Source organism: Polypterus senegalus, chromosome 4 (assembly GCF_016835505.1).
Source record: "Polypterus senegalus isolate Bchr_013 chromosome 4, ASM1683550v1, whole genome shotgun sequence".
Lineage (NCBI taxonomy): Eukaryota > Metazoa > Chordata > Cladistia > Polypteriformes > Polypteridae > Polypterus > Polypterus senegalus.
Window position 1 is genome coordinate 164,285,008 of NC_053157.1, and position 72,089 is coordinate 164,357,096.

A 72,089-nucleotide genomic window follows, 5' to 3' on the forward strand; every position below is an offset into this window, starting at 1 on the left:
GAGTTGGACCAACTTGCCAAGACTAACAAACTTTTTCCTATCAGTCAGATAGGATATAACCCACCGGAGGGCAATGCCAGAGATACCCAGAATGATCTCCATTCTGGACAGTAGAATGTCATGTCTGACAGTGTCAAATGCTGCACAAAGATGTAACAGAATCAAAATGCCTTCTGCCTTAAGCAAATCATTTGTTACCCGAAGCAGAGCAGTGTCACAGCTGTTATGCCAATATTTTCAGTGTTTTAAAGGTTAATGGTACTTTGAGTGACCCTTTCTTGGTTAAGACACATAATCAACAGGGTTGTGCCTTATCGTGTATTCTTTGTCAGTCAAGCCGTTCCTTTTTCAAATGACACAGAAATTACAGAGTGAACTTACATTTGCTCCAAATGTCACTGTTAAGTGTTTGGCCTGTGCTGATGATGTGGCCATATTTTTAAAATCTGAATATGCTGTTAAATTGTGGAAATCCTCCTCCTGGCATTTCACATAATATTCAAAAACTGTTGCTTTACCATTTTGAGATGGCTTACATTGACTGCGACAAGGTTTTTACCAGTGACGTTTCTTCAAAAGCTGCAGGTTTTCTAATTCAAGTAATTCAAAAGCTTAAAATTTTGTTTCTCTCCCTCTGATTTGGTGGGATTTGGCACTCAGTTTCTTTTTTCGGGTGAAAACTTTTGGATTTGACAAACAACTTTTGGTGATGGGAATTTGGCTGTGGATGGCGGCCAGTTATTGTTATTTTGACCGTTGTAACTGACTTTGCTCTCACAAAAGTTATTCTCTTCAGGGATGCTATTATCTAATTTTCATTTTTCTCTTTTGTTAGCTGGCTATATCACAACCCAGCCACAGGGGATGCACAAACCAGTGCGCTCCTTCGTGCCGGTCCCAAGCCCAGATAAATGGGGAGGGCATCCCATGTAAAATTTTGCCAAATCAATATGCGGACAACAATTTAGGATGATCCGCTGTGGCAACCCCTAACGGGAGCAGCCGAAAGAGGAAGAAAAAGTTAGCTGGCTATATCACAGTTTAATGTTAGCAAGACTTTATGTTACCATCATTTTTAATAATAACTATTATGATTCATTCTGTTTTACTGTGTTTTAACCTCTTTTGTTTGAACAGAGCATTGCTCAAGCTTGAAATTCATTTACTCAGGCTTGAAATTCTATGTAAAAAGAGTTTATCCTGAGTAGTTCTTGGGGTATCTTGTTCATAACCTATTTTGATAGCACCTAGAAGCATGTGACTGTCAAAAGCAGCTTTCTTACTCATGTCAGAAATTCTTTTGAGTATTGTAGGGGTTGTTATTGGTTTCCATCCATCCATCCTCTTCCGCTTATCCGAGGTCGGGTCGCGGGGGCAGCAGCTTAAGCAGAGAGGCCCAGACTTCCCTCTCCCGGCCACTTCTTCCAGCTCTTCGGGAGAATCCCAAAGGCGTTCCCAGGCCAGCCGGGAGACATAGTCCCTCCAGCGTGTCCTGGGTCTTCCCCGGGGCCTCCTCCCGGTTGGACGTGCCCGGAACACCTCACCAGGGAGGCGTCCAGGAGGCATCCTGATCAGATGCCGAGCCACCTCATCTGACTCCTCTCGATGCGGAGGAGCAGCGGCTCTACTCTGAGCCCCTCCCGGATGACTGAGCTTCTCACCCTATCTTTAAGGGAAAGCCCAGACACCCTGCGGAGGAAACTCATTTCAGCCGCTTGTATTCGCGATCTCGTTCTTTCGGTCACTACCCATAGCTCATGACCATAGGTGAGGGTAGGAGCGTAGATGGACTGGTAAATTGAGAGCTTTGCCTTACGGCTCAGCTCCTTTTCACCACGACAGACCGATGCAGAGCCCGCATCACTGCGGATGCCGCACCGATCCGCCTGTCGATCTCACGCTCCATTCTTCCCTCACTCGTGAACAAGACCCCGAGATACTTGAACTCCTCCACTTGGGGCAGGATCTCTCCCCAACCCTGAGAGGGTCACTCCCCCCTTTTCCGGCTGAGGACCATGGTCTCGGATTTGGGGGTGCTGATTCTCATCCCAGCCGCTTCACACTCAGCTGCGAACCGATCCAGAGAGCTGAAGATCACGGCCTGATGAAGCAAACAGGACAACATCATCTGCAAAAGCAGTGACCCAATCCTGAGTCCACCAAACGGACCCCTTCAACACCCTGGCTGCGCCTAGAAATTCTGTCCATAAAGTTATGAACAGAATGGTGACAAAGGGCAGCCCTGGCGAGTCCAACTCTCACTGGAAGCGGGCTCGACTTACTGCGGCAATGCGGACCAAGCTCTGACACGGTTGTACAGAGACCGAACAGCTCTTATCAGGGGTCCGGTACCCCATACTCCCGAGCACCCCCACAGGATTCCCGAGGGACACGGTCGAATGCCTTTTCCAAGTCCACAAAACACATGTAGACCGGTCGGGCAAACTCCCATGCACCCTCAGGACTCTGCTAAGGGTGAAGAGCTGGTCCACTGTTCAGCGACCAGGGCGAAAACCACACTGTTCCTCCTGAATCCGAGGTTCACTATCCGGCGGACCCTCCTCTCCAGAACCCCGAATAGACTTTTCCAGGGAGGCTGAGGAGTGTGATCCCTCTATAGTTGGAACACACCCTCCGGTCCCCCTTTTTAAAGAGGGGGACCACCACCCCGGTCTGCCAATCCAGAGGCACTGTCCCGATGTCCATGCGATGTTGCAGAGGCGTGTCAACCAAGACAGTCCTACAACATCCAGAGCCTTAAGGAACTCCGGTATCTCATCCACCCGGGGCCCTGCCACCAAGGAGTTTTTGACCACCTCGGTGACTTCAGTCCCAGAGATGGGAGAGCCCACCTCAGAGTCCCCAGGCTCTGCTTCCTCGTGGAAGGCATGTTAGTGGGATTGAGGAGGTCTTGAAGTACTCCTCCCACCGACCCTAGCGTCCCGAGTGAGGTCAGCAGCGCACCATCCCCACCATATACGGTGTTGACACTGCACTGCTTCCCCTCCTGAGGCGCGGACGGTGGCCCAGAATCTCCTCGAAGCCGTCCGAAAGTCGTTCTCCATGGCCTCTCCAAACTCCTCCCATGCCCGAGTTTTGCCTCAGCAACAACGAAGCAGCGTTCCGCTTGGCCTGCGGTACCTATCAGCTGCCTCCAGAGACCCACAGGACAAAAAGTCCTATAGGACTCCTTCTTCAGCTTGACGGCATCCCTCACGCGGTGTCCACCAGCGGGTTGGGGATTGCCGCCACGACAGGCACCGACCACCTTGCGGCCACAGCTCCGGTCAGCCGCCTCAACAATAGAGGCACGGAACATGGCCCATTGGACTCAATGTCCCCACCTCCCTCGGGGCGTGGTTGAAGTTCTGCGGAGGTGGGAGTTGAAGCTACTTCTGACAGGGGACTCTGCCAGCCGTTCCCAGCAGACCCTCACAACACGTTTGGGCCTACCAGGTCTGACCGGCATCTTCCCCACCATGAAGCCAACTCACCACCAGGTGGTGATCAGTTGACAGCTCCGCCCCTCTCTTCACCCGAGTGTCCAAGACATATGGCCAAGTCCGGCGACACGACCACAAAGTCGATCATCGACCTGAGGCCTAGGGTGTCCTGGTGCCAAGTGCACATATGAACACCCTTATGCTTGAACATGGTGTTCGTTATGGACAATCCATGACGAGCACAGAAGTCCAATAACAAAACACCGCTCGGGTTCAGATCGGGGGGGCCTGTGGTAATATGCACTACTGGCATTACCATTAATTAAATGAAATTAGTTTAGCGTCCTCTGCTGTGTAAAGAGGGAGGCTTTTGTTTGGAGGAAAAAATGTATAAAGAAAGGAAACTTACCTTTTTTCATTTATATAGTGCAGAAAGGCGTCTTTGTTGACGATATTAGCGTCTTTTGGGGAGTGTCACAGCGGTCTCATGTAGACTGGAGAGACAGCCTTGCCATTGACCGGCCGGGATGGCATTGTCGGTATCCCACTCCTACACGCGCGTTTCCGCGACCTCATTAACTCTAAAGGAGTAAAAGAAAGTGCAAAGCGTCGTAGTATTAGTTTACCGCGGTCTAGTAAAGGGATCCCTTATTCGTAGTTGTCTGGGCTGTAGCTCAGGGAAGGAGGAAAAGAATAGAAAGTGCTTACTTTCACTTTATGGCAGAAGTGCCGTTGGCGTCTCAGAAGCCGGCACAGCTATCTGTAGCCTTGTAGCCGGCAGCTCCATTTTTATAGTAATTGTGTGGGAAAGTAGGCGCGCTTAAAGCGTGTTCACGCGTCATGCGTACCTCGGGAGGGATGGCGTACAGCCGTTTAATTGGTCAGCGTAGGGGCCGAATACAAAAGGGAATCGTGGCCTCTAGAGGGGGTTCTTTCTGAATAGATCTTCTTAGAGAAAGGTACCTGACAGAACAGCATTACGGCTTGTGCTTTGTTTTTGTAAATATTTTTTTCATATAAATATCTCTTGAATAACTTTGGTGGAGGTATTTATTGGGTTGTGGTTAGTGGTGCACTGTTTATTTTTGTATATACACTTTTTCTATATTTTTGAATATTTTGGGTGAATCCTGTATTATACACTGTTTGGAGGAGCAGCTTCCTGACTTGGATCACTGTGGAGGAAGACAGCTTCACATTTTGTTTTTGTGTATATATTTGGATTTCATTAGTTTGTGTGTATTTTACTTTTTCTTTTGGGACTTTCAAGTAGCACTGTAAATATTGTATACAGTCATTTCTGGGCTCCATTTGATTGTTTTTGTGTGTCCTTTGCATTGGACTGTGTTTTAATATATAAATTCCGCAGGACATTATTTTTGATTATTTTCTTTAAGTGCACCTGTAAATAAAACCTCACTTTATTTTTCAAAAACCCCAACCCTTTTTGTGTCTGTGTCTCCCTGTCTTACACCATCATCCTGGTCACGCTCGGTCCCACATACTAGACACCTAGAGTGTAGGCTGGTGATTCCAATTCCCACTACACGGGGTGTCACAGGGCCATTCCTCCCAATCACGCCCTTCCAGGTCTCACTGTCATTGCCCACGTGAGCATTGAAGTCTCCCAGCAAAACGAGGGAATCCCCAGAAGGTATGCCCTCTAGCAACCCCTCCAGAGACTCCAAAAAGGGTGGATACTCCAAACTGCTGTTGGCATATGCACAAACAACAGTCAGGACCCTTCCCCCCACCCGAAGGCGGAGGGAGGCCACCCTGTCGTCCACCGGGGAAAACCCCAATGCACAGGCTCCAAGTCAGGGGGCAATAAGTATGCCCACACCTGCTCGGCGCCTCTCACAGGGGGCAACTCCAGAGTGGTAGAGAGTCCAGCCCCTCTCAAGGAGATTGGTTCCAGAGTCCAAGCTGTGCGTCGAGGTGAGTCCGACTATATCTAGCCGGAACCTCTCGACCTCGCACTAGCTCAGGCTCCCTTTCCCTTCAGAGAGGTTGTGCCTTACATTCCAAGCGTCCCAAGAGCACAGTTTCAGTGAACCGAGGATTTGCTCCACCGCCAAGGTCCCGCCGTGCCACCACCCAACTCTGACACTGTTACCCAACCTCCACCTGGCCCCAAAAACTCCCATTTTGGTGGCTGAGACCCATGGGGACCAGGAGGACCAGGTTTTCTAATTCAAGTAATTCCTCTTTTGCTCTGCCCGGGTGGGATTTGAGCCTCAGTTTCTTTTTTGGGTGAAAACTTTTGGATTTGACAAACCTTTTGGCCACCAGGCTGTGGATGGCGGCCAGTTATTGTTATTTTGACCGTTGTAACTGACTTTGCTCCACAAAAGTTATTCTCCAGGGATGCTATTATCTAATTTTCATTTTTCTCTTTTGTTAGCTGGCTATATCACAACCCAGCCACAGGGGATGCACAAACCAGTGCGCTCCTTCGTGCCGGTCCCAAGCCCAGATAAATGGGGAGGGCATCCCATGTAAAATTTTGCCAAATCAATATGCGGACAACAATTTAGGATGATCCGCTGTGGCAACCCCTAACGGGAGCAGCCGAAAGAGGAAGAAAAAGTTAGCTGGCTATATCACAGTTTAATGTTAGCAAGACTTTATGTTACCATCATTTTTAATAATAACTATTATGATTCATTCTGTTTTACTGTGTTTTAACCTCTTTTGTTTGAACAGAGCATTGCTCAAGCTTGAAATTCATTTACTCAGGCTTGGAATTCTATGTAAAGCCCTGAGTAGTTCTTGGGGTATCTTGTTCATAACCTATTTTGATAGCTCCTAGGATCATTGGGACACGCAAACCCCTCCACCACGATAAGGTGACGGTTCAAGTAGGAGGTTATTGGTTTGTTATAATATTAATATAAATACAGTATGTTGAATCAAGTGATAGTAATCACATCAGACATTAATATATATATATATATATAGATAGGTAGATAGATGGATATTTTTTGAGCTTCTGTAAAGAACAAAGTTTAAAGTGTTAAGCCCAAATAATAATGGCCATGACAGTATTCTTGTGGATGAATTAACGTCTTGCTGTAAAAAATTGTGAATTATTCCATGCGTTCACCAACTCTAGGTAACTCATCGGTTTTTATGAGTGGAGCAGTGCCTTCAAACATAAAACCCCATGGCATTCAAACAAAAAACCATCTGTTTTAGAGCAAACAGTAACTGAATTACCTGTTGAATCAAGTGATAGTGATGAGAATGTGAATTGGTCCTCAGACATTAACACAGTCGATGAAACTGATGTATCCGGCATTGTACAACTGAACCTCTGTGATTTGCCTGGGGAATTTGAACACATAAGGCTTCACCATGGTGCAAAAAGGAAAAATGATTGCAATCAAGTTTAAGGACAAGAAAAACATCAGCCTCCTAAGCACTGTTCACAATGCAAAAAATGTGTGGGGAAATGTGGAAATAACAAAGCCTTGCACTGTGGTAGCCTACAATAATACAAATGGGGGCATCAATTGTATGGATCAGGCAGTGACATTCAACCCTCTCATGCATAATCAGTTAAAAAATGGCTTTTAAATTGGGTAATGACATTATACCATCTCATGCTCAAACAACAGAAAAAATATTATATGAAAAGTGCACAAAAAAGCGCACTTCTACTGTCCAGATTACAATGTATGAGTGTGCATTGGTGACTGTTTCAAAACGTATCACATAAAGGATGTGTACTAAATCTGCATCAGTACAATAGTGGGCACTAGACATACTTTCCTCTATAAATATTTTAACGTTTTGGTATTTACATGTTTCTGTTACACATAATAACATTTTTTTATTGAAAAAAATTCAACTTTTTGACTCAGTCTTTCTGGGGGTAAACTTACTGCTAAGGAGATTCACTTACTGAACTATAGTTAACATGTGTAAGCACACCAGATTGTTTCCAATTTACTTAAAACCTTGTAAATTTCCCTTCTTAAAGTAATGCTGCTTCTTAGTCTTCCCAGGCTGGGCTCAATTACTGGCACAAGTTTAAGCTTCGAAAAGTGGTATTCAGACCAAGTGAACCCCCAGTGTTTTCAGAGGGATTTTAGGGGGACTACTGCAAAGAGAAAGTATCAACTTCATGGCTTTTTTTGCAGGACACACTCTAGGCACTAGGGTCTTTCACTTGGGAGCAGAAGTTGCTCTGGGCTGTGGAATATCTTGGTTTATACATGGCTAATACACAGGAAAGTGCAGAGGGTTAGTGCTGACACTGAATTAAATAGGAAGGAGTGGATGTTTTGCACTGGTTTGTTGGGTTTTATAAAGACTTTGCCTTTTGGTTCATAATTTATTCAAAATATTTCTATAATGGTTAGGATGATTGAATTATAGCCTTCAGTCTCTCTGATAATTGTATGCTTTTTTCTATTGACACTTCATCTCACTTTGCATAACTGCTGTTAGCAGATGAAACTCAAAAAGCAAACTGACTAAACGTTGGACAAGCACAGGGATAGTTCTTTCTGAGAAGTGCTTGGGGCAGAATAGGTGTCTTTCTGCGTCTGTTATGTCTGTTCTTTATCAAAGAAGACGTTTTGTGTACCCTTATTGACCACTTTGTCCTAATGTGTATGTTAGTAAATGTAGTATTATTTAGTAATTTACCATTACTAAATTTTAGTCATAATATGTATACGAGTTTGATTAAAAAAACAATCAAATTGAATTAATACCCATTTATCATGGGTGCATTCCACCTTCACAAATTTTCATCTGTGAAGATGATAACACTGCAGATGGTCAAACAATAACATTGGCTAACAACTCTTCCGTCCTCATTAAGTTCCAGAATAAGAGACTTTTATTTCCAGGTCAGCATCTATTTCTCTGTAAAGATCATTGATCTACAAATAAATTGTTGTTGTGCAGTAGGTTTTTTTTAACATTTTATTATTTTTATTAGAATCAAACAACAATCCATACAAACAAGTCAAGTTTAACAAAATTAGGTTTGAATTTTTACCCAATATTCATTTAGCCCAGTGTGAAGTTGGTTTAACATTGAGTGCCCACTTAAAAACTGTAATCACATGTGCCAGAAACACGACTTTTCTCACAAACTACAATCATACATTATAAACAATATACATTATCATATTCTGGATTTGACACTAGTACTTGAAATAATATTTAATAAACAAGAAAAAGTCAACAACGGAGCTGAACCAGAAATGTGACACAAGCTGAAGTCTGAACATGCTCCTGAATCCATATGGATTGTTTCTATTAAAATAAAGATATTGTTATTTGTCATTTTTAATGATTAACAAAAATTCATTATACTATAGTTATTATAAAGCAATGGTGATCTAGGGTTGATAATTCTACACTAAAGTTATGTTTTACAGGCTGAAGGAACTTCTGTTTGATAATTTCTCCAAAGAACATGAAGAAATACTAGTGACAACGACACAGAGACTTAAAGCAGCAAGAAAAGGTTTTATTAATGGACAGGTATGTGAATATGAGTTATAAATATTCTAAGCACTCATGTAAAACTTTTTGAATTTATTGTCTAAATTCTAAAACTTTTAGGTTGCAGAATTGCTGCAAAATGGGGAAGAAATGCTTCAGAAAAGTGGAAAGAAAATAAGGAGAAGGTGACAAGTCTAAAAACATTCAATCCTTATTACAATGGAAGACGGTCCAAGGCATGTATTTTCTTTTTTTCTTAACAGAGTACATGAACATAATGAAATACATTTAAATTTTGCTTCTTTCTAAGCATTAATAAGAATTTGTTTTACTCATTAATAAATGTATACCAGGCAGGAGGAGAGGACGAAAGTAAAGACAGTGGAACTGAGCGTAGGAACTTTGAATGTTGGCAGTATGACTGGTAATGGGAGAGAGATAGCAGATATGATTGAGAGAAGGAAGGTTGATATATTGTGCGTGCAAGAGACTAAATGGAAGGGGAGTAATGACAGGTTCATCAGAGGTGGATTTAAATTGTTCTATCATGGTGTGGATGAGAGGAGAAATGGGGTAGGAGTTATTCTGAAGGAACAGCATGTCAAGAGAGTTCTGGAGGTGAAAAGAGTGTGAGGCAGAGTAATGATTATGAATCTGGAAATTGGAGGTGTGATGATGAATGTTGTTAGTGCATATGCAACACAAGTTGGGTGTGCAATGGGTGAGAAAGAAGATTTTTGGAGTGAGTTGGATGAAGTGATGAACAGTGTACCCAAGGGACAGAAAGTAGTAATTGCAGTTGATTTTAATGGGCATGTTGGTGAAGGGAACAGTGGAGACGAGGAGGTGATGGGTAGGTATGGTGTCAAGGAGGGGAATGAAGAAGGTCAGAGGATAGTGGATTTTGCCAAAAGGATGGACATGGCTATGGTGAATACGTTTCCCAAGCTGGGAAAGATGTGCAGCAGGTTAGGGTGATAAAGGATACAGATGGAAACGTACTCACAAGTGAGAAGAGTGTGTTGAGCAGATGGAAAGAGTACTTTGAGAGGCTGATGAATGAAGAGAACAAGAGAGAGAAGTGGTTGGATGATTTGGAGATAGTGAATCAGGAAGTGAAACGGATTAGCAAGGATGAAGTAAGGATAGCTATGATATTTAAGAATAAGGGGGATGTGCAGAACTGCAGAAACTACAGGGGAACAAAAATGATGAGCCACAGCATGAAGTTATGGGAAAGAGTAGTTGGGTAAGAAGTGAAGTGATCATTAGTGAGCAGCAGTATGGTTTCATGCCAAGAAAGAACCACAGATGCAATGTTTGCTCCGAGGATTTTGATGGAGAAGTTTAGGGAAGGCCAGAAGCAGTTGCATTGCATCTTTGTGGACCTGGAGAAAGCATATGACAGGGTGCCTCGAGAGGAGCTGTGGTATTGTATGAGGAAGTCGGGAATGGCAGAGAAGTACCTAACAGTTGTACAGAATATGTACGAGGGAAGTGTGACAGTGCTGAGGTCTGCAGTAGGAGTGAGGGATGCATTCAAGTTAGAGGTGGGATTACATCAGGGATCAGCTCTGAGCCCTTTCTTATTTGCAGTGGTGATGGACAGGTTGACAGACGAGATTAGACAGGAGTCCCCGTGGACTATGATGTTTTCTGATGACATTGTGATCTGTAGAGATATTAGGGAGCAGGTTGAGGAGACCCTGGAGAGGTGGAGATATGCTCTGGAGAGGAGTGGAATGAAGGTCAGTAGTAACAAGACAGAGTACATGTGTGTAAATGAGAGGAAGGTCTGTGGAATGGTGAGGATGCAAGGAGTAGAGCTGGCGAAGGTTGATGAGTTTAAATACTTGGGATCAACAGTACAGAGTAATGGGGATTGTGGAAGAGAGGTGAAAAAGAGAGTGCAGGCAGGGTGGAATGGGTGGAGAAGAGTGTCAGGAATAATTTGTGACAGACGGGTATCAGCAAGAGTGAAAGGGAACATCTACAGGATAGTAGTGACACCAGCTATATTATATGGTTTGGAGACGGTTGCACTGACCAGAAAGCAGGAGACAGAGCTGGAGGTGGCAGAGTTAAAGATGCTAAGATTTGCATTGGGTGTGACGAAGATGGATAGGATTAGAAATGAGTACATTAGAGGGTCTGCTCAAGTTGGACGATTGGGAGACAAAGTCAGAGAGGCGAGATTGCGTTGGTTTGGACATGTGCAGAGGAGAGATGCTGGGTATATTGGGAGAAGGATGCTAAGGATAGAGCTGCCAGGGAAGAGGAAATGAGGAAAGTCTAAGAGAAGGTTTATGGATGTGGTGAGAGAGGACATGCAGGTGATGGGTGTAACAGAGCAAGATGCAGAGGACAGAAAGATATGGAAGAAGATGATCCGCTGTGGCAACCCTTAACGGGAGCAGCCGAAAGAAGAAGAAAAAGATTAATAAATGTATACCATAGTCATAAATGAATGAAACACACAGGTTACTAGCAGAGATCTATTTCTTTCTTCAGGTAAAAATGTAGCAGTTGTTGTATTGTATGAGTATATATTGAGATTGAGCTCAATGGAAATTAAACCTATAATTTGCAACTTAAACATTCACCAGCATACAGCTGTATTTTCCCAAACCAGTAAGGCACGATTAGAATGTAAAGAATGGTATCCCTTATAATCAACCATTTAACTATTTTATGGGAAGATCAGATAAACTATTTTGATTTCTGTTTCATAAAGGATTATGAAATCAGTAAATATAAGGTGGGAAGAAAAAATAATTTGCATGATTATGTATGTTTCCGATATGTGAAATTATTTACTTTATTAAACATTCAAATTATTAAAACATTACAATTATTATACATTAAAGCAATAAACTTAAGGATTTACAAGTTTCTCTTCACCATACCTTTGCTAGTAATTCATACTTGCTGTAGTGTATATTCAAATGATTTTTTTGTCAGGTTTTCAGCATGAATAATTATCTACTCATTGTTTCTTCTTTTATTCTTTTTCATTTTAAACAAAAAAATACTGTTTGACATTGTGTATAAGATTGTGTAAAAATGTAGTAGTAGTAGTAGTAGTTTATTTATATAGCACCCTTCACAGACAAAAGGTCACAGAGTGCTGAACAGCAAATACAGTAGAAATACAACAGTTGAAACAAAACAAACAAAACCAATAAAAACAATAAATAAAAAATGGAACTATTCAACACTGATTAAAAGCTTGTTTAAAAAGAAATGTTTTTAGTTGTTTTTTTAAAAGAATCAACAGACTCGGCTACACGCAGACCACAAGGCAGGCTATTCCATAGTCTTGGTGCCACAGACTGAAAGGCACGATCCCCACGGGTTTTCAGCCGAGTGCATGGGACAACTAGAAGGCCCTGTTGTCCAAATCTAAGAGTCCGACAAGCTGAATGGTGTTGGAACAGGCTGGTTGAGTACTCAGGAGCTTGTCCACGCAAAATTCTGAAATTAAGTACCAAAACTTTAAAATGAATCCTATAAAACACTGGGAGCCAGTGTAGTGTGTACAAAATGGGGGTAATATGATCACTCCAGCTAGCACAAGTTAGGAGCCTGGCAGCTGCATTTGGAACTAACTGAAGACGTGAGAGAGAGCACTTGCTCAAACCCGTAAAGAGAGCATTACAGTAATCAAGGCATGAGGAAATAAAAGAATGAACAAGCATCTCCAATTCTGATTTTAAATCAGCATCTCTTAGTTTTGAAAGATTTCCTAAATGAAAGAAACATGAGTGGCTGACCAATCTGACATATTCATCAAGTGTCAGGGACTGGTCTAAAATAACCCCAAGGTTACGTTGACTCAACTTAATAACAGAAGAGACAGAAGATAATTTTAAACTAATCTCAGAATGAAGAACAGGAGGAGCAACAATTCGTATCAGTCTTTTCTGAATTCAACTGTAGGATATTACTGGCCTGCATCAGCAGCAATTAAAAGATCATTAAAAACTTTTAGAAGAGCTGTTTCTGTAGAATGTTGCCTCCAAAAACCAGACTGAAAAGAATCAAAGAACCGCTGTTCCTCTAAGAAGGCACAAAGTTGCAGTTTAACCACCTTTTCCAAAACTTTGGCAATAAAAGGCAGTTTTGAAATTGGCCTGTAATTACTCACAATAGAGGGATCAGAATTAGATTTTATCAACAGTTCAATTACAGCATGTTTAAAATACGATGGTCCCACACCAGATCTTAAGGAGCAATTTATGATATTCAAAAGGCATGGACCTATACAACTCAAAGATTTTAACGTTAAAGACGTTGGCAACAGGTCAGTAGGACATAATGAAGGTTTCATCTTCCTGAGCAAGTCAGAAAGATCAGAAAGTGAAACCTCAGAGAAAACAAGACTCAGAAAATGAGTAAATGAGACCACTAGGTAAGACAGCTGGAACAATATTAGCCCGAACAACATTAACCTTGCCTAAAAAAATGTTAAGAAAATTACTACAGTCACTATCAGAAAAAACCTCGAGATCGAGAAATAATATTGTGAATAGTATCAAATAGCACTTTGGGATTATGCTTGTGAGTCTGAATAAGATTAGAAAAATAAGATGTTCTAGCATCCCTAACCAAAGAATTAAATGAAACAAGTAAATCAGCGTTTAATTTGGTGGCATATACAGAGAACAATATCGCTAAGCAAATTGACTACACGACATTGGAAGTTAACCCTAGTTCAGTCTTCCACAAATTCAACTTCACTGTTCTCGTGTGAAACAAAATAATAGTAAGAAAGCAGTCCACACTCATATAGGACTTTTTGGTCGATTGTTTTTTTATCTATTTCTTCTTTTATCCAGAAAAAGCTTGGATTTAATTTTGCAGCTGTTTCTTACTAGTTAATTTCCTGCACATTTTCAGGCCAGCCCAGTCTGTACAAAACAAAATCACACTCATATGTTAACAGTTTTTTATTATTATTTCCTGAAAGGTAAAACTCTACAATATTGCTTATGGTAGATCTGATGAGCTTGACATGAATCAATTTCTGGATGATACAAGAAACGTAATGATGCAGTACAAGGTAAGTTTTTCAGTATATTTAACTCCAACAACAAACTTTACATAAAGTACTTGAATAAAGTCTTACATTATTATTATTTACTATTTTGATGGAAGAAGGTTCAACTTTCTCAGGTTCCATCTGATTATTGCTTTTGATGAATTAGCTGTGTATAGTATTTGTAATTATTCTTCTGTATTACTTAAGTATACTTTTTCTTTGTATCCCCTCATGAACTTGCAGCTTCTGACATGTCCCCGAGTAACTTATTCACTGGTTATTATTTCTTATTCTTTAGGTCTAAAATAGACTTTAAATGACAGTTATCCTCTGTATAAGGTACTCTCCATGTTTCTCCATGTAAACAGATTATTATTTGTTATTATTACTTGGCTTTTAACCAAGGCAGCTCACAATATTTACAACGGTTACATTTCTTTTGTTTTTCTAATTGGAGTAGAGGCAGATGAAGTTACTTTCTCAGTCACACAGTGTTAGTAGCTGGATTTGAACCCACAACCACAATCCAAAGTTTTAACCACCATGACACTGCCTGCCTAAACACATTTTAAATTCTTTTGATTTCCTTCTTCCTGATCTTTAAGTGAAATTCACAATGGGGCAAATTTTCACGGCTGCCTCTCAGATCCAGGGTTTTGGATTTGGTGCTTGGCTCAGTTGCCATGTGGAGCACATTCTCATCATGTCTGTATGGATTTTTTCCAAATTTCCTCCTACATTATAGAGGTGTGAATGTTAAGTAAATTCGTGACCTGGGCCCTCATGTATAAACGGTGCGTACGCACAGAAATGTTGCGTAAGAACTTTTCCACGTTCAAATCGCGATGTATAAAACCTACATTTGGCATAAAGCCACGCACTTTTCCACGGTACCTCATACCTTGTCGTACGCAAGTTCTCCGCTCGGTTTTGCAGACTGGCGGCACCCAGCGTCAAAGCAGTGCTACTGTTCCTGTGTGGTTACACCTTATTTTCTTGACGCGGCTTTATGAATACACTGAAACTAACCACATATTGTTTATTAGTGTAATGCATCTGATTGTAATTAACTTGTAACAATATAATGATCCAGGGAATAGCCATAGTATTCCAAATACCATAACTGCTTTAGCGTTGTTACTCTAACTGCACCTTCTTCTTTCAGCTGCTCCCGTTAGGAGTTGCCACAGCGGATCATCTTTTTCCATATTACTCTCACTGCACGACTCGGAGTATTTATATCACTGTATCTGAGTGTGAATCACAGCAGCAGCTGATCGGAAAGAGAATTATCGGTATACAGTATCAAGGACATGTTGTCTCAGCCACGGCAAAACGTTTCAAAGCCTTTCCTGACCTCGCGGTTCAGAAACAAGTTTCATCCCAAGAACTATAAACGCACTCAATCAATTGCACCTTGTAGAACTGTTTGTACTTATAAGTACAATCACCTCACTGTAAACTTACACTACAGTTATAATATCGCACAACCTGAGCCACTTTATAAAGCGCGTATTTACATATGATGATGATATCATTTTTAAGTTGAAATGCAGCAAAATATGTTTATTATATTATACAGATAAAACTTTAACTTCATTTAAATAATCTATATTCATCACTAAGAGTGTCGTGAAGGATAGAATAATTAAACATGTACTACGAAAATATTTCAATGTCCCTCAAACTTTTTGAAGAATCGGCGCTCTAAGCTTACAGATGGCTTAACTTCTATTACAGAGCTGATTGTGTGGTGATTGGGTATTTGGGGACAGAAAATCAAGGACTGCAGTGGCGGCTACGCCAATATATATTGAATATAAAAAAACAAAAAGAGAAAATAACAACACAGCTAAAAACGCAGCAACAAATTTCGGCAAAATTTAAATGCTTGTGTCCTGAGCACGAGGCGGCTATGCAGTGTCTGCAATGGACGTGGCCATCCACCGTGCATAAGCTACCTTACTGACATTGGCGGGCGAAGGAGCCACAGATTCTTCCTCTGCTCAGTGCCCCCACAAGCCTAGAGCCGCCCCTGAGTACTGCTGCAATAAATTATTTCATCGAAGGTCGCAAACAATCACTGCGCCGTGAAACTCATGTTTAATAACGTGCTTTAACTCCTATAATCATAAAAATGATATCACGTATACATCTCAGTATTTTAGTTATTCAGAGAGCTGTAATATCACGAATGTAATGGATTCTGTGTCCAGTTGGAGGAAGAGAGCCGGTTTAAGAAGCAAGTAGTGATTCACACACATAGAGCACATAGAAGATCAAATACAAAACAAAGCATTTAACGTGCTACTTTAATTACGATGTGATTTTAGAAACTGGTTAATTAAATGATTTTAAGATGAATTTTATGATGTTCTACTTTAATGACAAAATAAACTACGTGATTAAAGTGGAAATGTCGAGATTGAAGTTGACATCTCTTGCTTTTTCCCCACTGTGTGCCTTTTTATCTCTGTACCCTAATAAGCTTTCATATGACACTCAGACAGTGGGCTACAACTCGCTTTTTCATGGCAACTTTGATATGTGACTTCTTTTTTATTTCCGCCACTGTGCGATTTTGTGAACGTGAGCTTTCAAGTTTCTCAAACACGCTTTGTTACTCGATCAACTTCCTTTTGTTGTTTATACCACGGTTTAATTAAACAAATAGTATGTTTTTCCTTTGCCTCCACTTGGTATTTGCTGAAATTCTTATATTTTCCGCTATGCTTTTCCCATTGTCTTTTTACAAAAGGCTGAGCTTAAGGGCGATTTATATTGATTTGCATATTCAAAGAGGCGTAATTCTGTGAGGAGTTGGGGCGTTACATAAAGCGTGCGCACGTTACTTTTCACGCTGATCGGGATTTATGTAGCGCAAGAACGTAGAAGTTGTAGTACGCACAGATTCCTGCATCTGGATTTTTCTGTGCGTAAGCACATTTCGGCTTTTGTGCTTACGCCATGTTATAGTGCGAGTTCTACGCATGGCGTTATACATGAGGCCCCTGATGTTGCCCTTGTACAGTCCTTACAAATATGTGTGTGTATGGAGTGTAAGCTCTGTGAAAGACTGGCGCTTCATCCAGAGTTCTTGTATTCCTTATGCCAGGTGTTTCCAGTAGATTGTATCTCCCTTTAACCTTAAAGTGGAAAAGATATACTAGAAAAATAGGTACTTCAGGCTTCATACTGTTGTTTTAATGATCTTAAGCTTAGGGTGTTCTTATGCTCTTGTAAACGCTCTCCTCTCTTCATTTTTTTTTTAATTATTATTGCACTTCTGCCTTTATAGATCTTGTACTACTAATGATTCATTATTATGGATTAGTTTGAAAAATAAATCACTTAAATGTTCTACAAATGTTGCATATAAAAGTTTTCTGAGGGTATTGTTTTGTCTGATATTTTTGTGTGCTCATGTGGTTTAAACTGCTGAGACGCATTCAGTTTTTTGTGATCTTAATATACAAGAGGTTTTTGTTGTTAGTATGTATGATGAAGGAGAATTGGACTCCCCGCAACCATTCTCATCAGTCCTCCAGTGCTAACTTGATTGTTAATATTTCTGTATTGCTACCTGTCATGATCTTAGTTGTTAATTTTTTGAAGTAATTACCAAGCCTTTATAAATAGCCAAGACATTGTTTTGTGGATTTAAAAGGCCAAAGAGCACAATGGTTACATTTTTTTTTATCTGGTGTAATAAGAATGACCAAGAGACATTGGGAAGGTTTGGGGCAGCCACCCATATAATATTTCCCAGCTCCAAAACTGATTGAATAGAACAGACATGTTCACACAACTGAGTCCAAAACAGAACTGATCATTGTCTTAAGATGGCAGCTTTTAAATGCTCGCAGAGGATGTGATGTAATCAGGGCCGGAACTGGAAGTGACGTCGTTGGTTACCCCAGAACCAGGCGGGATTTTCTGAGAATGGTCTGCAAGGAATTGAGAGAGAGAATCAGTGTACTTCGCCACCCCCTGGTCCGGCGTGGAATTACATCTATTCAGGCCCTTTAGTTGTCTTCTAAACACGCATGTGTGACACTGGATACCATCTTATTAAAGTTAAAAACCAAAACATTTTTCTGTGGTGCCATTTTGTTAGTGTTATGTGTGATGCCATTTTGTGCAATTTGTTTGATCTGGTTGCTCAGCAGTTGCTAGGTAAGGTCAACCAAAGGTTTACAACGAATGACATTACAAGGTCAAAGGTATAAAGGTCAAGGTTATGCACCTCCTGGTTGTCCAAGTTTGGTGGATACTCATTATAGTACTTAACGTTAGTTTGTTATTATCCTTTTTCTTTTTTTTTTACAATCCTTGTTTTCAACCATGACTTATGTCTTTTATCTCTTTTTTATTTTTGGCTTTGGTTAAATCATTCTGGCATCTGTCTCTTTACTTCAACTTTGGTCTCATGTGCCTAGTTTTGTTTTGCTTGATTTATTTTGTCTTTTGAAATGACCTCAGTTAGTTTTCTGACTTTGTTAGATCTCTCAGTTCTAATTACAATTTATACTGACAGTTTGGAGACATCCTGATACATCATTGTAGGTTACTTTGGATGTAGACATATATAATACTGGGGTAAGTGCCATATTAACTCAGGAGTTCCCTGAAACCAATAAGTTTCACCCTTAAACCTATTTTTCAAAAATAAATAAATAAATGAAACCCAGTGAAGCAAAAGTACAATGTGGGTAATTTAGAATTACTGGTCATTAAATTAGTATTTGAAGAATAGAGAAACTAGTTTTGGTGATGGGGGGAGCAATTTTCCAATGAAATATTGACAGATAATAAAAGTCTAATTTATTTGAAAACTATAATAAGACTGAATGTCTAACAAAGCTAGAAAAGCTCTGTTTTTTAGCAGTTTCATTTTTTCACAAATTTACAGTATGGAGAGTAAGAATGGGAAATAGGATGAAGTTGTAAAGGAAATTGAAAATATGGAGACCCAGGTTCGCTTCCCGGGTCCTCCCTGCGTGGAGTTTGCATGTTCTCCCCATGTCTGCGTGGGTTTCCTCCGGGCGCTCCAGTTTCCTCCCACAGTCCAAAGACATGCAGGTTAGGTGGATTGGCAATTCTAAATTGGGCTTGGTGTGTTTGTGTGTGTCCTGTGGTGTGTTGGCACCCTGCCCGGGATTGGTTCCTGCCTTGTGCCCTGTGTTGGATGGGATTGGCTGCAGCAGACCCCCGTGACCCTGTGTTCGGATTCAGTGGGTTGGAAAATGGATGGATGGATATTCCACCTAATACAATTTTAGAGGTTACTGTCATGAATTGTACAGAAATTTTGGTGGAAGAAGTATTGGCTGTTTAGTCATGTATGAGGAAAAATGTTTTATTTTACCAGAACTTTACACACAAGTTTTAGACTGGACTCATATTTCTGCCATGTTTGGTCAGGTAGCTATTGCCCAAACATTGAAACTACTAAAGTTGTATTTTTTGTTGGAAAGAATTGTATAGGAATTCAACAGTTTTGTCATGTAATGTGAGGTTTATAATATGGCTAAGCCGTCTAGGGACTACTAATACAAAGGACCAATTCTGTGTTCTAGCCATTCCTGGGAGGTAATTAAAATGGACTAATTATGGATTTATCCAACTCAAAGGCAGATAAAGTTATTGTAATGGTAGTGGACAGTTGTGCACAATTTAAACTTCTATGAAAGCTCCTCACTTTCAAAGAGATGGCTGATATTTACAAAAAAAGAGCATAGTAAAAGCAAAGAAATCACAAAGGTGCAAATATTTTAAAAAATGAATAATGAGCACAGGAGTCAAAAACAAATAATGTCAAAGTCCAGTTTTTCTCTTGATACTGCTGGGGGCTGTCTCCAACTGCATTATCTGGTTGCTCCATTTCCTTAGGCTCTACATGAAGGAGGAAGGGCAGATAACATATAAAACTATTACATACTGTATATTCTTATCATAATACAAAATAGCAAAATTATGAACAAGTAACACACAAGTACATAAATAGAAACAAAACCAAACACAGAATTAACATATAAAATTATATTTTAAATATAACAAAGTTTAATTGAATAAATAATAAACTTTAGCAAAGGCAACAACTCTAGCTGAACAATGAAACTTGGATGATTAAGATTAATGTCACACCAGTTTAAATACCATGGCTATTATTCTAACACAACTTCTTTTATCTGTCCCTAGTGGCCCACCATCATGTCTTGATGACTGCAAGTCCAAGATGGGGTTGTGGCAGGATGGTGTAAAATATTAATATTTAAATGATACATAAGTAAGTAATAAAATACTAGAAAAATACAAATAAAATGATAATTTCCATAACATAAAGGTTACATAAAATAGCCATTAATCATAACATTTATTCCTGGTTCATGACAATAACTATTGTTGATCTGATTAATTCTTCTGGTCACTTCACGTTTTTATGCATTACTATAAAATACTACCCATTCATTTGCACCCTTCTTTCATAGCACCTTTGTAAAGTCTGTCAGTATAACAAGTCATCTGAATGGCTTACACACATGCTAAAGAGCAGCAGCTCTCTGAAAATATAATATCTGACATCAAAAATAACTAAACAATTAATTACATAATTAAACAGGGAAAAATAATTAAATTAACAATGGATATTAAAAAGGGAGATTTACAAATATAAAACAATTGACTAAGAAACATTAAATTAGAAAATAATTTAACAAAATTTAAACTAAATGAGAATTACTCAACAACAAAATCTGAAAAATGGAAACATAAAATTCAGGAATGAGACACAAAATGCACAATTGCAGAACAATACATTCCTAATATAAGGAAAATTCTGTTTCAAACAAACCCTCAGATAGCTAATGGAAGCCTTGTGGAATCTGGTGACACAGTATTAGGAGCTGGACCCTACTACACCTACTAAGCTGAGCCATAAAGTAAGCCTTGAATGCCCAGTATAGAGTGCAAAAAGGGACTTCAGCAGTTAAAAGAGGAGATAAAAGTTCAATACATGAATGTTAAAGTGCAACTTACAACTATGAAAGTACAGTTTGAATTGGTAAAGGTAGACATTAAAATATGGACATTTTCTTAACTATTATCTTAAATATTTTAATATTAGTATTGTTATTTTGATGATTGATTTGATTTTTATTTAATTCATCAATAAGGGGCGTTGTTCTCTTTTTGTTAGTAAAGATCAGCCATAAAATTAAGACACTTTTTAAATAAAAATGGAGCTAAGAACAGTATAAATCGAAGAAATAGAAAACTTACAGTTGATACTAGCAAAACTTGATATGTTTCAAGAATTCTGAACTTGTATCATGGCACTTGAATGAGCAGGTTTGTGTATATGTGTACAAAAAATACATGGCTCAAGTCAAAAAGAAAATTAAAGCTGTGAAGAAGACAAGTTAAAGATGTGGAAAAAGCAAATACTGAGATTATGGCATGGATAAAAGTAATAATCTGACTTAATTCTTTCCTGGAATACTTGAAAACAACTCTACCGTGTTGTATCCAATGAAATAATCATTAGACACTGTTTCCACAAAAAACATTTTCCTTTATTTTCTTTTATCTTTTTCCCACAACACCCCAGTTAACCACACCCCAATATTCCAGTCCCCCCACCTTGCCTTTTACTTAATCAACTATGTACCAAACACTTAATGAAACACAGGATTCAAATCAGGACATAGCATTCCCCCTCCTTCCCCTTAACCTTCTGTTACATAGTCACTGAGCCAACATGGTGTAACCCAGTTTCTTCTGGATACATGATAACTCTATGAAGAATAGGGAGGGGTCTGGGAAGATACACCTAAGTAGTAGCTTCAGGTGGAGTGGACTGCCAAGTGAGTACAAACGTCTCTGCAGGTGTATTGCTAGCTGATGAAGGTCGTGACACTGCACTCAGATGGATAGCGTGCCAGCGGCACCTATCTGTAAGCTGGAAAGTGGCAGGGCCCAATTACCTTAGAGTTTGAATGGGATCTGACCAGTAAGGCAGTAACTTGTTGTTGCAATTTGTATGCTTTACCTGTATCCCTTCAGACACTGCCAGTCTGAGTGACTTAGCATGTTTGGCCTTGTCATAATTACATTTGATGCTCTATTGCTTTTTTAGCTGCTTTTGTGGTTGTTTGGGTCCCATACCCAATTTTACACTTTGGTTCCAGTCGAGTTAAAGGCAGTTTTAGTTCCCAGCCTATCATTAAAGAAGCACAGGAGACACCTGTAGAAGCATGCAGTGAAGCTCGTTGTGCAGTATGGTTAGGTGGAGAGCATCATCAAAACTCCATCCTTCTACTAAATATGCTTTGATGCCCTCTTTCAGTCTTTGGTTCAAGCATTCCAGTATTGTTTTACCTTCACAATCCCCAGATAGCCCTTAAGGACCATGTGAAGTACTCTTGCCCAGAGAGATTCAGGGATTACGGTTTGGTGGTCCTTTGCTACACATACCTACTCCTGAAAAGAGAATTCATCTCACATCCGGTAAAAGGGATGAAGTGCTGGCCTCACAGCTTTTGGCTATCCCTCCACACTGTATCTTTGTACCAGACAGAGCAGTTCATCATCACAGAAGGCTTGACATAATTACTCTGTTGTAACCATGCCCTTATGTGGTTGCAGCATATGAATCCAGGCACCCTCCTCCTCTGAGGCCAAACCCACAAGGAAAGGACCCTAGAGAGTAAATTAGTAACTTCATTTTCAGAGCCAAGTGTGAACTATAGTTTGAAATTGTACTGGTTTAACCAATCTGCTCACAGGAGGAACCTGAGTGGCTTGTGACCTGAATCTAAAAGACATTTGTGTGAACCCAAAAACCCCTAAGTGAGAGACGAAAGCAGTCAGGTCCCAGCTAGTAGCATGTAATGGTACTAGTAAAAAATAACCCTTTGAAAAGTCCATTTTGGTGAAAATGACTGAGCCCTGGAACTGCGTCATAACCTTCTTTTTTGCTGGCAATGGATATTTATCTGGAATTATGGTTTTATTAACAGATTTTGCCATTCTTTTTCCATACGATAACAAGGTTTGATATCCAGGGTTAGGTGGCAACTGGCTTGATGAGGTCAGCATCTCACAACCTTTTTAACTCTGCAGAGACCTCCTCTTGTAGTACCAGTGGAATCCAATGAGGAGGCTGAATCACTGGGGCATTGTTAATTGTTGGCTTGTGGACAAAGCCAGTAATGCAGCCAAGACGTGTGAATAATGCTGGAAATCTCTGTAGTCACGAGTCTGCAACTTGCAAAATTTTGGCAACTCTCAAAATCTTAGACTGTAAAGCATAAATCATGAACAAGATCAAGCCCTATGACGTTAGCTCCCCTGTTGTGATTTGGAAAGACAGTGCTGAAGTGGTTCGGTTTTTGTAACTCACAGCCAAAGTAACTATACCCAGGACATTTGTAGAAGACTCATAATATCCAGTGAATTGAGCAGCTGCAGGTTTTACAGGCACATGAGATAAAAAGCTGGTTGAAGGTGTCTTTATTTAAAAGTGACACCCTGGCTCCAGTATCCAGTAGGAGTGGGATTTGCACACTACCCAACACGTAGATGCAGTGTTTTAAGAACGTTGTGTCCCGCTGCACCAAATTAATAGGTTCTGGCAAGTGAGCATCTAGATGCTTACTTGCAGGCATGCATGCCATCATAGGCCCTGGAGTCAAGTAACTGTGACTTTGTGAAGTCTCTGTGTATGTCCCTTGAAACTTTTTGGGCATCCGTGACAGCATTATCTGTTTGTTTTTATTGTGACACTTTTTTCTCTAATGTGAGGAAATTGGATTCAAGCAATATGTATGAAGACAACGGCTTTCAAGATTATAGAATTCATGTTTGTAAATTTTTAAAATACATATGGACTTTAACCAGCTTAAACTTAAAAGTATCACTTGGTAGTTAGACACAACTTTATTTCATAGACAGCTGCAGAAACAATAAAAAAATCTTCAGAATTGGATCAGTTTGATCTAAGTGATAACTGGAAACAGCATGAACAGTGAAATAAAATATTTTATTCATATTAAAGAAAAGTCATGGAGAACATTAGCTGTTAGCCTCTACAGTGAGCTGCTAGTTTATTAAGTACTGTACGTCTATCTAGTAACATGTTCTGTCTACATTGGCCTTCAGAACAGCATGAATTCATCTGAGTATGGATTCTACAAGGTTCTGGATACATTGTTAAAGAGTAATACTCTAGATGAAAATTATAGCAATTTGGTGCAGTTGCTGCACAATGTAAGGCTGCAAGGTCTTGCTACAAATACCACCATAAAATATTGATAGGGCTGAAGGTACAGGGATGGTTCAGGCCATTGAAACTATGAAAACTTGCTTGTTGTCTTGCCAGAACCATTCAGTGACAATATGTTACTTATGACAGGATGTGTCATCATGCTATAAATGTCTGTCCTATATGGGGCAAACTGTAGCAATGAAGGCTAAAGCAATGATTTTCACATACACAATGCAGTTCACACATTTTTCACATCATATTTTGATCACCAACCTGTACTATTGAAACACAACTGATAGCTCAATGGACTCATGTTTCTTACACCCAGTTTTGACCTTATCATTATGCTGAGGCAAAAGGAATCTGGCACTGTCCGATCAAGAAACATTTTTTCACTCTTCAATGGTTCGACTTTAATGTTTCTGTATCCACTGGAAATGTGATTTCTTATTTTTTTACTGACAACATTAGTGCCCAATAGAGTCCTTGACTTTTATAGTCCTTTCAAGATAATTTTCTGTGCACCAATGTAGAGTCCAGATGTAATTTGCATGGTTGTGACTTCTCTGTTTGTTTGTATGATTCTTGCCATTCTTCTTCAGAACTCACTGATCCTCCAGCTGTTTTTGTTCAGTGAACTCATATATCACATTCAAAAATCACTAAGATTACAGATTTTGCCCATTTCAAAGTGCAACTAAATAGTAGCTAATTCTAAAAATGTTGGTCTGCATAATTTATTTCACATGCCACACTCACGTGGTGTGGGATTTGTTGGAATACTGAATCTGTGCAAAGGTGGTCTGTGAGCCTAATAAACTGACAACTTAGTGCACGTTATACAGACTACAAATGTATTCGTTTTTATAAATTGTATAAAAATGCTTCATTTTTAATTATTTATATTAGGCTTTAAACAGTGGGAAAAATGCTATTACAATGTTATTACTATTAGTTAGTATACGTTAATTTTATCTTTTTAGATACTGCTTGACAATTTTTTTCACACTATTATGATAACACACGCAACACTAGCACTGCGCAAAATAATGCTGAATGACAAGAATACACACGTATCATAGCCTCTTATAATGGCATTGTCATCTCTGTTTAGCACTGCCTCATGAACCCTTTCATTTTCTGCACGGACCTTGCAAATTGCATTTATCTGGATTTTTCTCTAGCTACTCTAGTTTTTCCTTCCAGATCTATCTATCTATATATATATATATATATATATATAAAAGGTTATTTGGTGATTTTAAATTTGACCATCTGTGTACTGTATGTGCAAGCTCCACAATCATCTGGTGCACCATCAAAATTTAATTCTGTCCTTGTGCTCTTTGCAGTCTGGATGGGCTTCAGTTTCTCTATGAACTTATCAGATGTTGATTTTAGAATATTATGTTATGTCATGGTACTTTTACGATACTAATTTTCATTCTTTCTGTATCCTCTTTGGTGAAGAAGGGGCATTTAAATATGGCTTGTGATGGGCAACCGGGGCTGCATATGTTCCGGGGGAGCAACCATGGGCAGCTCAATACCTCCCCCGGGACGCTTGGTGGCAGCCTCCCTGGCCGATGGTGAATCCCCAACCTCCTGCATGGCTCCATGGGAGATGGAGTCCTCCACAGCCTGGTTGGGAGCTGGGGTGGCCGCTAGGGGGTGCTACCTGGAATCAACAGCCCGGCTGGATGAGTCTTCAGCCCCACCCGGAAGGGCAATTGGGACCACGTGGTCAAACACCTGGAACACTTCCGGGTGGGCTATAAAAGGGGCCAGCCACCACCACTTGGGAGCCAGAGTCGGAAGAAGGAGGACTAAGCTTGAGGAGGAGTGGTGGTAAAAAGAGAAAACTGTTGTGGGTCTTGTTGTGCTTTGGGACTGTGTATTGCCTGTGGGGTTCACGGCGAAGACATCCCCCACAGATGAAGAAAATAAAAAGCCTGTTTATTTTATATGTGCCTCCATGTGCATCTGTGTAGGGTCAGGCACCTATATAGCGCCTTTGTTACAGGCTGATTGGATGGAGTAATTTATTTTATATTTGGCTTACTGAATCTTAACATGTGTAATGTAATTGTAATTTAAAATTAATTTTAAAACAGCTACTTCTTTTGTCTTTCTTGAAGCAAGTTATTACTCTCTTCAACCTACGTAGTTGTTTAGTCTTTTTCTAATTCAAACGTATCCATTTAAGCTTGGCATGCTTATCATTTAATTCAGCATGTATAAGCAGTTATAAGCAGTCTTAAGCTCAACCTTAAAAATGGTTTTAAATGCAAATCTAGCAGACAATTCAGGTATCAGTGTATTCTTTTGTTGTAGATGAATGCCCATCTCATTGTTTAACATGTGATTGATCTCATTTGTTGAAACTAATGGAAATGACACATACATTCATGGTTGTGGCCTGTTACTAAGGATGCTTTCGTTTAGTCTTATGCATGTGTTTTTTTTTTTTCTTAATAGGAGGACACACTGAAGTTGCTCAAAAAAACACTACAACTTATTGAAATTGATAATTCAGACATGGAAGCATTGATTATGAAAGCAGTTGATCTTGAATTAGAGGAAGCTATTGTCTGGTAAATATTGCAATTCATTTTTTACATTTTTTAAACATTCCCCATTCAAAAATATATTTTACATTTGTTAATACCACACACACATACACACACAAGATGAAGATAGTTAACCTAAGAAATATATAAACAGTCCTTAAGAGAAAAGTTAACATGTTAGTGCAAAAATTGGAAGGCTTTAGAGACTGCTTTTACAAGACAAATTAGAGAAATGTTAGTTGACTCTAGATTCTAATATAAAACAGTTTTATCATTGATGCCAAGATAATCTTTTGAATCAGGAAAAAGTAATTTCTTATAAAAGGAATAATAAAAAGGTTGGATGAAATGAGTAAATAGAAGTGAAAAGTAATTTATTACATCTGAGTTCAACCCAAGACACTAGACATTTGTTGTTGCTTTAAGTATCTAGCATTTTAAAATTAAGTTTCTGGTTCACCAAAATAACAGTCCCCCAGATATATTTGGGCACCAAGGAGGATTCTATAATTCGGTAATATTTATTTGCCACCTTCCTAAATCGTTTTTCATAGTACAAGTTTTTGTAAATTTTTGATGTCAGTTTCATTAGAAGAGATAAGATGAAACTTCTAGACACATCAGAAAGAGCGAGGAACTTAGGACAGAGTCTTAAATGTAATCTGTTTCAGGCAATTTCAGTAGCCATACTTAAGGCATTCAATGCAGAAGTCTTTGTCTGTAAAAACGTAGGGGTTTAAAAATCATTTCTTGAGTTTTGTATTTTAAGGAGAGAGTAGCTGAAATGTGTTTTCTGTGAGTTCCCATGCCTTTCACATGTTCAAGGGCCAATACAGGAAAACTTTCAAAACATGCTGTTCAATGAAAGACTTGGAGTCAACTCTTAACTTCCCTCAGTAGACAATTATGAAAAATACTAAATGTGCTACCCATCTAAGACAGGTTGGAGTCTAAATAATCACCATAGACCTCAGCATTATCATTTGCAGTGCACAATGCAATGGATATGTCTCTTCTTATAGGCCCTTTGGTAGTGGATTTGTAAAGCAGTGCTAATGTTTGTGATGCACCATCTATTGGAACGACAGAGATATACAGTAACAAATGGATTGGGACACAGACAGACTCATGGTCCCTTATCCTTTTATTAAGTTGGATTGCTCCTTCTGAAATGGTCTTCCAGGTAGCTCAGTTCTTCCTTCAAGTTTAAGTGTTCAGGTTCATGGTTGCACTGTCTTACTAATTTCAGAGCATGGGTCATAACCAGGTAGTTGGAGTTTACTAACAGATAAATCAGAAACGCTAACGAAAATAATAGTCAAAAAGAGTTTTATCAATGGGAAAAAATCACTAACAAGAGAAATACTCCCAAGAATTTCATTTTTGTTTTTCCAGAAATTTATGTAATTTTAGGAGGCACTCCACCTGTGTAAATACTGTTACCATATGACACAATAGCAACACAGCTTCCTGTAACCATCTGTTAGCAACTTATCCCAAAGATGGCGTTAAAGCATACACAAAAATAACTCTACTTTGTGCAATTTTGTGTGATTTACGGCAGAATCTTGGTAATGTAGAAAACTTTCAGTTATAGCATGAAAGCCAGTTACAGTTGAGGTTAAAGAAATGTAAAATATAGAGATTATGCTGTTATTGGATGCAGAAAAATTCTTTGACAGCGTTGAATGGATTATTTCCTGTATTGTTCAATTTTAGGTTCGGTCTCCAGTTTCCAGTCAAGCTGAGAGTCTTTGTTAATGGTTGCATTCACATATGCAATGGTGCTTCCTGACAGTGCCCTCACAAATAAGGCACAGTCAAAGTTACCATCATGTGAGGAGGGTTTTAAATAAAACTGCCAAAGAAGTCTGAGAGCATGAAAACGAGCCCAAGAAAAATATATTAGTCTGTATACCCACTTGTTAGCTTGTGGATGATAATAAGAATTTAAATTTAGTCGTATTCCCAATTTTAAATACAAGCTTTGCCAAAAATGGGAAACAGTAAATTTGGGAAAGCAATGTACAGGTTTCTTTCACTTTTTGTGACAGAAATCCATTCCGGAAAATAATTCATAACATGAAGTCGTAATTATGTCTTCCCTGGCTCCAAATAATTTATTCCTATTTTTGCTCCAAAAATTTAAAAAATATATCTAAATAGATGCAACAATGATATCAATCAATCAATCAACATTTATTTATATAGCACATATTCATACAAAAAAATGTAGCTCAAAGTGCTTTACAAAATGAATAGAAAAATAGAAGACACAATAAAAGATAAACATAAGTCAACATTAATTAACATAGAATAAGAGTAAGGTCCGATGGCCAGGGTGGACAGAAAAAACAAAAACTCCAAAGGCTGGAGAAAAAAATAAAATCTGTAGGGGTTCCAGACCAAGAGACCACCCAGTCCCCTCTGGGCAATCTACCTAACATAAGTCAAACAGTCCTCTTTGTATTTAGGGTTTTCATGGAAGGACCTGATGATGATGGTCACGTAGACGTCTGGCTTTCAGTCCATCAATGTTGGTACATCATGATGCTTTGAGTAGGTGGTGGTGGCGCAGGCCGCCACCACAAAGAAACCGGAAAAAGAAACAGAAGAGAGAGTAGGGGTCAGTATGGATTTTGGAGCCACTGTGAATAATTATTATGAAGAATTGAACATACAGAGTATCAGTATTAAGTTAAAGTGAAGTTATAAAAATGATAGAGACAAAGATAGTCATCAAAACAAACCCTAATATGAAATTTTCACTTACTTAAATACTCTTTAATAAGGCTGTTTAATTATTCTTTATCACTGAAAGTTTCACATTCAAATGAATTGTTTTTGATATTTTTTTTTGGTTTTATGGTTATTTCACAATTTTTGAGTAAATGAGTAAACTATTGGAGCCAGGATGCTCAAAATAATGCGGGCAGACACATGAGCAATATACATGACAAGTTGACTTATACTGTAACATGTGAATGCAGCATAAGCTGTGAAAATGACTAAGACTGTGATTGGACATCACCAACATCAAGCCATCAAGCACCCCAGACATTCAATCCGGTCTCCGTGCTGTAGGCTACAGTGAGGTGTATTGTGCATGACTGTGAGATTGATCCAGAGATAGTATTGCAGGTGCACATTTGAAAATCAACCTAGACATTGTCTTTGTAACTATGTATTTTCAGATTCATTGTGTTTTTTAAGTCAAAAAACTGTACTAAATTAGCTTTTTCTTCTACACAGATGTTTGTAATTTGGGGGGCTGCCTGTATTATTTGTTGTTTCCTTCTGAAAAACTTGTGCAGAGAAATGTTTTTTCAAAGGTACAAAACAGACAGTTTTAGAGATTCTGTCCACTACTACCAAGATATTTGTTATAAAATCCATTGAAGATATGATAATTCACTGCAATTGTTAGAGAAGATCTGCTGGGAGAGCATTTTGTAATTTTGCTAAAATACATTTTCTGCATACATTGATGTAATTTTCAGTATTCAGCCTAAAAAAAGATATCCAGAAACATTAGAAAAATCAATTTCTTCATAACTCATTGATGTCCAGAAAGTAATGAATCATGACCCATATAAAATACTTTTTGATGTGCTGAGTCAGGCAGAAAATATAACCCATTGAGACCACTTCTAAAATTTGGGGGTTTGGGTAGTTTCTAGAGGTTTTAAAAACAAATCTTTTAAGTCGACAAGAACAAACATTTCCTCTACATTTTTTTCATGGGGAATTTTGAGTTTAAGTTCTGTCTCAATTTCAATTCAATTAATATGAACAGTTTTAGTGTTAATATTTAGTCCCTTTTGGAAAATTGGAGTAAATAAAACCAGAACCAATTCTTGGTTGAATTCATACTTCTCAAAATTGAAATACAAATTATTTCAATCTCTCACATATTGCCTATGTCTCAATATTGGGCAAATATGAGCGTATTATTATTGTGCACTAATAAAAATGTTCCTAGAATATCTCACAAATGGCATTGCCCACTAACTAAAAACTGTGGGAGCACTGGCGAGCCCATGTCATTATCAAATTCTGTATTCACGATGCACAGGCTAGATGTTAAACAATGTTTTTTTCATTCCTTGATAAAAATTGTAAATGCTATGTATATACAAGATTTGTGAATATTTTCAAGTTATTTGTTTTGATTTAGAAGAAACAAGATCAAAGGGAGAGGGTAGTTTATATTAGTTTTCTTTACATCAGTATAATGAATATGTGAACAGAGAACCATTGTTTTGCTCTTTGATGGAAAAAACAATCCGTAATAGAACTGATGGAAGGGTGAATGACTCCAGTAGCTAAATTTTCCTGTATATGTTTTCCATTTCTTTGTTCTTAGGACCTGACAGTGCATAAAACAGGGGTACTCACATAAAAATCTTAAAAGTCCACTTAAAAATTTTTTAAAAAATGAGAAATTGAATTTGGCAGTTTTTGCAGTAGGAGAGGATTTGCTACAGTAAACAGATGGAGCAACAGGATCAAAAATGGATAAAATGAAATTGAAACTAAAAAAATACCAAAAGGAGGCCAAAATCCAAATACCAAAACTTAATGCTAAGGTATTCTTGAAAGTGAAGCTAACTAGCATTAAGGAGGAAATTCTTGAAAGGGTTAAAAATGATAATAGCGAATTCAGTCTGTATAGAGGCCTTAGTTAGTTATGAGATTTTAACTAACTTATGTGTGTAATGAGATAGAGCGAGCTATTTACAGCAGGGAGCACCACCATCTGATTTTCAAAAACTATGGGCCATGCTGGAGACACTATGGGCAAAAATCCATGTACTGCATTGGAATTTAATTGCAGCTACATCACATTAAATGATGAAAAAATTTACCTTGTGTATATATACTGTATGTACAATTAATTTATTCAACCCAGATTGGCAGAGTGCAGCCATGATGCATGGTGTATAGGCTATAACATTTGGACCATAAATACAATGATGAGGGCATTTATTATCCGTTGTTAAACACACTATGTAACAGCATGAAATGTCAATATGTAGGAAGTAACAAACCCCAGCAGTACCCAACAACTATAAAGGAATACTACAATGAAATCCCAGTTTGGAATGGAATCAGTATATGCTCTATTTATTTGTAATGCAAATAGTTGTAGAAAGATCACAGCTAGGCTTTCAAGGTAATTCACTTAGGAGTCTTCTATCTACAAGCACAGAGCAATTTAAAAGATATTTTGTCCAAGGAGGATGAGTGTATAGTGGTGTGTTTTAAAACAGAAAGGTAGAACAGGAGGACAAAAAATGCACATAAACATGCTGGAAAAACAAAATGGACAAAGGGGATCTAGGAAAATCTTATGATTTTTCAATTTCTGTTATTTTTTAAAATTTTTCACGTCTTTTACCAATTTGTTAATGGTTATTAATTTATTTTTAAGGGCACTGCTGTTTTGTACTGCATTTCTATATTTTATCATTTTAAATTAACATTGATAATACTATAGGGACAAAGGCTTTTAGCTTATGTTTTTGAAGTTCAGACTTTGAGTTTGATTTTACTTCATATTTTGCATTTTGAGTTTTGGGTGTTTTTTTTTTTTGCTCACTATAGTATCAATTGTTGGTCCATTTTGCTGATTGTCTTTTTTACTCTGACCGTGGAGTCACCGTATGCTCTTGTGAATGCAGTATGACAGACTGAAGAAATCCTGCAAAGCACTTCCTTTTGTCAGATAGGTTCATTTACATATTTCATTTGAATGTTTTTACATTTTTACCAATCATCTTTAGAAAAAATGTTTTACTCCAGAAACACACATCTGAATTAAGTATTATGTAAATTCCCAAACTAGATAGACATGGGCGGCACGGTGGCGCAGTGGTAGCGCTGCTGCCTCGCAGTTAGGAGACCCGGGTTCGCTTCCTGGGTCCTCCCTGCGTGGAGTTTGCATGTTCTCCCGTGTCTGCGTGGGTTTCCTCCGGCGCTCCGGTTTCCTCCCACAATCCAAAGACATGCAGGTTAGGTGGATTGGCGATTCTGAATTGGCCCTAGTGTGTGCTTGGTGTGTTTGTGTGTGTCCTGCGGTGGGTTGGCACCCTGCCCAGGATTAATTCCTGCCTTGTGCCCTGTGTTGGCTGGGATTGGCTCCAGCAGACCCCCATGACCCTGTATTTGGATTCAGCGGGTTAGAAAATGGATGGATGGATAGTTAGACATGTTAAAAGTCCAAAGTATAAGAAGCAAGACTTCATATATGTAAACACAAAGTTAAATGTTATACAGTATATGATCTCATTTTCTAATTTGAAAGTGTTGGTACAATTGCCGGGATGTCCCAGTTAAACAGACATGTAGTTTCAAACACATTTTTCTCTAACATACTCAATCTTTAAAAATTGTTGTTTTCAAAACATTGTATTCTTTCCATGCTGCTGCTAACAACAAAAACCAAATAAGTGGTTTTCTACACTTAAATATGCACTTATTTAAACTAAGTAAACTAATCGTTAAGTTTCCTTATAGAATGTCCAGCATTTATGAAAATAATATCCTGCAAACATTTGAGTATAAAAGATCACTGAATAAGGGTTTAGGATTTTCATAGAGGAGTGATTCAGCAAAGAACAGAGAAAAGAAAATGAAGGGTTAGAGGATCTGTGAGTGGGACTCCTGTAGGAAAAGGAAGTGGAAGAAATGCCAAGGTGAAACAGATTATTTTGGAATGATTCAACGCCAGAAGTAATAAACATATCACCCTCTCTGTTGATGCCAAACTTCATCTGGTCAGATGATATACAGAGGTGACCACATTTCAGGAATGCATGATTGTTAAATATTAGCAATTGACTTTACTATGTGGGTATGGAGACTAACTCCCTCTCTGTTTTGTGCCAGATTTTGATATCATATGCAATAAAGTCCATCCAATCCTGAACCAGGGTACAGCAATTCGCAGCCCCTGACCTTTTGTAAAGTCAAGGAAGATGGAGCCACTTTCACCAAGGTCACCAGACCCAGGGCTTGCGAGTGTCCTGGATAAAAACCAAGATCCAGGCCTTTAAAGAAATCTTGGGCTCAGCCATCAGCAGTGTGTCTGTTTGCGGAGAGAGTGTTGACCTTGTTGCGAGGTTTACTTACCTTGGCAGTGACATTCATGTCTCTGTTGACTCCTCCTATGAAGTCAGTACACGGATTGGGAGAGCATGGGGGGTCACGAGGTCGCTGGAAAGGGGTGTGTGACGCCCCCAATATCTATGCAAAAGGATGAAGGTCCAAGTCTTTAGAGTCCTGGTGCTTCCTGTCTTGCTATATGGTTGCGAGACATTGATGCTATCCAGTGATTGAAACAAAGACTGGACTCCTTTGGTACAGTGTCTCTCCGGAACATCCTTAAGGACCATTGGTTTGACTTTGTGTCGAATGAGCGGTTTTTCATGGAGTCCCGAATAAGGCACATTGCCTGCATTGTGAGGGAGCGTCAGTTACGGCACTACGGCCATGTGGCACGTTTCCCTGAGGGTGATCTGGCTCGTAAGATCCTCATTTTTGGAGACCCAAGTGGCTGGAACAGGCCAAGGGGCCCCCCACGTAACACCTAGCTGCAGCAGATAGAGGGTCATTTCCGGAGGGTGAAACTGGACTGCGTGTTTGCCTGGGGGGTTGCAAACCGGGATCCCAAGTTGTTTCATCGTGTAGTGGGTGTGGCAACGCAACGTACCAGTGCATGCTCCCCAACTTGACTTGACTTGACTTGATGCAATAAAGCACTTCATGCTTTGTGCAATGTTGGAGAATATTTTAATGTCTTAAGCAGACAGTGAGAATAAAAATTACATATTTTCATCTGCCAATGAAATGAGAGCCATTTAGATTCAACCATGCAAACATCTCACCATCTCCTCAACCAGTGAGAGACTGCATCAATTGTTATACACATTTGCAAATGTCACTCATTTTGAGAAGGCCAGTGAGAATCTTGCATACCCTTATCACTGAACATAGGCAATCAAGAAAGCTCCCTGCCTGTCTAAAAGCAGTGATGGAACAAAGTGGACAATAGCAACACAGGAGGTAGTATATTGCTATCATAATGGCAAGAAAACTGCAATTAATAAAGTAGTAGTAGTTTAGTAAAGATAGACCATTATAGCCCTTAGAAGTGTAAATCTTTACTTTAGTGAATTAGCATAGAAAGCCAAGGTGTCAGTGAGTACAGTTTCCTATCATTATCTAGTGTGACAGGCACCTCACAAGACAGTGGTTGAAGTAATCAAAGGTCAGTGAAGAAGAGACTTTGATTTGCAGGTCTGACAGTTACAAAGCCATTGCTAAAATTGCAAAATAAGAAAAAGGTTTGCCTGAGCCAGGAACCGCCACCAGTTTCAATGTAGTCTAAAGTAAAAGCATAGGACAAATAAACAGTTGGAAATATGGATAATGTAAAGCTGTTATACTGTGCTTGAAGCTCTTTTCCTGTGAGTCAACTGTCATGCAAGCTGTTGACTGTCAAAACTGTCTTCTAATTCTGTTGAGGCTTTTGGGTCATTTTCTTTATATTAAGTTAATTATCTTATTTAATCCGTCAATATTGTAATATTCCAAGGGTGGTCTAGGGTTGTCCTGTTATCCAGATCAAATACATCACCAAAAGCTTTGTGACTTATAGTGGTATTGGCTGGAATAGGGTCAAGCATTATAGGTTTGTAACTAAACAGTAAAAGCTGAGACCACTATAGGAACTGTTTGTATCAGCTTCAATTACCTTTCATTGTTGCAGAAAAGCTTTACATTTTTAATGTAATTTGTATATTTCTGAAAATTACATTACTTTTCAATTTTTGGTAACCTAAACTTTTTTTTTCCCATTGACAGCTTACTGCTTATCTGTGTACCATTTAAGGTTATTCACTGGACTTAATCTGCTTAAATATAGTGAAGGCTGTAGCTGTGGAGGTTAAATAATATAAATTAGGGGTTTCCACAGCGGATCATCTTCTGCCATATCTTTCTGTCCTCTGCATCTTGTTCTGTTACACACATCACCTGCATGTTTTCTCTCACCACATCCATAAACCTTCTCTTAGGCCTTCCTCCTTTTCTCTTGCAAGGCAGCTCTATCCTTAGCATCCTTCTCCCAATATATTAAGCATCTCTTCTCTGCACATGTCCAAATCATTACAATATCTTGCCTCTTTGATTTTGTCTCCCAACCGTCCAACCTGAGCTGACCATCTTATGTACTCATTTCTAATCCTATCCATCCTTGTCACACCCAATGCAAATCTTAGCATCTTTAACTCTGCCACCTCCAGCTCTGTCTCCTGCATTCTGGTCAGTGCCACCGTCTCCAAACCATATAACCATTTCACTCTTGCTGATATCTGTCTGTCACAAATCACTCCTGACACTCTTCTCCACCCATTCCACCCTGCTTGTACTCTCTTCTTCACTTCTCTTCTACAATCCCCATTACTCTGTACTGTTGATCCCAAGTATTTAAACTCATTCACCTTCACCAACTCTACTCCTTGCATTCTCACCATTCCACTGGCCTCCCTCTCATTTACACACATGTATTCTGTCTTATTCCTACTGACATTCCTCTCTAGAGCATATCTCCACCTCTCCAGGGTCTCCTCAACCTGCTCCCTACTATAGCTACAGATCACAATGTCATCAGCAAACATCATAGTCCACGGGGACTCCTGTCTAATCTTGTCTGTCAACCTGTCCATCACCATTGCAAATAAGAAAGGGCTCAGAGCTGATCCCTGATGTAATCCCACCTTCACCTCGAATGCATTCGTCATTCCTACCACAGACTTCACCATGATCACACGTCCCTCGTACATATCCTGTACAACTCTTACATACTTCTCTGCCACTCCCGACTTCCTCATACAATACCACAACTCCTCTCAAGGCACCCTGTTATATGCTTTCTCCAGGTCCACAAAGACGCAATGCAACTCCTTCTGGCCTTCTCTATACTTCTCCATCAACACCCTCAGAGCAAACATCACATCCATAGTGCTCTTTCTTGGCATGAAACCATACTGCTGCTCACTAATCTGATCAAATCTAATATAATCTAATATTAATATGGCACAGTGGTAGTGCTTCTGCTTGTCAGTAAGACCAGGGTTCATTTCCTGAGTCCTACCTGCATGAAGTTTGCATGTTCTTCCCATGGCTGTGTGGGTTTCTTCTGAGTGCTCTGGTCGCCCCAAACCTCACCTACCATGTCCAACGACATGCAGATTTGGTGAAATGGTTCCTATCCTTGGGGTGTGTGTGTATTGTGTGTGTGTGTGTGTGTGTGTGTGTGTATGTGTATGTGTTTTCACCATGCGATGGATTGACACCCTGTCCAGGGTTTGTTCCTGCATGGTACCCTATGCTAACAGGAATAGACTCCTGCAACCCTGGTCTGGGGTAAGTGGATTAGAATATGTAATGAAAATGTTTTGAAATCAAAACAAAACAAATTCAGAAATATTAACTCTTGGTAGCATTTTAAATAATAATACTATTAGCATATCATGCAAAAATTATAATTTCATGTTTTTTTCTTTGCTTGCATTATCTGCACATACATTTTATTGCAACAAAATAATTTAACTAATAAGCTTATATGAGTGCTAAAGAAAACAAATAGATCAATATTATGACCCATCCTTGAAATATATTTTGCCCAATTCTCAACTTCACAGTTTTGTTATAGCTATAAGATTTGATGTGTTGATATTTAAATTAAATGAATTTTATTTATGTGTTTCAATTTGAATAAATATACATATTTTATTTAGGTACATGGGAAAGATAAAAATGCCATTTGACAATAAGAAGTTAATACAACTCTTTGAAACCAGCCTGGTTGATTGTCTGAAATATAATCTCCTAGAAATCACTCATTTACAAAGTATTGAAATAGCTAAAGAAACGGTAAGTAGTTGTGCATTTAAATTATGTACAGGTATGTGTGTATGTTTTAACTTATAACCTTTTAATAAAGCTAACCTTATAAATATTCACTTAACTAATTAAAGATGGAACTTGTATTTAAAGTTATTAGCTTACAGGTTAACATTTAGAAGTGCTAAAATATTTTTTACATACGTGTGGTCTTTGAGATTACAACAATTAATCACACATGGTAACTAAGGCCAAGTGCAAAAATGAAAATGAGTCCCACTATTTAACTATGCTGGATACCTTGTCTGAAAGAAGAGACCTCAATGTAAGTGTGATATTTTGTTTAAAGACATCATTAGCAAAGGGCAGCTTTTGCTGAAAACAGGCAACATGTTGTAGAGGTTAAGGCTTTGCACCTCAAACCCTGAGGTTGTGGGTTCAGATTCCTCTACTGACACTGTGTGATGATGAGCAAATCACTTCACCTGCCTGTGCTGTAACTGAAAAGAAAAAAAAAAGAAAGAAATCACAAATGTAAATCACCTTTGATAAAGGGGTTAACCAAATAGATAAATGTAATGTAAATGAATCCACAAAATCCCTTACCGTGATGTTTTTCTTTTGCCAGCAGATGAAAAGTTTGCTAGGCTGCAAGGACCAGAAGATGAACATGAGCCTATTGACTAAGCCAGGATTATAACTGGAAAAACAGATGTGTCTATCGCACACAAAAGCCTTTGAAAATTTATCCACAATCTTGGGCATCACATAATATGTGGCTCTAGTTTCTAAAGTGCAGTGTGAGAAATATTACACAATGGAAATTCCAGGAACTGCACCCCTTAGCAACAGACATACAAAAATTGCAATGAGGTGAATACAAAAAATTGCATTATTAAAAGTTAAAAATTTTCAGAGAAAAGATATAATCAATATACTAATACATTTGAATTCTTTTAGGACCCAAAACCCACAAAAAGGAATAACTGGGCAATATGCAAAAAATAAAACTAGCATCCTGTCTTCAAAAATGTTACCTTGTTGGTAGTAAAATCTTTCATTATATCAATGGCTCCAATTTTCAAACCATGAGTTATCAAATAATAGTTTGAAAAGTATGCCTTAAAATGATAAGTAGATGTGTTTTTATACTGTCAGTTAATTGTATTATTTTTATTTTGACTTTTTTCTGGAGTTTTATTTATTAAATAATATTTGCTAGGTATTTATCTTATTTATATTAAATTTTAGATTTACAGATAGAGGAAAGCAGGAAAATAAAAGCCACATGTTATAAGCATTTTACCTTTTCTAAACATGCTGCATAATTTATATAACAGTTACATTTTTTTCACGTGATTTTGCATTATTTCTTCTTATCAATTTCAAATTTGGTTTGATTTGATATACTTTGTTAATCCCTGAAGGGAAAATGCATCATTTACACAAAAGTAACTGATGTTAATTTTGTTCCTTCAGCCACTACTACTCACACATTAGTCAGTATTAAACATTGAAACACTTCCTGTTATATTTATTCCTCATTATCATATTTGTAAAGGGAAAAGACTGATTGTAATTTATTTCTTATTTTATTACCTATAAGCCTATGCCAAATATTCTTCCTACAACTTTACTCTTGTAATATTAGGAACTTGAATAAGATGTCAGTAAATGGAGCACAAAGGGGAATGGTAAAAACAATCTCAAGATAATAGGCAAGTGTATTCATCAGGGGGTGCGTGCTCCCTTGGATTGTGTTCTTTATTAATACAGAACAGTCTCATGCCATACCCATCCCTTTTTAACCATGGTGGAAGTAATCAAACAAGAAAGAAATATGGTACAAAATGTGATATATTTATTTAACTTGATTTAAAAGATAATGTCCACTCTCCAAAAATAGTATTTATACATACATATCCAGGCCAGAGAGAAGCCAACAGAACTGTACAGTTATCACAGCTACTTTGTCGTGGGGAATGCTGACAACATGTTCATCCAGCAGGAATGTTCAGCAGCATGGAGGCAGCTTCTGGCTCCATGATGGTTCCTCATCATTATAATCACTCACATATTTACATATTCATATAATCTGTTATGAACCTTGCCAGGTATGGGCAGCTGCCATCAAAGCCGTCTGTTATTTTTGGACAGTGCCCAAATAACACATTCCCCTGTTCTCATGGTTTCTACAGACAGTAGCCGTTGGTCAGCCTGGCCATAGATTTATTCCATCAAACGGCAGCTTTTTAAAATAACAGCAACAGCATTTATGTACAGGATGAGGCAGAAAGGACGGACGTCTTTGAAATGGCTAGAACTCACCACTAGGTGGAGTGACAGATGTGCGGTAGATGGCGTTAGGTTCGCGAAGTCTTAGCATTTTTTTATTTTCTTTTTAGTTGAAGCCATGGAGCCGTGGATGATAGAACACCACATTTTTGCGTACGACTGTTTTGTCAAGAACAACCAATCTATTACCGCAGTTCAGCGTGAGTTTCGTTGCCATTTCAATATCCACAGAAATAAAGCTGTTTCCCGCTCGTAACACTATCCTACGTTGGGTTAAAGCACTTCGTACACGAGGTACACTAATGAACAAAAGACTGCCGGGGGCTACACGAACGGCACGTACCCCTGAAAATGTGGAAAGTGTACAACTAGCCCTGCTGCGCAGTCCAAGTCAATCTGCTCGGAAGCATTCTTCTGAACTTGGCCTCAGTAATCGTTCAGTAAGGCGTATTTTGCATTTAGACCTACATTTCCATCCCAACAAATTGTCAAATGCTATTTCAATATGAAATCAAATCTTTCAATAAATTTCTTTGTAAGAAAAAATTAACAATTTTGTGAATTTGTAAAAAACGTCCGTCCTTTCTGCCTCACTCTGTATATAGCACCTTTTCATACAAATAATGTAGCTCAAAGTGTTTACAAGATGAAGAAACAGACAAGAAAATATAAAAATAAGATTAGGCAAGGGGCAGCACTGCTGCCTTGCAGTAAGGAGACCTGGGTTTGCTTCCCAGGTCCTCCCTGCGTGGAGTTTGCATGTTCTCCCCATGTCTGTGTGGGTTTCCTCCCACAGTCTGAAGACATGCAGGTTAGGTGCATTGGCGATTATAAATTGTCCCTAGTGTGTTTGCACGCTCTGCGGTGGGCTGGTGCCCTGCCCGGGGTTTGTTTCCTGCCTTGCTCCCTATGTCAGCTGGGATTGGCTCCAGCAGACACCCGTGACCATGTAGTTAGGATATAGCGGGTTGGATAATGGATGGATGGATGGAGATAAGGCAATACTAAGTAACAAACAATAAAGTTAGGTCTGATAGCCAGGGAGGACAGAAAAAAAAAAAAACTCCACAGGGCTGGAGAAAAAAACAAAATCTGCAGGAGTTCTGGGGCCACGAAACCACCTAGCCCCCACTGGGGCTGCTTGGGTTGTCTTTTACATGTTTCTGTCCATCTTCCTGGCCAGTTTCACCCTTTCAGGTGGTGTGTGTAGCTTCAACTTTGGAATAAACTTCACAAATAACAGTGGCACACTTGGAACCTATTACTACAGCAAGAAAAAAACACTTTAGATAAAAGAAAACAAAATCATAAACCAACCTTGTAGTCAAAAAAGTTGCCAAAACAAAACCAAACATAAACACCAGGCTTTGCTGGGAATCACATTTAAGTTTACACTATCACTAAAGAGAAAGAAAGCGATTGTTTTATAAACATATCCAAAACATGGAAGTCAGAATCTGTGTCAGTTTAAACAAAACTGTCACAAAATGGTGGCAACCATCCAAAAAACAGAACACAGAAAGGCATCACCACAATAACTATATAATAGTTCAAAAAGTAAAAAAACAAAAAATATGTACCAAGAAGATAAAAGCATTAATTTTTAATGTTCTAATACACAGATTAGTATTTATAGCCTGATATGTTTGGAATATTTTTTTTTGTAGCCATTCTTGAAAGTCAAATGATCAAATGAGAGTACTTCTCTTCCAAGAAACTATTGTGGCCTTTGGTTGTAAGCAATCATTTTGTAAAAGGATTACTTCACATCAGTCCTCTCATAATAGTTATGATCCTAGCTCGCTTAATGTAACATTATGAAACCCATTATGAAACCCATACAGACACAGGGAGAATCTGCAAATTGCACACAAGGAGAACCCAGGGCCCCACTGTTGTATGTTGGCATCAACGCTACTACTGCATCACTATAACACTCACTGTTGTGTAATTACTTTAGAAATATCTTCCGGTATTAATTATCAAAAGTTTATATCAAGTTCAAAATGGTGCTGCCAAAGTCCTGACCCAAATGACACACTGTGATCACAAATCTGTGATCATACTTCATAATTGGTTTGCTTCTTCAAAATTCTGTTACTAACTTATTATGCTGCAAGTCCCACATTCTAGAAGACTTATTTATGCTGTGTATATCACATAAATCTCTTAGAACACCACAGCAGCGGTTATATTGTGGCACTGATCTTTTTATTTAAAAAAAAATTTATGCAACATTTAGCAAATGCTCATTGGGGCCTCTCGGTTCCAGGAACACTCATTTAGTTCTGTGCCATACTGTATGTCTTAACCTTCATATTCAAACTAAAGGCACACTTGTTCTCTCTGGCATTTTTGTTCCTTTCCTTTACAAATTTCTATGTTTTGTCCAGTTTAATGAAATTATACTGTCACTTCCACATTATAATAAACTAATGTGGTCAATTAGCCGGGCGGCACAGTGGCTCAGTGGGTAGCGCTGCTGCCTTCCAATAAGGAGACCTGGGTTTGCTTCCCAGGTCCTTCCTGCGTAGAGTTTGCATGTTCTGCCCATGTCTGAGTGGGTTTTCTCCCACAGTCCAAAGACATGCAGGTTAGGTGCATTGGTGATTCTAAATTGTACTGTGTTTGTGTGCCCTGCGGTGGGCTGGTGCCCTGCCCAGGGTTTGTTTCCTGCCTTGTGCCCTTTGTTGGCTGGGATTGGCTCCAGCAGACCCCCGTGACCCTGTGGTTAGGATATAGTTGGTTGGATAATGGCTGGATGGATGGGTCAGTTAGCCTTTAAAGCTCTGCCTAGAAGTAATCTATATATTTTGTTCTGTTGTGCTTAACTTTTTATAGTTTTATACTGTAGCTATCCTAGAGTGTTGTAGCTTTCTTTTTAATATCTGTGTTCACCCTGTGATGGAATGGCACCCTGTCCACATGTTGTTTACACCTGCTCCACGACCCTGCCCTGGATAAGTGGGTGATGAAAAAATGAATGAATGCAAATTCTCTCACAGTAAAGTTTAAATGTATTTCTATCTAGTTTGAATATTTTTTTGTTACAGTTTTATTTTTTTGGTCGTACTTTCTATTTAGAAAAACAAATGAACACTCTTATGTTAGAAGAAATTTGCGTCAGTAAAATGTATATATATATATATATATATATATATATATATATATATATATATATATATATATATATATTGCATTGCTTTTGTAACTTTTATAATGCAGTTTTGTTTTGTTTTTTAAAGTTTTAAACTTTTTCCATTTTGCAATTGTTAAAAACACTTGTGGGCAAAATATTAAATAATTAATAATTATATGATATGATTGGGAGCATGCATTGATATGGCAATAACATTCCAACATTTGCTAATTTATATTTACTTCCATGTTGATAATAAGGAAACACAGATGTAATAAAGCATTTTCATATAATTCATTTTAAAATTTTATGAAATTCTAGAAAGAGAATTTTGTATGTAAAGCAAACAGAAGTGTGTATAATTTTTTAAAATACGAAATACACTGTTGTGTTTTTCTGTGACAGTTATTACAAAGCAGAAAGTAATAGTGTAAATCTAAGATCCGTGTACTAAACAGAGCAATTCAGCTGCAGTGCTTGAAATGTTGTGAAAATTAATTCAGATATAATGTCATCTTAATTTTATACCTTTTTGATATTCATCCAGAGAGCTCGTGTGACTGATCTAAAATAACTTGAATATATACTTTCATCCTTTATTAAATATAAATATTTATATATATATATATATATAATATATATATATATATATATATATATATATATATAATATAGACAAAAGGATGATGAGCAGGAATTTGCTAGTTATTCATAACACTAAATATGAAAAGATACATTGTTGGCAATTCTGAAACATCAACATGCGTGTTCTTTTTCGGGTCTTTGAAATGTTTTTATAAGTTTGAATGGTAGTGAAAGAGACGCATGGCAGGCAGGCTTAACAGTTCATCATCATTCCTTTTAATTTACTTCTCCTGCTGAGTTACAACTTAAATGCTTTAAGCTCAGAGAAACAGAAAAGTTACAACTTCCCCACTAATAATTAATCACCTACTTTATACTTTTAAGGTGACAAAACGAATAGCAGCAGTTGTTGAAAGTGCTGGAGAATTTTTTGAAGACAACATTGAAAAGAAACTTCATCATCAAAGGTACAATATTTTACAGATCCATGTTGACCATTAGCATAATTGAAGCCACGAAAGAATTCTTTGTATTTTTCTGTACTGTAAAATCCTATTTCATCATTATTGCAGTTATTTTTTTGCCCATTGAGAACTTAATGTATAAGATTTCTGAAAAAAAAATGCCCCTGTTATTTCTTCCAAAATAAAGTCTGTTTTGGTTAAATTTATTTCTAACAGAACCTAGAATTTTGATTGGATTTTGGTGTGGTGTCAGAAGAAGCACTATTTATTTGCACATTTACAAAATAAGTGTTCTTTTGTGACTTACATAATATACCTTCTAACTCCAGAGGAAAATGCGTAGAAACACTAGCAATGTAATCAATATAAACATTTATCTATGGAGAAAAGGGATATATTTCTGACTTTCAAGGTTATTGGTTGACTCAATAGAATGGTGGATACAGTTTAAGGAGTAAAATAATGATATGAATTTAACAGAATTGAATCCTAAGACGTTGTTAATATGAGCATTGAAGTAGTTATGAGGATTATTGCACAAAAAGTGATTCAGATTAATAGGATTTTGAAAGCTTCATTTCGAAAGGGGAGCCATGTATATCTCATATCAACATAGTTAAAAGTGTCTACAAAGTCAGCATCTTGTACACCTATCTTATATGAACTAAATGAATACAACTGTATCATTTTCATTAAAAATAATGCCTTAGATCATTATAGCAGACCTGCGGTAAGTTGCCGCCCTGCCCGGGGTTTGTTTCCTACCTTGTGCCCTGTGTTGGCTGGGATTGGCTCCAGCAGTCCCCCGTGACCCTGTGCTTAGGATATAGCGGGTTGGATAATGGATGGATGGATGGATTATAGCAGACTTTTTTGCCCAGGAAGCTTGCCCTCATTTAATTTATAACCTTCTTTGACCATCTTTGAGGTATCAATAGGGTAATGTAATCTCATAGGTCCGGTATTTTAAGACTTTATAAAAACAAAAGCTTCAGTTAAACATTTATACTCCATTAAAGAGTATATTAGACTAACAGAGGAAACTGGCATTACCCAGTGAACTATATATTGATGTTAACTTTTTTGAAATTGGGTAACCAGCCAGAATTAAAGGTTTTCAATCAGCTCTCTTTTTTTCCAATAAAATGTATTATGTAAATCTGTATAATAGCAATAACTCATTTAATCATGTTAATCATGTCACAAGTATTTCAAAGGGCTCAATAGGAAGAGAAGCATTTAAAAGCTAAGTCAATGACACTGGATGGAATACAATATTAATCATTACATGACAAATAAAAATTGAATAAGTGACATAAAAATATGGATTTGTAACAAGAAAGCATTCAGCATGAATATAATAAAAGGTGCTAGAAGACAATGAACAAATAACAAAGTGCTATACCACAGTGTTTCTCCCATGTGCTTGATGTGACTTCCATTGGTCTACCTTAACCCTCTTCTATTGGATATATGGAATTCCTAACATTCATCGATGAAAGGAAATTGTGAAAATGAAAGAATGGATATCTTTCTAATTTTAACAGGGTAATTCTGTAATATTTTGTTTTGGTTTGTAGGGGAATGTTTTGAACTTGTTTGTGGCTGTTTAATAATTTCTAAAATAACAAACCTATTGTAATTTAAGGATAAGCCATTTTATCATTTTTTTAATTAATCTGTTTATGTTAGAACTGACCATTAAGCTGTGCTTTATATTTGACTTTATGAAATGGAATAATGCAAATGCTTTCTTGTAAAAACAAAAATAAATCTTGCTTTCTTTTCATACTGGATATAGTGCTCTCATGAAAGTTTCCAGAAGCCTAAGGTGCATTATGACTTTAAGTTTCAGAAAATAGGGCTTTAGCACTGTCATTCACTGTCTGGATCGAACCTTCTGTACATGAATTTTGTTAAGCTGCTTACTTATTTACAGGATCACAGGATGCCAAGGACCATCCCAACATCAGACATAATTCAAAATCAAATCCAGAATTGTTTACTGTTGGTCTATCTTAATGTACAGTATAGTACATTCCATCCATCCATTATCCAACGCGCTCTATCCGAATTACAGGGTCACGGGGGTCTGCTGGAGCCAATCCCAGCCAACAAAGGGTGCAGGGCAGGAAACAAACCCCAGGCAGGGCACCAGCCCACCACAAGGCACACACACACCCGCACACCAAGCACACACTAGGGAAAATTTAGGATCGCCAATGCACCTAACCTGTATATCTTTGGACTGTGGGAGGAAACCCACGCAAACACAGGGAGAACATGCAAACTGCATGCAGGGAGGACCTGGGAAGTGAGCCTGGGTCTCCTAACTGGGAGGTAGCAGCGCTACCACTGCACCACCGTGCATAGTACATTAATATACAGTATTGCAAAAACACATGCAGGCAATACAAATTTATTGAATTGTGCAACACTGAATGTGTTTTTTTTTTCAGAAATAGTAGTAGTATTTGCAACATGTACAGATAACAGTAAATACTTTTCTTTTTTTATATTAGATGGAAAAGCTTTCGTAGAAGAGTTAATCCAATATCAAATAGTAAAACACCAAGGCCACTGCAGACCACAATGTCAGTTCTAAAACCAATGACAGGAACCCTCACCAAAGAAAAAGAAGAAACATTAATTGTAATCGAAGAACTGAAGAAACTGATAAAAATGGTAAATTTTAAATTGTATATGTTTTTATTTATCTTGGTATATCTGAAACTTCTACCACCCAGTTATTTATTTTTTTTTGGTTAGTATTAATGAAAACTTTGCTAAGATGCATTTGTGTAGCAATCATGGTCATTTAACCAAAGTGTATCCTACATAAAAAAGAAATATTATTTTGCTCTGTTGAGCAAATTAATTTTGTTTAAATGAAATGCATGTAGAAGCACAATCAGAAAATGGAGTGTTTATAAAAGTTACATACAATATTGTGAATGCAGACTAATTTTATTTTAACAAGCTTTGTGAAAAATGTCCAGTGCCCATATTTATCAATCGTCCAGAGTAGGAAAACTGACTGATCTTGCTCAAAAATCTCAGAATGACCCATGTTTGGTCCTACGCTTAGAAGTAGGCATAAAAGCATTTTATCAATTTTATTAATTTAGTAATCTACTCCTAACTTCAGCAGGAATTAGGAGAGCCTGTGAGCTGCCCTCACTCACTAGGAGCTGCTAGATGATGATGTCCAGGCAGAGATCAGCATGCACATCCCAGGAATGGTTGAATGTTTTGCAGACACTGGACAACAGTTAACATGTATAAAGATATCAGTTTGACAGAGATGGAAAGATACAGTATTTGTAACAAATCTTGTACATCACATAATTATTCCATCTATGTTTAGAAACCATGCGCTTCCAGCCAAAATTAACGTATTAACGTATTGCTATATACAGAGAAAATGCAGCTTTATTATAATAATGATTTGGGTATGTCACACGAAACTAATTCAACATGTGACGTAATACGTTGATTTATACATTTCCTCACCACATCATGTAAGGTATTGTTAAAGCAAGCTGCATTCATGCACATCGGCACAACGTATAGATCATTGTCTCACATGTGGATGAGCATGCAATATCACAATATCAATACACAGGTGGTCATACATGCAAATAAAATGTGTTTATATATGGCCTCTGTCAGGTACTTGTTAGAGATTTTCTTGATTAATTTGATGTAAATTTGTAGAATCATAATTATTGTTACAATTATTTTCATTCTGATTTTTCTTTTCTTATAAAAGATGGTGTAGCCCCCGGAGTTTTGATTAACAAGCCCTAGACCCACAGTAGCTTTGTCTTAAAGCAACTAAAAGACACAAATAAAGAAAGAAAAGTTCTCATTTGGTAATAACTTAGATTAGACTTTTAACTGTTAATTGTGATTAATGTCTTCTTGTTTAAATGATGATTCCTTAGTCATTTCTCTTTTGAAATCAACTTTTTTTTTTGCTGCTCAGATTTTTCCTAAGTCTAATTAAAAAACATTCTTCAATGAGTAGAAGATTCATGTTCCGAGCACTTATACAATATTATATAATATTTTTGAAATCAGTTTGATAAGAAAGGGCCTTCATGGCAGGCCTCCATACAAAGATAATGCGAAATATGCTTGAATAAGAAAATGATAAATTTATTTGTAAAAATTTTGAAAGGACGTAAAAGGAGAACTCAAAGTGCATATAAACCCAACACAAGCAAAACCCTGACGTATCTCTTGGCATGCCTAAATGAGTCTGTTTTGGTAGGTGAATTTTGCACATGTCTGCTACACTATCAGAAGAAAGCACACCCCTTTATTCCTTCCCATCTCTTATCCGCTCTGTCACTCTGTTTCTCCCCCTTCAACCAGCTAAAGGTTCACTGATCTCTCATTCCAATTCTCTGCACTCAAAAAGCCCGTAGCCATGAACCAGCTTTAAATCTCATACCCTGAAATTGGTGACACCAAGTTGAAACTCCCTGTAACAGTCCCAGGTGTCACTGCACTCCTTCTCTTCTGCATACTGTGTTATAGAGACAACAGGATCTCATTCTAGATTTTTTCTCACGGAAACGTTCATCTACTGGCCTGAACGAGAGATGTTACACACCTCTGATGTCTGTTACCTGAACTCTCCTTTTTTGCTTTCTAGTCAAATGGACAGGCATTCAGCCCACTGCTATGTCACGTTCCCTTTAGTCTCCCTGACACACATGCTTGAGCTCTAGGTAATGTCATTTTAGGGCACATAGATGACATACGTGACATACTTAGTGGTCCCTATGTTTCAACACAGTATCTGCTGAACATCTGTGGTTTTCTCTCTCTGTCAAGGACAGGCTTGCTATGGTTCACCACCAATCAGCGTCACATTTGCTCATTTCAAAGCTTTTCACATATATTAGAACTATTTTCTATTTTGTTATTTCTATTACATTTATAAATCTGCATTGTTTTGATTCAGAACTTTTCTCTGCTTGCAGGCTGATGTAGCTTTAAAAGGAACAAAGAAGACTGAAAACAAATAACAACTCAACTTTAATGAGATAATCTATTTCGCTAGATATTTTACTTTATTTTTAATTATGTTTGTTTTGTATTAAGTCTGTTTAAAATTAGACACAATTACCATTTATAAATATATATTTCCATTTTTGTTTAAGCAAGAGGAATATCATTAGACTTCATGCAAGGTTTTGAGGCATTATAATCTAAGTAATAATTAAGTAGTTCACCCAGTAATATGTAGTGTAATGAATTATGCAGTGATTAGTTACACTGCTGTGTGCCAGTATATCGACAGCTAACATAACATCTGAAATGGACAGAGAAATTTCTACTGAAATGCGTAATTAAGTAGAATATTTTCACATAAGCCCAGGCTTTCTTTATGTTTTTGATCTAACTTGGAGTTTCTCATAGAGTCCTATTCATGTGGTCATTTTTTATTGTAACTCATTAATATTATAAGTTTAGGGTTCCATTGTACAAAAATCAACACCATCCAACAAAGCTGCATATCTTCATCTAAAGTATAAGGAACCATGTGTTTATTTTCTACATCTACCTTACTGTTGACATTGCAGCAAGCATGAATAGCAGACTTCCTAATAACTACTAAGGCAACACTGTAATTGTATAATTATTGGTTTTAAAAGAGACTACAGCATGAGGACTGAATTTCAGATTTGTACTGTGTAAGTTTGAAACTCCTCATGCTATAGCTGTGGATATCAAATAAAAAAAGAATGCTGTACATAAGCTGAAGGAGAAAAATTCAAGAATAATACTGGGATTGAAAAACTTTCATTTGTTTCTGTATGAAGATCAGCAATTTTTTTATTTAAATCAATAAATACAGTGTTCACATACATTGTCTTCTTATTGTGGACTACAGGAAATATTTATCAGTATGTTTGTTTTCCAAATGTGCTACTTTATTTGAGAGTGAGTAATTTCACATTAGAGAAGGAATGACTGTTACAAATTAGTTGAGGTGTTCATTATAAAGCAGCTATTAATTGTCTATAAATATTTTAAATTCTGCTATTAAAATGCATTATAATTAAAGGTATTATAACTAAAAATAAGACTCTTGAAATATGTTACTGTGATTTTCATTTTATATCATGTTATATAACATGTTAGACTTAATAGCTGCTTAAAATGGATACCAATTATAAAGTGTTATCAGAATAACCCTCTCTATTTAACAGAAGGAATGCAGAGCTGCAGCGGTCCCCTTAGCCTTACATGTGTGGTTTCACTTGTAGGAATGCAGTACTTTGGTATAAAAATCCTGTGCTATGACAGCCTCTGCATGTCTGTTAATGAATTAGTGATCAGCACAACAATTAAAAAAAAAAAGGAATTTGTGAACCCAAACTATTATCAAACACTAGGATTAATCTGTGCTATTTACAACAAATGCTAATTATAAAATTGTATTGGTGCAAATTATAATATACAACATAAAATGCTGACATTTTCATTTTGTTGCATGCACTGTGCACTTAGAAATGTTTTTTTTTGTGTGTGTGTGTTTTGTTTGAGCTAAAATAATACTATCAGAAGACACTGTGTTTTCTGCCATTTGAATATTTTTCCACTTTTTTATATTCCACAATCATAATGTGTTGCATGGGTTCCACTGCAAACTGAAATGCAGGACAAAACTCCAAGACCCGTGTATGACTTCACCTTTAGTTTTGATGTTTCCATTTTAGCAGCAAGGGCTCCAGCATTAAAAGTATTGCCACATCTCCTGGTTTTAGTCAACACTAGAAACATTACTTTTGGTTTGTCTCTGATTCCACAAAATAAATAGCACAGTTGCTTGTACCACAAATACAGGATTTCTGCAATGTAGGCATACAATTACACAGTTTCATTCCAGTTATCCTAATAAAAAGTCTTCTGCATACAAATAAAACAAAACATGGATTTGCCTGTATCAAAGGCTATATTGGGTGGGAGTTCTGTAAACACTGAGAGATCCCAATAATATACATAACTTTGTAAAAACACAAATAGGAATTTTTATATGTGAAAGTAGTTATTTTGAGTAAGAACAAAAATATGGTGATGCAGCACTTTGTAGCAATTGATGATGAGATATGTCATTTGTGTTTGAAAAATACAAGATAGTTTTCTGTCTTTAATTGAGCAAATATTTTCCTTTACCTTCAATGATTTGAATGTGTTATAAATCTATGTGAACATGTGTTTGTGTAATCAGCTAATATAAAGTACTCAAACAAAACTAGCCAAAAAGAAAGTGTCATTAAGTTCTTCTGTGCACGTCAGTTAGCTGTGCTATAAGAGACAGCAATGAAGACCTGCGCCCCTCCAGGGTAAAGCCTTCCTATTTCTGATCTGCATGTTCCCACAGACTATCTGCTTAGCTGTCTTTCCTCTGCAATATTCAATATTCAATGTTCTCAGTGCTAGTATCAAAACGATTAACAGCCAACACTACAAAAATGTAAAAAGAATGCCTGGTGTATTTCAGGGTAATCATAAATATGTCATTCATGTTATGTTTTGCACACTGATTAACTTAAATTGGTAAATGATAACCAATTCAGTTTGTTATATAAAGTGTTTCCTGGCTATCGCTCTAAACTACATTAAGCTCCTTAGCATTATGTTAACCCTAGGAAAAATGAGACAAAAACAGTGATTTTTTTTCAACAAGAAAAAATATTTCTATGTGTAACAGAAACATGTAATCATCAGTACAGTAGAAAAGCTATGTTTAGTGTCCACTGCTATAGACTTAGGCAGATTTAGTACACGTCCTTCGTGTGATATGTTTTGAGACTGTCATCGATGCACAGCCCGAAGTAACAATCAGGGCAGTAGAAGTGTGTTTCTTTGTGTAGTTGCCTTATAGTTTTTCTGTTGCTTGCACACAAAAGGGTAGAATGTCCACATGATCAATGTCCCCATTGCAGATGACCACAGTGCAAGTCTTAAAGACTTCAACATTTCTTCTGACATAAACAATGACATGTGCTGCATTGTGAACAGCACTTTGGGGGCTAATGTCTTGTTTGTCCTTGCACTTGATCACAATTATTTTGCCTTTTTAGTCAAATAGCTATTGTTGTACCACAATGTGGCTTATAAGACATATCATGATGGTTAAGTCATACAGTGCCGTGTCAAGCATCAGTTTTGCTTTTCATGTCAATGGTAAAAAACTATCGTCACTATTATCTTTTAATTTGAGTAGTGGTTTAGTTTTTGTTCATTCTAAAACTGTCTTTACTGCTTTTCATTTGCCAGCGTGTTTCTTTTTTTGAAGGCTCCGCCCCACTCGAGTTATCATAAAGTGTCAGAATGTATAAAAATAGACCTTTTTTATTTATGCTGCATGATGTTATTTAGATGGCAGCAGAATACTGTTAAGGGAGTTATTTGTTCTTAATACTATAATGCATATTATTACATGCCACCCCAAACCTGACTCAAGCTTATTGTTAATTGCATGTCAAAATCACATTTTGTGTTAACACCAAAGAGGTGAATGGCTGTTAAAACACAAAATATCAAAAATGTGTTGTTTACTCAAAGCATTATGGAGGAATAAACAAATGAACAAAGTAGCAAAGTTCATAAAGTCCCCTTGGACATATCTATAAAGGATTTTCTTCTGTCTGTTAATATGAGATGGTTCACCGCTTTCCTGTCCCCTGATACTATGCAGTGTTCGCCTGAAATTTTTTAGTTAAATATTGAAACATAATAACAAAACACAGCTATTAATGGTCTATACATATTTTAAATTCTGCTATTAAAATGCATTATAATTAAATGTATTACAACCAAAAATAAGACTCTTGTAATATAATACTGTGATTTTCATTTTATATCATATTATAATAACAAAACACAACCCAATCAAATGAAAATAACACAGAAAGTACAATAGGTTCTGAAGACAATCCATTAAACTTGGCATTCAACCAGTGGCCCCGTCTAAAAGAATTATTTATGTAAGATAAAATAAAATAAAAAGGTACAGGACAGACATGGCATGCTTATTTTAGAATTAAATTGTAGTGATCTTGCCAAGTTCTGAACAAATTTGGAACTGATCCTTACATAGAGAATCTGATATTTTGCAATCTGATACAGAACATAACCCTCCAAATGAGTTACAGAAAGTGCATTAGGTTTCCTACAGTTGAGCAAAATAAACTTTGCTGTAAATAGTGTGGTATACAATGATGAACGAAAGAGTGGGTGGTGTTTTGAATCACATACAGTTCCAAGAATCGGACACTAAAATGCACTTCGCTGAGATTTTGCAATTGTAAAATGTCAAGCTCATTAAAAAAAGTTGGGTGTTGGGAGAGGGTAAAGTTTTTTGGGATAGAAAATAAGGAATACTGCTTCCAAAGACTGATTAGCACTTCCATGTTTACGTGTGTTTTAATGCTGGCAATTGCCTACACATCAGTAAAGTCAATTCTATTGTATTTCTGTTGCTGACATCACTGAGGAGGTGTAGAGTGCTTTTTTTTATTTTTTTTTATGTAGTATGGTGGATATTTTCCATAAGAACACACACCAAATACAACATCATGCACATTACTATGTTTTATCCACAGGAAAACTCACTATGCAGGAAGTCATTTGTACCCATTCTCTCCTGGTTCTTGATTCCTGTAGATGAGAGTTTGTTTGATCAATACGTCATGGAGCTTTGAGTTTCACTTCTGTCTCCACAGAAATTTAAATGATTGTCTATATTGTCATTAACATTGACAAAGTAAACGTCATAGTGCGTACTACCGGAGCAACCACAGCACATGTCTGATAGATTAACAAAATGATTTTTTTCTCATTTGGAATCTTCATTTAAATAGTAAATGACAGGCAGACATGTGTGGACTTAATTCATGAAAGCGCTCCTAGACAGCAAAACCAAATACCTTTCTTCTTGTGTCAATGGCACACTGGTTGTGAAATGTCATTTATGCAGTGGTGGAAAGTAACAAACTACAATTACTTTGTTACTCTACTTAAGTACATTTTTAATTTATCTGTACTTAAGTACAACAACAACAACAACATTTATTTATATAGCACATTTTCATACAAAAAGTAGCTCAAAGTGCTTTACATAATGAAGAAAATAAAAATAAAAAACAAAATAAGAAAATTAAAATAAGACAACATTAGTTAACATAAAACATAGAAGTAGATTTAGCTGTGGATACTTTTTGATTTTTACTCCACTACATTTTACAGCAAATATCTTGACCTCCTGCTCCATTACATTTCTACATGGTAATGTGTTACATTTTACAGTCGCATGAACTTTTAGTTCATTTTCAAGTTCTTTTCAGAGTATGATAGGAATCAATTCACAAGAACAATTGAAGCAGTTCAGTGGAGCTGCACAAAAGTGCTAAAATGAATTAAAAAAAAATATAACGCCATCAGATTTTTTTTTTGTTTAGAGCAATGTTTCTTAAACTATTGGTTGCAGAAATGTCTGTGATGCATCACCACATAATCGTATGGTAAAATGAAAAGTTTGTCTAAGCACAATTTCTATATCGAGAAGTCAGCCTCAGTTTAAGCCACAGCTCAAATCTAACACAACTTCAGGTCCAACTGCTCTCTGTGTAGTTTGTGTAGATTACATATTCTCCTCATGTCGTGTGGGTTTAAGTCTGGTGCAAAGGTTTACTCCCACAGACTATAATAAAGGTCAGTGGCACAGTGCAGCTTTTAAATAAATAATCTCATCTTGAGAGTGTGCAGGCTCAGATTGGGTGCAGGTCTGCACATGATGGCGCCACCAGGGTTGATTGTGGTGCTTGGCTGATCGTACACTCACATTCAAATGCGAGCGGATCAGACAGCTTCCTGATTCACACCTTGGGGTCAGCGGAGGTTCACATCATCACCCAGTCAGGCTATATAAAGGAACCTGCACGTCAGAGAGAAAGGGAAGAAGGAGAAAAAGAATAAAAGGTTAAAGCAAAAGAGAGAGCAAGAGGCAGGATTGGGAAAGGCCGAGCTACACAGGAATGGAGGCAGGTGGACGAGAGTGAGCCTCAGGGAGAAGGGGCCATCATATTGAACGATACTGGGGAGTAGGAGCGGCCTGTTGTGTGGGGTCTCCCACAGACACTAATGGACTGGAGGCAGGACACGCGTTGTTTGGCTCAACGTGGTGCCCTATAAATGCTAAGGACCAGCAGTGGAGAAATCCACCCCTGGTATTTAAATGCACCTGTCAGAAGGATGTCTCATTTGGCCGCAGGATCCTGTGCGGGGATCACTGTGCCTTTGATTTTTATCCTTGATTTTAAGGGTTATTTATGGCTAATTTACTGGACTTTTTTACCTCCACTTCAGCACTTGTTTTATTGATTATTTATTGGTTTGAATCACTGCACTATTTTCACTTTGTTCTGGATAAATTTTACTAAAAGCCCTGACACTTTTTATACCAACCTCTTGCTGCATTTATGTGTCCTCATTTGCTCTACTAATCTCGGTATATTATTATCGGGTTGCAGAGGTTGACGATTAAGTGTAAAATGAGGAATTTTTCATGGACAGTAATTCACTGATGTTTTAGGGGTCGCAAACTAAGATCATAGGAAAAAACTGCATGCAATAACAAATGTGTTCACATTCAATTGGGTGTTTGCAATTCACATTTGACAGCCCAGACAGCTGCTGTGGGGAAAAGAGTCTGACTTTTAATTTCGTAGACACTTGAGAAAATGAATGACAAGTTTGTCTGTGTGTTAAAATGTTACTTGTTTCAAATTTCTTGCCTTGTGATGGTATGTAGGCTGCATTCACACGTAGTACAGTTACCTCTTAATTTATTTTTCAGTGTTTTTATTATGTTTTAAATTATATTTCTAATACATACCTGAGTGGTAAAGACACTTTTAATGGGAAGCATATATATCATAACTGAAATTATATTTACTGTATATACATTCTGTATATGAAATGAACAAATGAATACCTGGGGTTTACCTTACCTTAAACATTTAAACTTCACTGATCCTGTTTACCTGAAATTCAGTTTATGGGGTCTTCAACTTCACCTCTTCAAAAGGTAAGTTCAGTGGTTCCAAGATTGCCTTTATTTTATACTAAGCGATTTTACTTTACATAGCTAAGTATTAACATCTTATTATAGTGGCATGTAGGGGAAGGCTTAATTGTTTTTTATATTTTTCTATTTTGTTTTATTTTATGATCTCCTGTTGCAAAGTGCTGTATATTGAGTGCTGTGTGTTGGTTGTCTGTATGTGTGCTAATTTGATCGTCACAACCTGCTTTTATCTTATCATGTAAACCTGCAGCATTGATTTCTGTATGATAAAGGTCAGTTTTCACTCGTCTTCGTTGCTTATGCACTCTAAGGCATATTTATCACTGACATAGCCATGACATAAAGACAAAACGGTGAGAAAAAACAAAGATTGGCCCAAAACACCTAGAGAAGAACTTTCAAAGTTGATCTGAAAAAGGTAAACACTTAAGTTTAGAAGCAGAGGTAGAGAAGTGGTAGATGAGAGAAAAGACGTAGACAAGATAACAAATGATCTGAATGTGCTCAAAAGGTGTGAAGAGGTCTAAAGCCAGACACATACTGCATATATATAAATGTATACATGCACATATACAGACCCATAATAGCAACATTCATGGTGAACCATACCCTAATTATTTTGGATACAGGGAAGCAAAATTAGCATGACAAAATGATAACAAACTCTTTTTAAGTCCTACAGTTTAGCCTTTACAATTTACCTACAACCTTAAAATAATATATTTAAGGGTTACATGATTAGACAAAACACTAACATGAAACGTGTTTTCTTGGTTCCATCCATGAAGTGAAAAATGCATATATAGGAAAACTAGTTAAAGTGAAAAATGTCTTGAAGTAGCTAATCAGTTGATTTTACACTACCAAGAGCTTCTCAGAACATTTGGACTTTCGTATTGCATCTATTGAGTGTCACCTTGAGAATTTTGTTATTTAAACCAATATAAAATCTCAGCATAGTCCTAAATCAGTGGTGATATTTAGTCATTGAATATTTTCATCAATCAGCTTGGCCTACACTATAAAAGAACAAAAAACTCACACTCACACTAAAGACATTTGAGTTTACTTGTACATCAGCAGTATTTGCTTCATTAACTGCTGGAGCTTAAGGTAACAAAGAAATACAATATATTTCTAAACAGCCCTTAAATATTTGGCTTATAATCTATTTTTCCCAAATATACCACACCCTGAACATATTAAGCATATTCATAGAAATATTACTTTTGCTGTAAGGCTGCACTGTTATTTTGTCTGGGGTGAACTACCTTCTGTGCCTGAGTTTTCTGTTGTGCGTCCATCTCCGGACAAGACTGAGGTTGGTCTGACCTCTGCTGGTCACCAAAAGTATTGTAATGTCTTTTAATTACACGCAGAATGCGTCTTATTCAAAACAGTAAGACTTCATGCAGTCAGTCAAGTTTCCAAACTATTTTATTTTAATACATGGCTAAAGTAGAAAAATAGGGAATACTTAAGAAGGAAATTAGTATTTTTTGATGCATGGCTTATATCTCATATGCTGTTATCCGTGAGAACTAGCAAATCAGAAATGTTCTACGGTTTATTGGATCCTTATTGCAGTTATTGCAGAAATAAGTTGAATATGTGTAAAGGCAATGCAAAAAGGTAGTAAGATTATATGTGGATTTTATGGTTGGTCCTTTTTGTATATTTCACGTTACATGTTTACTTTTTTATCTTTATTTATTTGACTAGCAAAATACCCGCGCTTCGCAGCGGAGAAGTAGTGTGTTAAAGAAGTTATGAAAAAAAGGTAACATTTTAAAAATAACGTAACGTGATTGTCAATGTAATTGTCGTAGGCTTATTTTAGTATTGAGAATGAATCTGATGATTGTAAAGTGTTTAATTTATGATTGTAAATGTTGTGTATGAGAAATACACATTTTTAGGATGTAAAGATCTCTTTGTAAACAACGCTTGCAGTTCTGCCCTCAGGCTGTAAAATGTCTGCTGAGCTTACTCTTGAGCATGCAACGTACAGTTGGCCATGTGAGAAGCAATCTTGTGTGAAGTCAATGCTGACCTTTTTTAGAGTCTGGCCCTGTGACTCATTTATTGTCATAGCGAAGCAGACCCTTACTGGAAATTGGAGGTGTTTGAACTGGAATGGGAGGTCAGAGGGTATGAGAGGGATGCGAGAAATAAATACAGTCTTCTCTGAGCCTGTTTCAGTGAAGACAGTTGCTTCAATGAGGTTCTTGTGCAGAGATTCGATCTAAAGCCTGGTGCCATTACAAAGTTTTGGTGGTTGTAAGTTTCGTAGTAAAGCGGTGGAGTAAATGAAAAGGCATGAGTCACCAGCAGGCAGACGTGAAGCAAGATGAACAATAACAGGCTTGATGCGGTGGAGTAAAGAAGAAGGGAGCAGTGCCCACGAACAGCTGAGGACAGTAAAGTAAGGTAGCGAGTGAGGAGGCTCATGAGCATGGGATGTCGTTAATGTATATAGGCAGAGAGCCAATCACGTGGTAGGTGTGTGGACACCGGCCGTGTGGGAAAAGCAAGGGGGACCAGGGGTGGCCCTTGTATGTGAAATAAATCCTCTTTTAATGGAAATAAGGAATGAAACCGCAAAAGGAGAGCTCAGTTCCTAAACTTCCTTATGGCGTAATGGTGAGAACCTCCAAAAAGAAGACGTTATTTTCTTTTTTATTAATTTTATTGCAATCCATACAAATCAATCAAGTTTTTACAAAAAGAAAAATTGAGTTAAGGACAAATCGATCCCCACCCCAGAGAGAGAGAGCAAGCCAAACGGCGTGAAATTTAAGGCTTGTAAACATACCTAAATTAATAAATTCTCTGTGCTTTATGAGCTTATTTTAAAATATTACTGATTAGATCCTGCCATGTTTTGAAAAAAGTCTGTACGGATCCTCTAACTGAGTATTTGATTTTTTCCAATTTCAAATAGTATAACATCGGTTTCCCACTGACTTAAAAGAGGAGAGTTTGAGTTCTTCCAGTTTAGCAGAATAAGTCTTTGTGCCAAAAGTGTAGTGAATGCAATCACAATTTGTTTGTCTTTCTCCACTTAATACCCCTCTGGAAGAACACCAAACACAGCTGTTAATGGGTTAGGAGGGATTGTGACACCAAGGCTGTCTGAAAGGTATTTAAAAAATTTGGTCCAGAATAATGTTAATTTGGTGCAGGCCCAGAACATGTGACCCAGTGAGGCTGGGACTAGGTTGCAGCGTTCGCAGGTTGGATTATGCCCTGGAAACATTTTGGAGAGTTTTAGACAAGACAGATGTGCTCGATATATAATTTTGAGTTGTATAATTGTATGATTTGCGCATATGGAGCTCGAGTGAATTCTCTACATTACTGCTTTCCACTCCTTTTCTGATTTATTAATTGAGAGATCTTTTTCCCAGTGTCCTCTTGGATCTTTGAAAGGGAGGGATTGTAAAATGATTTTATATATTGTAGAGATGGTGTCTAAGGGCTCATTTATACTTTACGCTCAGAACGCGTACGCGCCCACATCATGGCTGCCACGCGTTCCCAGCGTTCATTTCACGCGCGTCCTCTGAGCAGGTCCTCAGAAATTAACGCGACGCGTGCGAGTTGCAGTACCAGCAAAAAGTCGGGGGGCGCAGTGTGCTAAAAGTCGGAATGTGACGTCAGAGTCTCTGTTTACTATCTACATGTTACAGCAAGCCTCTATGGAGATCCTTCGGAGATCGATGTGCGCACTTTGCTGTTTGATGAATGGCTCAAATACAGCGCTATACATTATGTAGCCGATGAGAAGTTGCAAAAAAAAAAAAAAATAGACGGCACAAAAGATGGTATGTGAGACTTTTAAAATGTATCGTGTCATTTATATGTCTTTTTTATATTTTAATTTTTGCAACTTAACAACAGCAACATAATGTATAGTGTTATATTTGAGCCACTGAGAAAAAAATAAAGGACACGGTGAAAACGTGTATTTTGTGATTAAAGTGGAAATTTCGGCTTTAATCTCGAAATGTCCACTTTAACCTCGTAGTTTACTTTATTATTAAAGCAGACGGTCGTAAATGTCATCCCAGTTTTTAATCGCTACGAGCTTCTTGGACCTGACAGCAGGTAAAGTAAAACAATAAAAAATAGATGGCACAAAAGATGGTATGTGAGACTTTTAAAATGCATCGTGTCATTACGATCGGGAATATGCGACGCTTGAATATAAAAGCACCACGAATGCATCTGTATGTCGGCATTTTGCTTCAGCAGCGGAAAGCAGCAATAGATCGCCAAACAGAACAAATTCAATGTATGATATTCCAACTCTCTGCACATTTAGAATCTTTAGATTTATACTTGATATCACTTTCATGATGAAATGCATTAAAATGTGTGTTGCATTTTACATATAATTTCGTTTAAATAATGAATACTGTTAATAAATACACACATGGGGGAATAATTACACACATGGGGGTGTCACAGTGGCGGAGCAATAGCACTGCTGTCTCGCAGGGAGTTATGTTGCTGGTATTTCCTGCTTGTATTCCACACTGTGCTCCGGTTTCCTTCCAAAGATATGCAGATTTGGGGATTTGGTGCCGCTAAAATGACGCTAGTGTATGTGTGTGCTTGTATTCACCTTGCGATGAGCTGAGGCCTTGTCAAGGGACTGTTTCTCACTCGTGCCCAATGCTTCCTGGAATGGACACATACATCCCTGTATTTATGGATTTAATCAATAAACATCCTTTTCAGAGATATTGCGGTAAGATGTTATCAGAATTTAATACGTGTTTTAGGCAATTCACAACACAGAGAAGCCGAACATGTTCTCACCGCGATAATATCTCGCACTGCCACCTGGTGGATTCTTCCAGATTTACGTAAAGTACGCGCGCAAGTATAAACACTACAACGCTTGCGTAGCAGGAGTGTCCGCCGCAGCATGCGTCGCGTCACATGAAGTATAACTCCGGCCTAAGTCCTTGAGATTGAGCAATATTTTTTCCAGCAAGGATGAGGGTGCAAGATGAGGAAAATCTGGAAGGTTCTGTTTAACAAAGTTCCTGATTTGAAGATAGTGAAAGAAATGTGTAGCTGGAATGTTAAATTTGGAATGTAATTGTTCATAGGATGCAAAGACGTTGTCTATATAAAGATCTCTAAGCAAGTTAATTCCAAATTTTTTCCAGATAGTAAAAACTGCATATGTTTGCGAAGGTTGAAAGAGGTGGTTGTCTTCTCCGTCTTAAAATGCTTTCTACATTGGTTCCAGATTCTAAGTGAATGGAGCACAATTGGGTTATTAGTATATTGCCGATAATGTGTGTTTATTGGAGTACAGAGCAAGGAATACAAAGAAGTACTGCAGGATTTTACTTCTATTGCGGACCAAGCCTGTGTATGTTCTTCTATTTGTGTCCAGGTTCTTATCGCCTGTATATTTGCTGCCCAGTAATAAAACTGGAAGTTAGGTAGAGCCATGCCGCCTTCTGCCTTTTGTCTTTGTAGGGTCGCTCTTTGGATGCGTGGATGTTTTGAATTCCAAATAAATTAGGTTATTGTTGAATCTAATTGCTTAAAGAATGATTTATTAATGTGTATTGGAATGTTTTGAAATAAAAAAGGAGCTTAGGAAGAATATTCATCTTAACAGTGTTAATTCTTCCAGCTAGTGTGAGATGAAGGGTGACCATCGATGCAAGTCTTGCTTTATTTTTTCCATGCAGATGGCAAAATTTTGTTGATAAAGAGCTTTATGTTTACTTGTGATGTTTACCCCTAGGTATTTAAACTGTTCTGCAATGATAAAAGGTAGGGTATCTAATCTAATATTATATGCTTGAGAATTCACTGGAAAGAGTACACTTTTATTCAGATTAATTCTGAGACCAGAGATCTTTTGAAATTCTGTGAGTGCTGTTAAGACTGCAGGTACAGAATTTTCTGAGTCTGATATATACCATACCATATCATCTGCATATAGAAATTTTCTGTTCCAGTCCTTCTCCGCTAATCCCCTTTAGCTGATCAGTATTTCGACAATGCATTGCCAGTGGTTCAATGGCAATTGCAAACAGCAGCGGTGACAAGGGGCATCCTTGTCTAGTACCACGTTCTAGTTTAAAGTAGTATGAGCAAGTGTTGTTGATGCAAACTGAAGCTTCTGGGTTAGTATACAGCAGTGTTTCTCAAATAGTGGAGCACGCCCGTCAAGGGGGGCGCGTTTGACCTCGGGGAACATGCTTTTTTATTTTTCTTTTACATTTTTTTTGAATTTAGAATGCACTTTAAATTTTTTCTGTTACATTTAATAAAGCTATTCTTTGTTGTAAATTGGTCCATATTTCTTTCTTTTTTTATTCTCTTATACGTTAATAAGGATACAGTGTTATGCAGAGGTGTACTTATAACAATTTTATAGACAAATGATACTGTAGTGCTGCCACATAAAGATAATGTGTTCTGCTGTCGATCGGTTGTTGGGGGGGAATTGCTTCTGACAGAGATTGACAGCGGTACCCCAGAGGTGGAACTTCCGGTTGGTTCGGGGATTCATTAGCATAAAGCGCGCCGTCTTTGAAAAGGAGAAAGAAGGAGAAAGAGAGGGAAGGAAGAACATCGGACAACAGATAAAGGCAGATCAGCTTTTGCTCTGGCCATGAGATAAGCCTAGGAGCTCCTATTAGTCCTGTATGAAGGTGGATGGTCTTCGCCTGGGAATCGATCGTTCGCTATTACCTACGGAGGGTGAGCTACCAAAACGGACTTACTATACTTTAATCATGGCGCAAGTCTGACTGTATGTCTTTTATGACGAAGAGGAGATTGGTAATATAGTCCGCTATTTTCAGGACTCCTCATCAACTCGCTGGCCGTTGCGGGAATATTACGGTGGACTATCTGCGGACTTATTTTGTTATCTCTGGAACGGGAATTGGGAGGATGAAAAACTGTTGATGTATAATAACTTGTATATGTGTGGCGCTGCAAATTAAGGGTTATTTAGGTTGGTGGGCGATCCATGTGTAAGGGATTATTGTTCTAGTTGTTGTTTATTTGATGAACTGCAAGTATAAATATGGTCTATGGTGGGCAGTGACCTATAAATGTATCGATATTAAGGGATTACTTTATTAGAATAAAGGCGATATGGGAAATTTATTAAGGTGTGATATTGGCCTATCCTTTTATCATCTGCCTTTAGCTAGGTCAGAATAGTGGTAGCATTTCTCTCAGGCTAGTGCTCGAGACGAATTGTTACAGTTGGTGCCCTCTCTGAGGACTAGAATCATATACGACTTTATATTCCCCGTATTTTGTCTAAATTTACTCAGAGTCACTATGAGTGTGTCTTCGATGCCGCTAGAGCAGGAGGATGCCAGTCCGAATGTATGTATCACTGTGGGGGGATCCGGTAGCCCGAAGCCGCCACGTCACCGTCAGGACTCCTGCAGGATCCCATGATCTATCTAGTCTGTTACAGTCCATGTATCTGGAAGATCCACCTGCACCGGACGAGGAGGACGTCGATGGAAACCCGCTGTTACTCGCGGCGGTTTCCGAACGTCTTGATGCTCTGGACGAAAGAATAACCTCTGTGGCAGAAAGTACAATATCTCGGGAAGAGGGGCTCCGCGTTTATGTGGATACAGCGATCGCAGAGCTTAAAGACAACTTCACTGCCCAGCTAGCGGCTATGGAGCGAGAGATTGTGCAGTGTTTACAGCGGCGAGATCGCCAGTGGAAGGATGAACTGCGTAAGGAGATTCGGAAAAGTATTTCCGCGATTAAAATGCCGGCTGCTCAGTCAACGCCGGGGGGAGCATCGCGCATTTATCAGTCTCATGCGCTTCCGCATGTGCCGGCGCTTCGCTTGGAATTTCCCAAGTTTAAAACGGATTATACTTCAGAGGATGTAATTGACTTTTTGGAGCGGGGAAGCTTTTGTGGCTGGTACACGCTGGGCAATGAAGAGCTTATGGGGGTGATAAACACCTCTTTACAAGGTCCAGGTAGAAGCTGGTGGCAGGCTGCCCGACACAAAATTACTGACTGGATTTCTTTTAAACAGGAATTCCTTAATGCTTTCCTGCCTTCCGGATATAAGATGGAACTTGAAGAACGTCTCCGGTCGATGGTACAAGCCCCTACACAGTCCATTAGAGATTTTGCTTACGATTATCGGGCTCTGTGTCTGAAGTGGCAACCTGACATGGCAGAGGAAGAGCTGGTATGCCGTATATTGAACGCATGTAATCCACGCTTGGCTGGAGGATTGAGGGGAGTAGTGACCTCGGTGGAACAGCTGGTGGAGGTGAGGTTCTCTTGTGGAGCAAGACTGGGCTGCTTCAAAGAATACTGGAATAAAGTGCAGACTACAAAAAGGAAGTTCAGTCCACCAAAGCACCTAAAAAACGAAGCAGCCTTACTGAAGTGGGGCTCTCAGTGGTCCAAGTACAGACTTCTCTTCTGGTGGTCTCGACTCAGGTGCGGGATTACACATAGATGCAGTCGTGGATACCGGGAGCCACTTCACTTTAATGAAGAAAAGCTTGTGGAAAAGAATGGCACTACCTGGGGAAAACCTCGAAACGGCCACCTCTGTCAAATTTATTTTGGCTGATGGCACCAAGCATGTGGCCGTGGGTAGGGTTTCATTACCGTTCCAAATGGATTTGACCCTCTGGCAGGCTGAAGCCTATGTTCTGGAGGACAAGCACTTGACCATTCCATTGCTCCTTGGTTTGGATTTTACTACCTCCATCCGGATGTCTGTACATCTGCATTTGAGGAGCTACTCAATAGATGGGGGTGAAATGAGGCCTTTCTTATCCAAGGCTCGCGAAGATTTGGGATGGTTCAGTCTCAATTTTTATGCTGCTGAGGTAATGACCTCCAAGACCAACTCACTGGCAAGCGTTCTGGAACAACCTATGGAGGTGCAGCCTCTATTATGTCGATGGTCAGAGGTGTGGACAAAAAAACTCGGTTTGACACGTACAATAACTCATATTATAAGGACTAAAGATGAGATCCCAGTTCGTCATCGGGCATACAGAGTATCCCCCCAGAAGAGGGAAATTATAAGAGCACATCTGGACAAGATGTTGCAGGATGGCGTCCTAGAACCATCAACTTCACCATGGGCCTCTCCTGTAGTCCTTATCAAAAAACGGGATGGGACATATCGGTTCTGTGTTGACTACAGGGGATTAAATGCAAAAACCCATCATGATGCTTATCCGATGCCCCTAGTTCAAGAAATCTTGGAAAGTCTGCATGGGGCAAACATCTTTAGCACCTTGGACCTCCGCTGTGGATATTGGCAGGTGCAGATGGAAGAATATAGCAAACCAAAGACAGCAGTAATTACCCCCGAGGGATTATTCCAATTCAGAGCCATGCCATTCGGGCTGAAGAATGCTGGGGCTAGTTTCCAGCGTCTGATGGAGCAAGTTCTCAAGGGGTTAATTGGGAAAATCTGCTATGTATATATTGATGATATAGTGGTGTTCTCCCCAGCACTGCAACCACATCTGCAACATCTAGAAGTGGTCTTCCAGAGGTTGCAACAGGCACATCTGACACTAAATGTGGAGAAGTGTTATTTCCTTCAACCCCAGATTAAATTTTGGGCCATGTGGTATCAGGAAAAGGGGTTGAAGTAGACCCTGAAAAGGTGGCAGCAATTCAGAACTATCCTACCCCCACTGATATTAAAAGTCTACAGAGGTTTCTTGGTCTTGTAGGATGGTACCACAAATTTATCCCTCGATTGGCTGACATCGCTGCACCCTTGCGTCACTTGCAGAAGAAGGATGTTCCATGGGAATGGACAGCGCAATGTCAGGATGCAGTGGAACAATTAAAGGGGGCCCTCCAATCTCCACCCATCCTGGCTCAACCTGATGTACAACTCACATTTCAAGTTCATACAGATGCCAGCAACATCGGGCTTGGAGCGGTCCTGACTCAAACAAGCGAGGGGGATGAGAGTAATTGCTTATGCATCAAGGGCTCTGCATGGGGCTGAGCTAAATTACTCCACCTCGGAAAAAGAATGTTTGGCGGTAGTCTGGGCCGTGGAAAAATGGCGCCACTTCCTAGAAGGGGTGGAATTCGAGGTCTTCACAGATCATAATGCACTGACTTGGGCTTTTAATCAACCGAAGACGTCATCTCGACTGACCAGATGGGTTTTGCGCCTCAAGCTTTCAATTTCAAGGTATTTTATCAGAAGGGCTGCAATAACATTGTCCCGGATGCGCTGTCCCGGAGTTATTGGATGTCCGGGGATATATGTATGGTAACTACTCATACTCAATGGACAGATCTACCTTTAAGTATGCAGGACCTAGCTCGAGCACAAACCAACTGTCCTGGTGCCAGAAGGTTGGCAAAGATTCTAATGAGATGGGACGGGATCGCATACATTTCAAGGACATCCAGGGTGTCCTTTTCCGGGTGGTGCCGCCAGTCTCGGAGGATCCAAATGCCAGTTAGTGGTCCCGGAAGAATATGTACCCAACTTCCTTAATTATTACCACGACAGTCCTTTTGGTGGGCATCTTGGGCGAATGAAGACTTTGATGAAGATTCTGGAAGTAGCATGGTGGCCCACCATTCAAGGGACGTTTGGAGCCATGTGAAATCATGTAAAATCTGTCAACAATTGAAGAACCCCTGGTAAGCCAGTAGGATTTCTCCAATCCACGATTACATCTGAACCCGGCGAAATGCTGGGAGTTGATTTAATGGGGCCTTTACCTTCATCCAAAGCCCAAAAGACAGTGCTAATGGTGGTAGTGGACTATTTTTCAAAATGGGTAGAACTCTTTGCTCTCCGGGACGCCAAGGTTCCAAAGATCTGTTCTACGCTCAAAGATGAGATTTTCACCGCTGGGGGTCCCAAAGTATATTGTGTCTGACAGGGGCCCGCAATTTACTAGCTCTATGCTTCAGGAACTATATACAGCGTGGGGTATCAAACAGAAACTTACCACGGCTTACCATCCAGACAATTTAACTGAAAGAGTGAATAGGACTTTGAAGACTATGGTAGCCTCCTATGTGGGTGAACGACACCAAGATTGGGATAAGTGGCTGCCGGAGCTCCGATTTGCTATCAACACAGCGGTGCATGAGGCCACTGGTGAAACCCCTGCTCGGGTGGCTATCGGACGACAACTCAAAAGTCCCCTGGATCGTCTTATCACCCCAGCACCTCTCCCAGATTCAAAGACATATAATACAATACAGATCCTCGAAAAATTAAAGCAGCAAGTACAACGGAGGTTAGTGAGTGCTACATCCAGACAGGCTAAGTATTATAATGCACGACGGCGAGCGGTACCCTTTGCTGTCGGGGACTTGGTTTGGGTTAGGACACACCCACTCTCCAGTGCTGTCAACAGATTTGCTGCTAAACTAGCCAAGTGGGGGTCCAGTAAGAATAATAAAACGATTAGGACCGGTTAATTTCGCATACAAAGGGGTAGTGGTGTAGATGCCATAGTGGAAACAATACATGTGGCCAATATCAAGCCCTACTTTGGACCCGCCGTGCCCGACTGGGGTGGGGATCTATGTAGCGCTGCCACATAAAGATAATGTGTTCTGCTGTCGATCGGTTGTTGGGGAATTGCTTCTGACAGAGATTGACAGCGGTACCCCAGAGGTGGAACTTCCTGTTGGTTCGGGGATTCATTAGCATAAAGCGCGCCGTCTTTGAAAAGGAGAAGAAGGAGAAAGAGAGGGAAGGAAGAACATCGGATAACAGATAAAGGCAGATCAGCTTTTGCTCTGGCCATGAGATAAGCCTAGGAGCTCCTATTAGTCCTGTATGAAGGTGGATGGTCTTCGCCTGGGAATCGATCGTTCCGCTATTACCTACGGACGCTGGTGAGCTACCAAAACGGACTTACTATACTTTAATCATGGCGCCAGTCTGACTGTATGTCTTTTATGACGAAGAGGAGATTGGTAATATAGTCCGCTATTTTCAGGACTCCTCATCAACTCGCTGGCCGTTGCGGGAATATTACGGTGGACTATCTGCGGACTTATTTTGTTATCTCTGGAACGGGAATTGGGAGGATGAAAAACTGTTGATGTATAATAACTTGTATATGTGTGGCGCTGCAAATTAAGGGTTATTTAGGTTCGGGCGGGGTGATCCATGTGTAAGGGATTATTGTTCTAGTTGTTGTTTATTTGATGAACTGCAAGTATAAATATGGTCTAAGGTGGGCAGTGACCTATAAATGTATCGATATTAAGGGATTACTTTATTAGAATAAAGGCGATACGGAAATTTATTAAGGTGTGATATTGGCCTATCCTTTTATCATCTGCCTTTAGCTAGGTCAGAATAGTGGTAGCATTTCTCTCAGGCTAGTGCTCGAGACGAATTGTTACAATACTATTTATAGTCGCTCGGGGGGCGTGAGATGTTTTCTTCTTCCTAGGGGGGGCATGACAGAAAATAATTGAGAAGCACTGGTATACAGTAATTTAATCCATGCACAAATGTTCGGGCCAAACCCAAACTTCTCCAATGTAGTAAAAAGATATTTCCATTCAATCATGTTGAATGCTTTTTCTGCATCCAATGATAATAATATTTCTGGGGTGTTTGATTTAGTTGGTGAGTATATTACATTAAACAGGCATCGAAGATTTGAAGATAAGTGTCGGCCCCTAATAAATCCAGTTTGGTCTTGTGATATTACCGAGGGAGCACTTTCTCCATCCTTCTAGCTATGATTTTAGAGAGTATTTTAACGTTGTTAGTCAGAAGTGAAATTGGTCTATATGATGCACATTGTAATAAATCCTTAAAAATGGTGATTAGTGCTTGGTGAAAGGTTTGAGGAAGAGATTGGTTATCTCTGGCTTCTGAAAATGTTGCTAATAGGAGGGGAGCTAGCTGAGTGGAGAATTTCTTGTAAAATTCTGCAGGGTAGCCATCAGGGCCTGCTGCTTTCCCGCCTTGTAGTGACTTTATAGCATCTAGTAATTCTGATAACGCCAGAGGTTTATCAAGTTCCTCCGCACTAAAAGTGTCTATTTGTGGTATCTGTAATGTATCCAGAAATGCATTAGATTGTGTATTGTCTTCTTTAAACTCAGTAGTATATAGGGATTTATAGTAGTCTCTGAAAGTGTGCATTATATTTTTGTGTTCGATGATTTTATCTCCGTTCACGTTGGTGATTACTAAGATTGCATTGCACACTTCTTGCTTGTGAATTTGTTGAGCTAAAAGCTTATTAGCTTTCTCTCCATGTTCATAGTAATGATGTCTGGATTTATATATTAGTTTTTCAGTTTCTTTAGTTGTCAGGAGGTTTAGTTCTGAATGTATAGCCTGTCTTTTTCTATGTAGAGTCTCGCTTGGTAGTCTGGCGTGTTCTTCATCTATTCTAGTAATTTGGCTTTTTATCTCTGCTACTTTCTTGGCTTCAGATTTATTTCTGTGGGAAAGATATGAGATAATCTGTCCTCTTAAGAAGGCCTTAAGAGTTTCCCAGAGTATTCCTGCAGAGATCTCGGGGGATGTATTTGTCTCTAGAAAGAATTTGATTTGTTTGGATATAAATTCCGCACAATTCTTGTCTGCTAATAGAAGCGGGTTGAGGCGCCATCTGCAGGGTGAGTGTATGGGGCTTAGTAATTTTAGCTCCAAGATCATAGGTGCATGGTCAGAAATAACAATAGCATCGTATTTGCAAGATTTAATCATAGGCAAGAGGTTATTGTCTATAAAGACGTAATCAATCCTTGAGTAGCAATGATGTACTGGTTAGTAGAAAGAATATGTTCTTGAATTTGGGTTTAAAAACCTCCAGGGGTCTGATAAGTTGTGATCAGTTATAAACTTTGTAATTATCTTTGTGGTGTTAGATGCCATTCCCCCTGTGGAAGAAGTCCTATCTAAAAGTGGATTTAGAACACAATTAAAGTCCCCAGCCATTATAACTTTATGAGTGTTCAGATTGGGAATGGATGCAAATAAATTTTGTATAAATTCCTTATCATCAACATTAGGTGCATAAACATTTATCAAAATCATTTTACAGTTAGATAAGTCTCCCATGACCATTACATATCTCCCTTCAGGATCCAATACTACATCTGATGCTACAAATGGTACTGTTCTATGTATGAGATTCCCACACCTCTAGTTTTCTTTGGCCAGTCCTGTCTTTTTGCAGCCGGAACTGATCCTTGCTTAGTAAGTGGGTCTCCTGTAAAAATACTATTTTAGCATTTAGACCTGTTAGGTGAGAGTACTTTCTTTCTCTTTAATTCGTGATTCAGGCCTTTAACATTCCAGCTCACAAAGTTAACTGTCCCTTAATGGAGACATGGATTCTGAGTTTTTGATGTTATTTTATAGTCTTAACTGGGAGTGAGATAGCTTCGGCCTTAATTTCCTATTTCCACTAGAGTTGTTGCCATGCAGCTTATTATTACGTTGGTAGTCATAATTATAAAGATTAAGAGGATAGATTAGGTATAGATCAAGCCTGCTCTCTTTCTCTCCCCCTTAACCCCCACCCTCCCTTTTGCCTCCCCAAGTGAGGCTAGAACCCACTTCACACAGTCCCAGTCCTCTGACATACCCAGAGACAGAGCACGTCCAAAGCAAAACAAGCCCCCACGCAGCGGCATTTTAGGGTTAAAAGATAGATATCTATTACCAATATAGTCAAAAAAAAAAAAATTGTGCACTTAAAATATATATAGTCTTCAGCAATCTTAGTGCATTGAGATAATACACCCAGATAATAAACCCGGGGGATGATGTTAAAAATTTGTCCAGAATAAGCATAATAAGTCTTAATGCAATAATAGCAATAACAATAAACCAAGGGTATGATGTTGAACAGTCTCGTTTAAGGTAGGGATGAAATAATTAGCTAAAAAAAAAAAAAAAGAAAAAGTAATTAAGCACAATAAAACATAAACAGATAGCGCCCTAGTAATACTAAGTAATAATGAGAATATATGATGATAAAAACCCGTATTTTAAACAAATAGATCAGACAGTAGATTATTAATCCTTGCTATATATCATTAACGGCCATGACTCACTATTATGTATCAGAATAGTCCCGGGATTAGCTTTCGTAATTCATTTTCTGTTTCTTCCTTGCTAGCGAAGACATAGAATTGACCTTGCAATTCCACTTCCAGACGTTATTTTCAAAAGTTCATTACAGGGCACAACACAAAATGAAACATACTTAACGTTTGTAAGTAAAGTGTTAAGGATGGGCATGGGAAAATTGGAAGTAGCAGAAATAGTAAGGAGGGGTTTCCCCTATCTATATATACAGTTTAGGGGGTACACCCATTTCCCCCCCTTGGGTGTTGTAGTAGGACATGAAACATACCTAACTTTTATAAGTACACTGCAAGGAATGAGCACGCAAAATTTCAGCTTCCCACATATATGGAAAGTGGGAGAATTAGTGATGAGTCAGTGAGGGCTTTGCTTTTTATATGTGTAGATAGCAAAATACCCGCGCTTCACAGCGGAGAATTACCTCTGTCTTGCTTGCGCTCACTGTCTTGTGTGCCCTCAGTGTCTTGCTTGCACTCAGTGTCTGGCGTGCCCTTAGTGAATAATATATACAGATACTTGAGTTCAAGTCTGGATAAGCATCATTTTGTTAAACTATGTTGATGTGTTCATCATCAGTGCTTTATGAATGTTTTAGCACCAGCAGGACCAGCAACATGTTTTTTTTTTCTTCATTGTACTGTGAGGTATACTGTAATGACAGTAAACTGA